The following is a 72,089-nucleotide window of genomic DNA, read 5'->3' as shown; positions in this document are numbered from 1 at the left end:
GGGAATATTACTACAGCTATAACATGCACGGGAAACCTAGAGAATGGACACACTGTGATGGTGAAAGGTTTCTAAAACTCTCCTAATATTCCCTCACCTGGTGCTCCAGTTTGACTTTCCAACTGCATTACTATCAACCTCCCAAATTGCAGAGTCAGCCCCTTTAAAATCCTGGTTCACACAGGTTGCCAATTTTGCAGATGATGAAAGGGATGAGGGAGAAACAATGAGAGAGTAGCTGTAGGTATTTTGACCAGCACATGTCACTCTAATTTCCAGTCTGGAAGAAGAAATAACCAAAGTCTCAGCCTGCCCCCCCCAGGAACAGTATAGGTCCTGAAGCAAAATGGTGGATTTGCCGTCAGCTCACATAAAAGCGAGTTGAAAAATGGAGCTCATGGGCACAGGAATTCACAAACTGGCAGATTTATAAAGGACAACTCTTGTCCAAAAATCTGTTGAGGGAAGGCAACGAGGCGGACTTGAAAGCGAGGCAGAATAGCAGGATAGAGATGTCAAGAGATATATTGGAATCGCATTCAAAGCACAGGAAGAGGGGCAGAACTTCGAAAATGATGCACTTGCCCAAAAGGGGAATATGTGTTTTCTCCTGAATATATTCAGGAGAAAACACATATGCCCTTTTTGGCCAAGCAAGAAAGCGAGCAATGCAAATCTGAACTACAAAGAAGTAGCACTTCCCACCGGTTAAAGGGGACATCCGCAAAATGTGTAAAAACCAGAAAGGCAAGACCCGCCCTGGAGAACAGGGAGCCTTGTTATGCTGATGGGCGGGATGTAAATTGCCAACTGCCTCTCTGGAGGAGTGCATTGTGTTCCCTAAATCAAGTAAATAACAGAGCAGCAGAGACAAGGTCACGTCAACTCTAGGGAATATACCTTGGGAAAACTGAAAATAAATAAGACACAGCCACCACAAAATGTAGGGCTGCCCTGCTTACAAGAACGTCAACTTCGGTAGGCCTTAAATATCCTAGGAAAGACAAAAATGGTTCAAGAAATTGTGGTAGTTACGTTCGATGGAATATCCCTCAGCCATGAAATCAATGTCATAAGGCCAGTAGCAGCATAATGAGTGGATTCAGGTATGATGATTCTAAGTGAAATAAGTCACACAGAAAAAGAAACTTATCATAAGATATCACTTATGAAGGTCCTATAAACATGGTTACACATGAACTGAGTTAGGAAAGAGAACAGAGTCTCACATTTAGAAAACACTCTTATGCCTGCTTAAGAGGGAAGGAGATGTGGGGTGATGCATAAAACCAGAGTTCGATATTAGCACAAGTACCATTCCAAAAACCAAATACGGAATAGACAAGACCAACACCTTCCTCAGTGAACGGGACTCAACACACCTTATTCCCTGCAGAGGAATATATCTGACTAGTAAGAATCTTAAAACCTATGTATTGATATGTCCGTAAGGGAATCAAGTGTGTCTAGACCGGCATAAACACGGCAGTGAGAATCAGCTCAAACCCACTATAAAAATAAATTTCAAAAACAAAACGAAAACACAGGGAACTTCTTTACAATTCCTTCAGGGGCTCTGATGAAACCTGGAATGACCATATCTACAACGACAGCTGGATGTGGCATAAGGCTGGACACTTGGGACTGAGAAGATTGGTGAGATTGGGTGAGCAAATGCAGACCATTTAAAGCAATACTGCATGGCACACATTCCATGGGTCCCAACTCTCCAGGTTGAAGGGAATATTACGACAGCTATAACATGTATGGGAAACCTAGAGAATGGGCACACTGTGATGGCTAAAGGTTTCTAAGACTCTCCTAATAGTCCCTCTCCTGGTGCTCCTGTTTGACTTCCCAACTGCTTTACTACCAACCTCCCAACATGGAGAGACAGCCCCTTTAACCTCCTGGTTCGCACAGGTTGCCAATTTTTCAAAGGAAGAAAGCGAAGTGGGTGAACCAAAGAGAGAGTAGTTGTTAAGCATTTGGACGGGCACATGTCACTCTAATTTCACGTCAGGAAGAAGAATTAACCAAAGTCTCAGCCGGACCACCAGGAACCAGTATATGACCTCAAACAAAATTGTGGATTTTCGGTCAGCTAACAAAAAAGTGAGTTGAAAAATGGAGCTCAGGGGCACAGCAATTCACAAACTGGCAGAGTAATAAAGGACAACTATCATCCAAAAATCTGTTGAGGGAAGGCAACGAGGCTGACTTGAATGCGATGCAGAATAGCAGGAAATAGATTTCAAGAGGTACATTGGAATCGCTTTAAATCGCAGGAAGAGGGGCACAACTTCGACAATGATGCACTTGGCCAAAAAGGGCGTATATTCAGGAGAAAATGCATACGCCCTTTTTGGCCAAGCAAGCAAGTGGGCAATGCAAATCTGCACTACAAAGAAGTATCACTTCCCACCGGTCAAAAGGGACATCCGAAATATGTGTAAAAACCAGAAAGGCAAGACAGGCCTTGGAGAAGAGGGAGCCTTGTTATGCTGATGGGTGGGATGTAAATTTCCAACTGCCTCTCTGGAGGACTGTATTGTGTTCCATAAAACAAGTAATCAACAGAGCAACAGAGCCAAGGGCACTTCCAGTCTAGGGAATATACCCTGGGAAAACTGAAAATCAATAATACATAGCCACCACAAAATGTAGAGCTGCACTTCTTACAAGAACCTCGACTTGGGGACACCTTAAATATCACAGGAAAGACAAAATTGGTAAAGAAATTGTGGTACTTACGTACGATGGAATATCCCTCAGCCATGAAATCAATGTCATAAGGCCAGTAGCAGCATAATGAGTGGATTCAGGTACGATGATTCTAAGTGAAATAAGTCACACAGAAAAAGAAACTTATCATAAGATATCACTTATGAAGGTCCTGTAAACATGGCTACACATGAACTGAGTTAGGAAAGAAAACAGAGACTCACATTTAGAAAACACTCGTACGCCTGCTTAAGGGGGAAGGACAAGTTGGGTGATGCTTAAAACCAGAGTTTGATATTAGCACAGGTACCGTTCCAAAAACCAAATAAGGAATAGACAAGACCTATTCCTTCCTCAGGGAACGGACTCAACACCCAATATCTCCCATACAGGAATATATCTGACTAGTAAGAATCTTAAAACCTATATATTGATATGTCTCCATAAGGGAATCAAGTGTGTCTAGACCGGCATAAACACAGCAGTGAGAATCAGCTCAATCTCACTATAAAAATGAATTTCAAAAACAAAACAGAAAAACAGGGAAATTCAGTACAATTCCTTCTGGGCCTCTGATAAAACATGGAAAGCCTTACCCTACGCCGTAAAGTAATCCTAGTCCATACGTCACCACGTACCCTGACCATAAAACGTTTCAGTACCCTCACCTGTGTCCTAAACCTTGTCGTTCCCTAACCCTAATCCTAACCCAGTATGGAAACCTACCACCAAACCTACACCTTACCCTAAGCCGTACACTAATCCTAATCCATATGTCAACATGTACCCTGACCATAACACGTTTCAGTACCCACACCTGTGCCCTAAACCTTGCCGTTCCCTTAAACTAACCCTAGCCCGGAACGGAAACCTACCACCAACCCTACACCATACCCTATGAAGGATCATAATCCTAATCCGTACGCTGACACTAACCCGTGCGTCAACGCGTACCCCTGGTCTTAACACGTTTCCGTACCCTCACCTTTGCCATAAACCTTGCCGTTCCCTAACCCTAACCCTAGCGAGGAACGGAAACCTACCACCCACCGTACACCTTACCCTACGCCGTACCCTAATACTAATCAGTACGCTGACACTAACCTGTGCGTCAACACGTACACTCACCCTAACACATTTCCGTACCCTAACCTGTGCCCTAAACCTTGCCGTTCCCTAACCCTAACCTTAGCCCAGAACGGAAACCTAACACCAACCCTACACCTGAACCTAAGCCGTTCCCTAAGCCTTATCCGTAGGTCAACACGTACCCTGACCATAACACGTTTCCATACACTCACCTGTGCCCTAAACCTTGCCGTTCTCTAACCCTAACCCTAGGCCGGAACGGAAACCTACTACCAACCCTACACCTTACTCTACGCCGTACCCCAATCCTAACCCGTGCGTCAGCATGTACCTTGACCCTAACACGTTTCTGTACACTCACCTGTGCCCTAAACCTTGCACTTCCCTAACCCTAAGCCTAGCCTGGAACAGAAACCTACCACCAACCCTAAACCTTACCCTACACCGTACCCTAATCCTAATCCGTACACTGACACTGACCCGTGCGTCAGCAAGTACCCTGACCCTAACACGTTTCTGTAACCTCACCTGGGTCCTAGACCTTGCGGTTCCCTAACCCTAACCCTAGCGCGGAACGGAAAACTACCACAATACCTACATCTTACCCTACGCCGTACCCTAATCCTAATACGTACACTGACACTGACCCGTGCGTCAGCACGTACCCTGACCCTCCCACGTTTCCGTACCCTCACCTGTACCTTAATCCTTGCCGTTCCCTAACCCTAACCCCAGCCCGGAACGTAAATCCGCGACCAGCCCTACGCCTTACCCTATGCTGTACCCTACTCCTGGCCCGTACGCCGGTGCTAACCCGTGCGTCAGCACCTAGCCTGACCCTCCCACGTTTCCGTACCCTCACCTGTGCCCTAAGCCTTGCCGTTCCCTAACCCTAACCCTAACCCAGAACGGAAACCCGCCAACAGCCCTACACCTTACCCTACGCCGTACCCTACTCCTGGCCCGTACGCTGGCAATGACCCATGCGTCATCACGTAGCCTGACCCTCCAACATTTCCGTACCCTCACCTGTACCCTAAGCCTTGCTGTTCCCTAACCCTAACCCTAGCCCGGAAAGGAAAAACGCCACCAGCCCTACGCCTTACCCTACGCCGTAACCTACTCCTGGCCCGTACGCTGGCACTGACCTGTGCGTCAGCACGTAGCCTGACCCTCCGACGTTTCCGTACCCTCACCTGTGCCCTAATCCTTGCCGTTCCCTAAGTGTAACCCTAGGCCGGAACGGAAACCTACCACCAAACCTACACCTTACCCTATGCCGTACCCTAATCCTAACCCATGCGTCAGCATGTACCCTGACCCTAACACGTTTCTCTACCTTCACCTGTGCCCTAAACCTTGCCGTTCCCTAACCCTAACCCTAGCCCGGAATGGAAACCTACCACCAACCCTCCACCTTACCCTATGCCGTACCCTAATCCTAACCCATAAGCTGACACTGACCCCTGCGTCAGAACGTAACCTGACCCTAACACGTTTCCGTACCCTCACCTGTGCCCTAAACCTTGCCATTCCCTAAACGTTACCCTAGCCCGGAACGAAAACCTACCACCAACCCTACACCTTACCCTACGTCGAACCCTCATACTAACCTGTGCGTCAGCACATACACTGACCCTAACACGTTTCCGTACACTCACCTGTGCCCTAAGCCTTGCCGTTCCCTAACCCTAACCCTAGCCGGGAAAAGAAACCCACCACAAGCACTATGCCTTACCCTACACCGTTGCCTACTGCTGGCCCGTACGCCGGCACTGACCCGTGCTTCAGCACGTAGCCTGGCCCTCCCACGTTTCCGTACCCTCACCTGTGCCCTAAGCCTTGCCGTTCCCTAACCCTAACCCTAGCCCGGAACGGAAACCCACCACCAGCTCCACACCTAACCTTACGCCGTACCCTATTCCTCATCCGTAAGCTGGCACTGACCCGTACGTCAGCACGTAGCCTGACCCTCCCACGTTTCCGTACCCTCACCTGTGCCCTAAGCCTTGCCGTTCCCTCACCCTAACGCTAGCCCGGAACGGAAAGCCATCACCAGCCCTACACATTACCCTAGACTGTACCATACTCCTGGCCCGTACGCCGGCACTGACCCGTGCGTCAGCACATAGCCTGGCCCTCCCACGTTTCCGTACCCTCACCTGTGCCCTAAGCCTTGCCGTTCCCTAACCCTAACCCTAGCCCGGAATGGAAACGTATCACCAACCCTACACCTTACCCTACGCCGTACCCTAATCCTAATCCGTACGCTGACAATGACCCGTGCGTCAGCACATACCCTGACCCTAACATGTTTCCGTACCCTCACCTGTGCCCTAATCCTTGCCGTTCCCTAAGCCTAACCCTAGGACGGCACGGAAACCTACCACCAACCCTACACGTTACTCTACGCCGTACCCTAATCCTAACCCGTGCGTCAGCATGTACCCTGACCCTAACACGTTTCTGTACCCTCACCTGTGCCCTAAACCTTGCTGTTCCCTAACCCTAACCCTAGACTGAAACGGAAACCTACCACCAACCTTACACCTTATCCTATGCCGTACCCTAATCCTAATCCGTACGCTGACACTGACCCGAGCGTCAGCACGTACCCTGACGCTAACACGTTTCCGTACCCTCACCTGTGCCCTAAACCTTGCAGTTCCCAACCCCTAACCCTAGCCTGGAACGGAAACCTACCACCATCTCTATAACTTACCCTACGCCATACCCTAATCCTAATCTGTACGCTGACAATGACCTGTGCGTCAGCACATACCCTGACCCTAACACGTTTCCGAACCCTCACCTGTGCCTTAATCCTTGCCGTTCCCTAAGCGTAACCCAAGGCCAGAACGGAAACCTGCCACCAACCCTACACCTTACCCTACGCCGTACCTAATCCTAACCCGTGCGTCAGCATGTACCCTGACCCTAACACGTTTCTGTACCCTCACCTGTGCCCTAAACCTTGCCGTTCCCTAACCCTAACCCTAGCCCGGAATGGAAACCTACCACCAACCCTCCACCTTAACCTACGCCGTACCCTAATCCTAATCCGTAAGCTGACACTGACCTGTGCGTCAGAACGTACCCTGACCCTAACACGTTTCCGTACCCTCACCTGTGCCCTAAACCTTGCCGTTTCCTAAACATTACCCTATCCCGGAACGAAAACCTACCACCAACCCTACACCTTACCCTACGCCGAAACCTCATACTAACCCATGCGTCAGCACATACACTGACCCTAACACGTTTCCGTACACTCACCTGTGCCCTAAACCTTGCTGTTCCCTAACCCTAACCCTAGCCCTGAATGGAAACCCACCACCAGCCCTACACCTTACCCTACACCGTAGCTTACTCCTGGTCTGTAAGCTGGCACTGACCCCAGCGTCAGCACGTAGCCTGACCCTCCCACGTTTCCGTACCCTCACCTGTGCCCTAAGCCTTGCATTTCCCTAACCCTAACGCGAGACCGGAACGGAAACCCACCACCAGCTCTACACCTAACCTTACGCCGTACCCTATTCCTCATCCGTAAGCTGGCACAGACCTGTGCGTCAGCACGTAGCCTGACCCTCCCACGTTTCCGTATTCTCACCTGTGCCCTAAGCCTTGCCGTTCCCTAACCCTAACCCTAGCCCGGAACGGAAACCCGCCACCAGCCCTACGCCTTACCATACGCCGTACCCTACTCCTGGACCGTACGCCGGCACTGACCCGTGCGTCAGCACGTAGCCTGGCCCTCCCACGTTTCCGTACCCTCACCTGTGCCCTAAGCCTTGCCGTTCCCTAGCCCTAACCCTAGCCCGGAACGGAAACCCGCCACCAGCCCTACGCCTTACCATACGCCGTACCCTACTCCTGGCCCGTACGCTGTCACTGACCCGTGCGTCAGCACGTAGCCTGGCTCTCCCATGTTTCCGTACCCTCACCTGTGCCCTAAGCATTGCCTTTCCCTAACCCTAACCCTAGCCCGGAACGGAAACCTACCACCAACCCTACACCTTACCCTACGCCGTACCCTAATCCTAACCCGTGCGTCAGCATGTACCCTGACACTAACACGTTTCTGTACCCTCACCTGTGCCCTAAACCTTACCGTTCCCTAACCCTAACCCTAGCCCGGAACAGAAGCCTACCACCAACCCTACACCTTACCCTACGCCGTACCCTAATCCTAATCCGTTCGCTGACACTGACCCGTGCGTCAGCAAGTACCCTGACCCTAACACGTTTCCGTACACTCACCTCTGTCCTAAACCTTGCCATTCCCTAACCCTAACCCTAGCGCGGAACGGAAACCTACCACAAAACCTACACCTTACCCTACGCCGTACCCTAATCCTAATCCGTTCGCTGACACTGACACGTGCGTCAGCACGTATCCTGACCCTAACACGTTTCCGTACACTCACCTGTGCCCTAAACCTTGCCGTTTCCTAACCCTAACCCTAGGCTGGAACGGAAACCTACCACCAACCCTACACCTTACCCTACACCGGACCCTAATCCTAACACGTGCGTCAGCATGTACCCTGACCCTAACACGTTTCTGTACCCTCACCTGTGCCGTAAACCTTGCCGTTCCCTAACCCTAACCCTAGCCCAGAATGGAAACCTACCACCAACACTACACCTTACCCTACGCCGTACCCTAATCCTTCTCCATACGCTGACACTGACCCGTGCGTCAGCACGTACCATGAGCCTAACACGTTTCCGTATACTCACCTGTGCCCTAAACCTTGCAGTTCCCTAACCCTAACCCTAGCCCAGAAAGGAAAACTACCACCATCACTATACCTTACCCTACGCCATACCCTAATCCTAATCTGTACGCTGACAATGACCCGTGCGTCAGCACATACCCTGACCCTAACACGTTTCCGTATCCTCACCTGTGCCCTAATCCTTGCCGTTCCCTAAGCGTAACCCTAGGGCGGAACGGAAACCTACCACCAACCCTACACCTTACCCTACGCCGTACCCTAATCCTAACCCGTGCGTCAGCATGTACCCTGACCCTAACACGTTTCTGTACCCTCACCTGTGCCCTAAACATTGCCGTTCCCTAACCCTAACCCTAGCCCGGAATGGAAACATACCACCAACCCTCCACCTTACCCTACGCCGTACCCTAATCCTAATCCGTAAGCTGACACTGACCCGTGCGTCAGAACGTACCCTGACCCTAACACGTTTCCGTACCCTCACCTGTGCCCTAAGCCTTGCCGTTCCCTAAACGTTACCCTAGACCGGAACGAAAACCTACCACCAACCCTACACCTTACCCTACGCCGAACCCTCATACTAACCCGTGCGTCAGCACATACACTGTCCCTAACACGTTTCCGTGCACTCACCTGTGCCCTAAACCTTGACGTTCCCTAACCCTAACCCTAGCCCAGAATGGAAACCCACCACCAGCCCTACACCTTACCCTACGCCGTAGCTTACTCCTGGTCTGTAAGCTGGCACTGACCCCGGCGTCAGCACGTAGCCTGACCCTCCAACGTTTCCATACCCTCACCTGTGCCCTAAGCCTTGCCGTTCCCTAACCCTAACCCTAGCCCAGAAGGGAAACCCACCACTAACCCTACACTTTACTCTATGCAGTACCCAACTCCTGGCCCATACGCTGGCACTGACCCGTGCATCAGCACGTAGCCTGGACCTCCCACGTTTCCGTACCCTCACCTGTGCCCTAAGCCTTGCCGTACCCTAACCCTAACCCTAGCCCGGAACGGAAACCCGCCACTAGCCCTAAACTTTACCCTATGCCGTACACTACGCCTGGCCCGTATGCTGGCACTGACCCGTGCGTCAACATGTAGCCTGACCCTCCCACGTTTCCGTACCCTCACCTGTGCCCTAAGCCTTGCCGTTCCCTAACCCTAACCCTAGCCCAGGATGGAAACCTACCACCAACCCTACACCTTACCCTACGCTGTACCCTAATCCTTCTCCATACGCTGACACTGACCCGTGCGTCAGCACATACCCTGAGCCTAACACGTTTCCGTACCCTCACCTGTGCCCTAAACCCTGCAGTTCCCTAACCCTAACCCTAGCCTGGAATGGAAACCTACCACCAACCCTACACCTTACCCTACGCCGTACCCTAATCCTAATCCGTACGCTGACACTGAACCATGCGTCAGCAAGTACCCTGACCCTAACACGTTTCCGTATGCTCACCTGTGTCTTAAACCTTACGGTTCAATAACCCTAACCGTAGCGCGGAAAGGAAACCTACCACAAAACCTACACCTTACCCTACACCGTACCCTAATCCTAATCCGTACGCTGACACTGACCCGTGCATCAGCACGTACAATGACCCTAACACGTTTCCGTACACTCACCTGTGCCCTAAACCTTGCCGTTCCCTAACACTAACCCTAGCCCAGAATGGAAACCGACCACCAGCCCTACACCTTACCCTACGCCGTAGCTTACTCCTGGTCCGTAAGCTGGCACTGAACCCGGCGTCAGCACATAGCCTGACCCTCCCAAGTTTCCGTACCCTCACCTGTGCCGTAAGCCTTGCCGTTCCCTAACCCTAACCCTAACCCGGAACGGAAACCCACCACCAGCCCTACACTTTACCCTATGCCGTACCCTACTCCTGGCCCGTACGCTGGCACTGACCCGTGCGTCAGCACGTAGCCTGACCCGCCGACGTTTCCGTACCGTCACCTGTGCCCTAAGCCTTACCGTTCCGTAACCTTAACCCTAGCCAGGAATGGAAACCCGCCAACAGCCCTACCCCATACCCTACGCTGTACCCTACTCCTGGCCCGTATGCTGGCAATAACCCGTGCGTCATCACGTAGCCTGACCCTCCAACATTTCCGTACCCTCACCTGTACCCTAAGCCTTGCCGTTCCCTAACCCTAACCCTAGCCCGGAAAGGAAAAACGCCACCAGCCCTACGCCTTACCCTACGCCGTAACCTACTCCTGGCCCGTACGCTCGCACTGACCCGTGCGTCAGCACATAGCCTGACCCTCCGACGTTTCCATACCCTCACCTGTGCCCTAATCCTTGCCGTTCCCTAAGTGTAACCCTAGGCCGGAACGGAATCCTACCACCAAACCTACACCTTACCCTATGCCGTACCCTAATCCGAACCCGTGCGTCAGCATGTACCCTGACCCTAACACGTTTGTGTACCCTCACCTGTGCCCTAAACCTTGCCGTTCCCTAACCCTAACCCTAGCCCGGAATGGAAACCTACCAACAACCCTCCACCTTACCCTATGCCGTACCCTAATCCTAACCCATAAGCTGACACTGACCCCTGCGTCAGAACGTACCCTGACCCTAACACGTTTCCGTACCCTCACCTGTGCCCTAAACCTTGCCGTTCCCTAAACGTTACCCTAGCCCAGAACGAAAACCTACCACCAATCCTACACCTTACCCTACGTCGAACACTCATACTAACCTGTGCGTCAGCACATACACTGACCCTAACACGTTTCCGTACACTCACCTGTGCCCTAAGCCTTTCCATTCCCTAACCCTAACCCTAGCCGGGAAAAGAAACCCACCACAAGCACTATGCCTTACCCTACACCGTTGCCTACTGCTGGCCCGTACGCCGGCACTGACCCATGCGTCAGCACATAGCCTGGCCCTCCCACGTTTCCATACCCTCACCTGTGCCCTAAGCTTTGCCGTTCCCTAACCCTAACCCTAGCCCGGAACGGAAACCCACCACCAGCTCCACACCTAACCTTATGCCGTACCCTATTACTCATCCGTAAGCTGGCACTGACCCGTGCGTCAGCACGTAGCCTGGCCCTCCCACGTTTCCGTACCCTCACCTGTGCCCTAAGCCTTGCCGTTCCCTAACCCTAACCCTAGCCCGGAATGGAAACGTATCACCAACCCTACACCTTACCCTACGCCGTACCCTAATCCTAATCCGTACGCTGACAATGACCCGTGCGTCAGCACATACCCTGACCCTAACATGTTTCCGTACCCTCACCTGTGCCCTAATCCTTGCTGTTCCCTAAGCCTAACCCTAGGCCGGCACGGAAACCTACCACCAACCCTACACGTTACTCTACACCGTACCCTAATCCTAACCCGTGCGTCAGCATGTACCCTGACCCTAACACGTTTCTGTACCCTCACCTGTGCCCTAAACCTTGCTGTTCCCTAACCCTAACCCTAGACTGAAACGGAAACCTACCACCAACCTTACACCTTATCCTATGCCGTACCCTAATCCTAATCCGTACGCTGACACTGACCCGAGCGTCAGCACGTACCCTGACGCTAACACGTTTCCGTACCCTCACCTGTGCCCTAAACCTTGCTGTTCCCAACCCCTAACCCTAGGCTGGAACGGAAACCTACCACCAACCCTACACCTTACCCTATGCCGTACCCTAATCCTAATCTGTACACTGACACTGACACGTGCGTCAGCAAGTACCCTGACCCTAACACGTTTCCGTAACCTCACCTGTGTCCTAAACCTTGCGGCTCCCTAACCCTAACCCTAGCGCGGAATGGAGAACTACCACAATGCCTACACCTTACCCTACACCGTACCCTAATCCTAACACATGCGTCAGCATGTACCCTGACCCTAACACGTTTCTGTACCCTCACCTGTGCCCTAAACCTTGCCGTTCCCTAACCCTAACCCTAGCCCGGAATGGAAACCTACCACCAACCCTCCACCTTACCCTACGCCGTACCCTAATCCTAATCCGTAAGCTGACACTGACCCGTGCGTCAGAACGTACACTGACCCTAACACGTTTCCGTACCCTCACCTGTGCCCTAAACCTTGCCGTTCCCTAAACGTTACCCTAGCCCGGAACGAAAACCTACCACCAACCCTACACCATACCCTACGCCGAACCCTCATACTAACGCGTGCGTCTGCACATACACTGACCCTAACACGTATCCGTACACTCATCTGTGCCCTAAACCTTGCCGTGCCCTAACACTAACCCTAGCCCGGAACGGAAACCCACCACAAGCCCTATGCCTTACCCTACGACGTACCCTACTCCTGGCCCGTACGCCGGCACTGACCCGTGCGTCAGCATGTAGCCTGGCCCTCCCACGTTTCCGTACCCTCACCTGTGCCCTAAGCCTTGCCGTTCCCTAACCCTAACCCTAGCCCGGAACGGAAACCCGCCACCAGCCCTACGCCTTACCCTACGCCGTACCCTACTCCTGGCCCGTACGCCGGCACTGACCCATGCGTCAGCACGTAGCCTGGCCCTCCCACGTTTCCGTACCCTCACCTGTGCCCTAAGCCTTCCCGTTCCCTAACACTAACCCTAGCCCGGAACGGAAACCCACCACCAGCCCTACGCCTTACCCTATGCCGTACCCTACTCCTGGCCCGTACGCCGGCACTGACCCGTGCGTCAGCACGTAGCCTGGCGCTCCCACGTTTCCGTACCCTCACCTGTGCCCTAAGCCTTGCCGTTCCCTAACCCTAACCCTAGCCCGGAAAGGAAACCTACCACCAAACCTACACCTTACCCTATGCCGTACCCTAACCTTAATCCGTTCGCTGACACTGACCCATGCGTCAGCAAGTACCCTGACCCTAACATGTTTCCGTACACTCACCTCTGTCCTAAACCTTGCCGTTCCCTAACCCTAACCCTAGCGCGGAATGGAAACCTACCACAGAACCTACACCTTACCCTATACTGTACACAAGCCCTAATCCGTACGCTTACACTGACACGTGCGTCAGCACGTATCCTGACCCTAACACGTTTCCGTAAACTCACCTGTGCCCTAAACCTTGCCGTTCCCTAACCCTAACCCTAGCCCACAATGGAAACCTACCACCAACCCTACACCTTACCCTACGCCGTACCCTAATCCTTCTCTATACGCTGACACTGACCAGTGCGTAAGCACGTACCCTGAGCCTAACACGTTTCCGTACCCTCATCTGTGCCCTAAACCTTGCAGTTCCCTAACACTAACCCTAGCCTGGAACGGAAACCTACCACCAACCCTACACCTTACCCTATGCCGTAACCTAATGCTAATCCGTACGCTGACACTGACACGTGCGTCAGCAAGCAACCTGACCCTAACACGTTTCCGTACCCTCACCTGTGTCCTAAACCTTACGGTTCCCTAAGCGTAACCGTAGCGTGGCAAGGAAACCTACCACAAAACCTACACCTTACCCTACGCCGTACCCTAATCCTAATATGTACGCTGACACTGACCCGTTCGTCAGCACGTACCATGACCCTAACACGTTTCCGTACACTCACCTGTGCCCTAAACCTTGCCGTTCCCTAACCCTAACCCTAGCCCGAAATGGAAACGTAACACCAACCCTACACCTTACCCTACGCCGTACCCTAATCCTAATCTGTACGCTGACAATGACGCGTTTGTCAGCACATACCCTGACCCTAACATGTTTCCGTACCCTCACCTGTGCACTAATCCTTGCCGTTCCCTAAGCCTAACCCTAGGTCGGCACGGAAACCTACCACCAACCCTACACCTTACTCTACGCCGTACCCTAATCCTAACCCGTGCGTCAGCATGTACCCTGACCCTAACACGTTTCTGTACCCTCACCTGTGCCCTAAACCTTCCCGTTCCCTAACCCTAACCCTAGCCCGAAACGGAAACCTACCACCAACCCTACACCTTACCCTACGCCGTACCCTAATCCTAATCCGTACGCTGACACTGACCCGTGCGTCAGCACGTACCCTGACCCTAACACGTTTCCGTACCCTCACCTGTGCCCTAAACCTTGCCGTTCCCTAACCCTAACCCTAACCCAGAACGGAAACCCACCACCAGCCCTACACTTTACCCTATGCCGTACCCTACTCCTGGCCCGTACGCTGGCACTGACCAGTGCGTCAGCACGTAGCCTGACCCTCCGACGTTTCCGTACCGTCACCTGTGCCCTAAGCCTTACCGTTCCGTAACCTTAACCCTAGCCAGGAATGGAAACCCGCCAACAGCCCTACCCCATACCCTACGCTGTACCCTACTCCTGGCCCATACGCTGGCACTGACCCGTGCGTCAGCACGTAGCCTGACCCTCCCACGTTTCCGTACCCTCACCTGTGCCCTAAGCCTTGCCGTTCCCTAACACTAACCCTAGCCCGGAACGGAAACCCGCCACTAGCCCTAAGCCTTACCCTAAGTCGCACCCTACTCCTGGCCCGTACGCCGGCACTGACCCGTGCGTCAGCACGTAGCCTGACCCTCCCACGTTTCCGTACCTTCACCTCTGCCCTAAGCCTTGCCATTCCCTAACACTACCCCTAGCCCAGAATGGAAACCCACCACCAGCCCTACACTTTACCCTATGCCGTACCCTACTCCTGGCCCGTACGCTGGCAATGACCCGTGTGTCAGCACGTAGCCTGACCCTCCCACGGTTCCGTACCCTCACCTGTGCCCTAAGCCTTGCCGTTCCCTAACCCTAACCCTAGCCCGGAACGGAAACCCACCACCAGCCCTACGCCTTACCCTACGCCGTACCCTAATCCTGGCCCATACGCTGGCACTGATTCCTGCGTCAGCACGTAGCCTGACTATCCAACGTTTCTGTACCCTCACCTGTGCCCTAAGCCTTGCCGTTCCCTAAATCTAACCCTAGCCCGTAACGGAAACCCGCCACCAGCCCTACACCTTACCGTAAGCGGTACCCTACTCCTGGCCCGTAGGCCAGCACTGACCCGTGCGTCAGCACATAGCCTGACTCTCCCACGTTTCCGTACCCTCACCTGAGCCCTAAGCCTTGCCGTTCCCTAACCCTAACCCTACCCCTGAACGGAAACCCGCCACCAGCTGTAATAAAAAATAAAAAAAATTAAATGAAAAACACGACCAAGAAGTAGTGAGACAAACCTGAGGGGCTTTTTCCTGGCACTTTCCATTCTAAATTCCAATCTAGAACACGACTTCCTTTGAGGCTCTGTTGCCCTAGTAACCAGATTTGGTAATGGAGAACGGCTGCCACCTTGTGGCCATTTCACACAACAGCAGCTTTAATCCCAGCCCTAATGGTCCGTTGATATTCAAAATCATTGCAGGCCTGTAAATGACACCTGCCCTGAAAACAAATCCTGGGGTCACATATCGACCAAAAAATTCAAAGGACGTCCACATTTCAAAACGACCGTTTCAAAAGGCATATTTTACGCACATTAGTGTTCTGCTTCTTTTCCTTTCTTTCCTTTTTTGTTAAAAAAACGGGAATGGAAAAAGGCATCCCTCAGAATGGGCGAAAATCGTTGCAAACAAATCAATGGACAAAGGTTTAATCTCCAATATATATAAACAGCTCATGCAGCTTAATATTAAAAAAACAAACAACTCAATAGAAAAATGGGCAGAAGATCTAAAGAGACGTTTCTTCAAAGAAGACACAGAGATGGCCAAGACGCACATCAAAAGCTGCTCAACAGCACTAATTATTAGAGAAATGCAAATCAAAACTACATTGAGGTATCACCTCACACCTGTTAGAATCCGCATCCTCAGAAAATCTACAAACAACAAATTCTGGGGAAGGTGAGGACAAAAGGAGCCCTCTTCCACTATTGGTGGGAATGTAAATTGATACAGACACTATAGAGAACAGTATGGAGTTTCCTTAAAAAAACTAGAAATAGAATTACCATCTGATCCAGCAATCCCACTTCTGGGTATATATCCAGAGAAAACCGTAAATCAAAAAGGCACATTCACCACAATGCTCATTGCAGCACTATTTACAATAGCCAGGTAATGCAAGCAACCTAAATGCCCACAGACAGATGAATGGATAAAGATGTGGTACATATATAAAATGGAATATTACTCAGCCATAAAAAGGAATGAAACTGGGTCATTTTTAGAGACATCGATGGATCTAGAGACTGTCATACAGAATGAAGTAAGTCAGAAAGAGGAAAACAAATATTGTATATTAATGCATATATGTGGAACCTAAAAAATGGTACAGATGAACTGGTTTGCAGGGAAGAAATAGAGACACAGAGGAAGAGAACAAACGTATGGACACCAAGTGTGGGAAGCCATGGGGTGGTGGTGGTGGGATGAGTTGGGAGATGGGGATTGACCTGTATACATGTATATGCATAAAATACATAACTAATAATAACCTGCTCTATAAAAAAATAAATAAAATTAAATTTCAAAATTTTAAAAAATAAAATTTAAAAATAAAACAGAAAAAAGTTCTTCCCTTCACACAGATGTATTTATAGGAATGAATTATTTCCATGCTTATATCTATAAATACATAAAAGAGGAATAAAATCTAACGTGAACCATAAAAGAAAAAAAAAACTGAACCCACCAGGTATACAGAGGAAAACCCTATCAGTGCACTTGCTCCAGCGGTAAACAATTCTGAAATTGGTCAGAGGTGGGGAATCATCACCCATACAGCCAGCAACCCACCCCCCACGCAAGGATATTCCTCATTGCAAAGCTGGGGGACCGTGCCGAGGCATCTGTGAGTAAACGTGAGCTGAGCCCCAGGCCAGCTGCTGCTGAACTGTCCCCACCCTTCCCAGGTAAAACCCCTGAATATGTACAAGGGCTTGAAAGCCTAGAGGAAGGGCCGTGGAGCCACACCAGCGACAACACGCAGGCCAACTTGGTGCCTGCAGGCCAGTCAGGATGGTCCTGGCCCCGGGCGCTCTTCTGGAAGCTTTCTATTGCCCTGCCTGAGATACCCCTCCTCTCCCGGCCCCCACTGCTTTTTTCCTTCCTCAACTCTGTCCGAAGAGAAATTCCATCGGAAGTTATGGGTGACACATCCTCTTCTTTACAGGTGGCAGTCTGGCAACTACTACAGAAAGGCCAGCAGATCCCCTCTCACACCGGGCCACCAACAAAGCCTTGGCCCCTCACTCCCTCCCACCAGCACAGCCCCGAGACTGCTGACGGGGCAGAGAATATGGAGTCAGGCACAACTTCAGGGGCTATTGCTGCCTGGAGCGCTGTTTATATTGACCTCAACCAGGCACACCTGGGGAGGGCCGGCCGGCAGTGTGAGGCTGCCCAGGTCAGCTAATCCACAACCCTCAGGGAATCACATGGTTGAAAATGGACCTCGCTAAGGCAGAATAGAAGCCAAGGAAAAAAAGGACACAATGCCATTTGCAGCCCCGTAGATGAGTCTAGAGGTAATCACGTGGCTTGGAGTAAGTCAGAAAGTGAAAGACACATATCGTATCATATCACTTATAGGTATTACCTAAAAATGGATACCAGGGCAGATATTTCCACGGAGAAGGGCAATCACAGATTCATTAAACAAACTTATGGTTCACCAATGGAAAGGTGTGAGGATTGGTTTCATTACGATATCGGGGTTAACAGACATAATCAAACACAGGTGACATATATATTCACCAAAGACCTACGGAATACCAAGAGAAGACGACTCAACATTCTGTCCTAACGTACATGGGAAAAGGATCCCAGGAAGAACAGACATCTGTATGTGTGTAAAAGAACCACATCTTCCACACCTACAACAAGCCAAACATTGTAATCAAACTTGCTGTAATAGAAAATAAAAAAAAAATTAAAAACACGAACAAGAAGTAGTGAGACAAACATGAGGGGCTTTCTCCTGGCACATTCCATTCTAAATTCCAATCTAGAACACGACTTCCATTGAGGCTCTGTTGCCCTAGTAACCAGATTTGGTAAGGGAGAACTGCTGCCACCTTGTGGCCGTTTCACGCAACAGCAGCTTTAATCCCAGCGCTAATGGTCAGTTGATATTCAAAATCATTGCAGGCCTGTAAATGACACCTGCCCTGAAAACAAATCCTGGGGTCACATATCGACCAAAAAATTCAAAGGACGTCCATATTTCAAAACGACCATTTCCAAAGGCATATTTTACGCACATTAGTGTTCTGCTTCTTTTTCTTTCTTTCCTTTTTTGTTAAAAGAACGGGAATGGAAAAAGGCATCCCTCAGAATGGGCGAAAATCGTTGCAAATGAATCAATGGACAAAGGTTTAAATTCCAATATATATATAAACAGCTCATGCAGCTTAATATTAAAAAAACAAACAACCCAATACAAAAATGGGCAGAAGATCTAAAGAGACGTTTCTTCAAAGAAGACACAGAGATGGCCAAGACGCACATGAAAAGCTGCTCAACAGCACTAATTATTAGAGAAATGCAAATCAAAACTACAATGAGGTATCACCTCACACCTGTTAGAATTGGCATCCTCAGAAAATCTACAAACAACAAATTCTGGGGATGTTGTGGACAAAAGGAGCCCTCTTCCACTATTGGTGGGGATGTAAATTGATACAGTCACTATGGAGAAGAGTATGGAGTTTCCTTAAAAAAACTAGAAATAGAATTACCATCTGATCCAGCAATCCCACTTCTGGGCATATACCCAGAGAAAACCATAAATCAAAAAGGCACATTCACCACAATGTTCATTGCAGCACTATTTACAATAGCCAGGTAATGCAAGCAACCTAAATGCCCACAGACAGATGAATGGATAAAGATGTGGTACATATATAAAATGGAATATTACTCAGCCATAAAAAGGAATGAACCTGGGTCATTTGTAGAGACATCGATGGATCTAGAGACAGTCATACAGAATGAAGTAAGTCAGAAAGAGGAAAACAAATATTGTATATTAATGCATATATGTGGAACCTAAAAAATGGTACAGATGAACTGGTTTGCAGGGAAGAAATAGAGACACAGAGGTAGAGAACAAACGTATGGACACCAAGTGTGGGAAGCCATGGGGTGGTGGTGGTGGGATGAGTTGGGAGATTGGGATTGACCTGTATACATGTATATGCATAAAATACATAACTAATAATAACCTGCTGTATAAAAAAATAAATAAAATTAAATTTCAAAATTTAAAAAAATAAAATTTTAAAATAAAACAGAAAAAAGTTCTTCCCTTCACACAGATGTATTTATAGGAATGAATTATTTCCATGCTTATATCTATAAATACATAAAAGAGGAATCAAATCTAACTTGAACCATAAAAGAAAAAAAAATGCTGAACCCACCAGTTATACAGAGGGAAACCCTATCAGGGCACTTGCTCCAGCGGTAAACAATTCTGAAATTGGTCAGAGGTGGGGAATCACCTCCCATACAGCCAGCAACCCACCCCCCATGCAAGGAGCGTCCTCATTGCAAAGCTGGGGGACCGTGCTGAGGCATCTGTGAGTAAACGTGAGCTGAGCCCCAGGCCAGCTGCTGCTGAACTGTTCCCACCCTTCCCAGGTAAAACACCTGAATATGTACAAGGGCTTGAAAGCCTAGAGGAAGGGCCGTGGAGCCACACCAGCGACAGCACGCAGGCCAACTTGATGCCTGCAGGCCAGCCAGGATGGTCCTGGCCCCGGGCGCTCTTCTGGAAGCTTTCTATTGCCCTACCTGAGATACCCCTCCTGTCCCGGCCCCCACTGCTTTTATCCTTCCTCACCTCTGTCCGGAGAGAAATTCCATCGGAAGGTATGGGTGACACATCCTCTTCTTTACAGGTGGCAGCCTGGCAACTCCTGCAGAAAGGCCAGCAGAGCCCCACTCACACTGGGCCACCAACAAAGCCTTGGCCCCTCACTCCCTCCCACCAGCACAGCCCCGAGACTGCTGACGGGGCAGAGAATATGGAGTCAGGCACAACTTCAGGGGCTATTGCTGCCTGGAGCGCTGTTTATATTGACCTCAACCAGGCACACCTGGGGAGGGCCGGCCGGCAGGGTAAGGCTGCCCAGGTCAGCTAATCCACAACCCTCAGGGAATCACATTGTTGAAAATGGACCTCGCTAAGGCAGAATAGAAGCCAAGGAAAAAAAGGACACAATGCCATTTGCAGCCCCGTAGATGAGTCTAGAGGTAATCACGTGGCTTGGAGTAAGTCAGAAAGTGAAAGACACATATCGTATCATATCACTTATAGGTATTACCTAAAAATGGATACCAGGGCAGATATTTCCACGGAGAAGGGCAATCACAGATTCATTAAACAAACTTATGGTTCACCAATGGAAAGGTGTGAGGATTGGTTTCATTACGATATCGGGGTTAACAGACATAATCAAACACAGGTGACATATATAATCACCAAAGACCTACGGAATACCAAGAGAAGACTACTCAACATTCTGTCCTAACGTACATGGGAAAAGGATCCCAGGAAGAACAGACATCTGTATATGTGTAAAAGATCCACATCTTCCACACCTACAACAAGCCAAACATTGTAATCAAACTTGCTGTAATAGAAAATAAAATAAAAAAATTAAAAACACGAACAAGAAGTAGTGAGACAAACTTGAGGTGCTTTCTCCTGGCACATTCCATTCTAAATTCCAATCTAGAACACGACTTCCATTGAGGCTCTGTTGCCCTAGTAACCAGATTTGGTAAGGAAGGACTGCTGCCACCTTGTGGCCGTTTCACGCAACAGCAGCTTTAATCCCAGCGCTAATGGTCAGTTGATATTCAAAATCATTGCAGGCCTGTAAATGACACCTGCCCTGAAAACAAATCCTGGGGTCACATATCGACCAAAAAATTCAAAGGACGTCCATATTTCAAAACGACCATTTCCAAAGGCATATTTTACGCACATTAGTGTTCTGCTTCTTTTTCTTTCTTTCCTTTTTTGTTAAAAAATCGGGAATGGAAAAAGGCATCCCTCAGAATGGGCGAAAATCGTTGCAAACAAATCAATGGACAAAGGTTTAATCTCCAATATATATAAACAGCACATGCAGCTTAATATTAAAAAAACAAACAACCCAATACAAAAATGGGCAGATGATCTAAAGAGACGTTTCTTCAAAGAAGACACAGAGATGGCCAAGACGCACATGAAAAGCTGCTCAACAGCACTAATTATTAGAGAAATGCAAATCAAAACTACAATGAGGTATCACCTCACACCTGTTAGAATCGGCATCCTCAGAAAATCTACAAACAACAAATTCTGGGGAGGGTGTGGACAAAAGGAGCCCTCTTCCACTATTGGTGGGGATGTAAATTGATACAGTCACTATGGAGAAGAGTATGGAGTTTCCTTAAAAAAACTAGAAATAGAATTACCATCTGATCCAGCAATCCCACTTCTGGGCATATACCCAGAGAAAACCATAAATCAAAAAGGCACATTCACCACAATGTTCATTGCAGCACTATTTACAATAGCCAGGTAATGCAAGCAACCTAAATGCCCACAGACAGATGAATGGATAAAGATGTGGTACATATATAAAATGGAATATTACTCAGCCATAAAAAGGAATGAAACTGGGTCATTTGTAGAGACATCGATGGATCTAGAGACTGTCATACAGAATGAAGGAAGTCAGAAAGAGGAAAACAAATATTGTATATTAATGCATATATGTGGAACCTAAAAAATGGTACAGATGAACTGGTTTGCAGGGAAGAAATAGAGACACAGAGGTAGAGAACAAATGTATGGACACCAAGTGTGGGAAGCCATGGGGGGGTGGTGGTGGGATGAGTTGGGAGATTGGGATTGACCTGTATACATGTATATGCATAAAATACATAACTAATAATAACCTGCTGTATAAAAAAATAAATAAAATTAAATTTCAAAATTTAAAAAAATAAAATTTTAAAATAAAACAGAAAAAAGTTCTTCCCTTCACACAGATGTATTTATAGGAATGAATTATTTCCATGCTTATATCTATAAATACATAAAAGAGGAATCAAATCTAACTTGAACCATAAAAGAAAAAAAAATGCTGAACCCACCAGTTATACAGAGGGAAACCCTATCAGGGCACTTGCTCCAGCGGTAAACAATTCTGAAATTGGTCAGAGGTGGGGAATCACCTCCCATACAGCCAGCAACCCACCCCCCATTCAAGGAGCGTCCTCATTGCAAAGCTGGGGGACCGTGCTGAGGCATCTGTGAGTAAACGTGAGCTGAGCCCCAGGCCAGCTGCTGCTGAACTGTTCCCACCCTTCCCAGGTAAAACACCTGAATATGTACAAGGGCTTGAAAGCCTAGAGGAAGGGCCCTGGAGCCACACCAGCGACAGCACGCAGGCCAACTTGGTGCCTGCAGGCCAGCCAGGATGGTCCTGGCCCCGGGCGCTCTTCTGGAAGCTTTCTATTGCCCTACCTGAGATACCCCTCCTGTCCCGGCCCCCACTGCTTTTTTCCTTCCTCACCACTGGCCGGAGAGATATTCCAGCGGAAGGTATGGGTGACACATCCTCTTCTTTACAGGTGGCAGCCTGGAAAATCCTGCAGAAAAGCCAGCAGAGCACCACTCACACCGGGCCCCCCACAAAACCGTGGCCCCTCACTCCCTCCCACCAGCACAGCCCCGACACTGCTGACGGGGCAGAGAATATGGAGTCAGGCACAGCTTCAGGGGCTATTGCTGCCTGGAGCGCTGTTTATATTGACCTCAACCAGGCACACCTGGGGAGGGCCGGCAGGCAGTGTCAGGCTGCCCAAATCAGCCAATCCTCACCCCTCAGGGGCTCCCAGTTGCAGAAAATGAACCTTGTTAAACGGGCCAGGCCCAAGGAACACGTGTGGGCTCTTGAGAGTCAGGATAGACAAGGGGCTGCAGCTGTGGCTTGTTTTCTTATCATTTTATCTGGTCCATGAGTGGAAAACAAATTCAAGAAGACCCTATCCTAATGAGAGGAACCCAGGAGTCAGGGAGAGGAGTGATGGTGGGTGGAGACAGAGGCCTGGTGCCCTGGCTGCAGTGGAAGTGTCTGGAAGACCAGGCAGAGAGAGGCTGCACAGAGTGATAGCCAGGGTCACAGACCTGTCAGAGCTGCTGTTTGTTAGTTCAAGTCTTGCTCTGAGGTGTTCTGTGTCAGCTGTGAGCAACAGGTGAGCTGGGGGTTCTCTGCAAGTTGGGCTATGTGCACGGTTTCTGTGTGTCCAGCCCTGCCTGGTTACCTGCCCAGGGGAGCTCCGTATCCTGGGAAGGGCCTGACTATGTGAGCCCCATGGGCTGCTGGGTAACTGCACAGGTGAGCTCCATACACTGGGAGGGACTTGACCACGAGAGCCCCGTGGGCTGTGGGGTGGGGGGTGCAGCCCAGGTGAGCTCCATATCCTGGGATTGGCCTGACCACGAGAGCCCCATGGGCTGCTGGAGACCCGGTAAAGGATATCAGGACAGTCAGTGAAGCCACCAAGGATATACAGCCAGTACCTACACACTGCTGGTCATTCTACCATCCACCAGGCCATGGCATTCTGTATTAGACTTCAATGATGCCTTCTTATGTATTCCATTCATCTCAGAGTCACAAGAATTTTTGGCTTGTGACTGGCAGGCCACAACATGCAACAAAAGCAATAATGCTGGGCCGTCCTGCCCCAATGGTTCAAAAATCCCCACACCATCATTGGGGAAATGTTCTCTAAAGACCTAAAAGTTCTACCTCTGTAAAAGGGAACCCTCCTTCAATATGCAGATGACATTCTGATCGCCAGGCCTACTAAAGACGCCTCTGAACTACCTAGCCAAGAAAGGATAGAAGGTGTCCAAGAAAAAGGCTCAAATATCCCAGGCTAAGGTGACATGCCTGGGCTTCATTCTCACAGATATTCAGAGAAACACATCCCAGGATAGGGAAGAAGCCATTTGCAGCCTTACCTCTTCTAAAACTAGAAGACAGTTTAGGGGTTCCTGGGGAGGCCAAGGTTTTCTGCATCTGGATCCCTAACTACAGTCTAATAGCTGGGCCTCTACATGAAACACTGACACGAAAAGATGATGATCCTTTTGAATAGAATCCAGAAGCAGCCTTTCAAGAATGGAAAGAGCAGTCAATTCAGACCCTTGCCCAGGAACTCCCTAATTTAACTAAACCCTTTGACCTTTACATACCCGGTCAAAGGTTAATCGCCCTGGGAGCCTTAGTGCAAAACCTGGAACCACTTGAAATGGAGCAACACAAGAATGCCCTTCAGGTATGATAAACTATGGTCACCAAGGGCTTTGCCCACCGCCCCATCAGGCCAGGATACTGGGGTATCTAAAAAGCTGGAAATCAGCAGCCCGCAAGGCCAGCTCCCTCCTAAGGGAAAAGGACCCCACGTGGTGATCCTAACCACCCATCATGCCCTGACATTGCAGGGGTCACTCTGTGGACACACTGACCTCGAGTGAGGAGGCCCTCCAACTCCAACCTCCAGGGACACAAACGGGGGCAATGGGCCCCCAAGATGACTCGTGTGACCATCACTTGACCTGGAGTTTCTCTCAGAAAACAACAAGACTGTGCCCCGAAAGAGCAGACTACTTACTGCTTGCAGGACTTACTGCACGCAGAGGGGAGCTAATAAGCTTGGCGGGGGAAATGTATATCACGCTTTCTCCATAGAAAACCCTACAGACACCGCGGTGATGGTGGCCAATATGACCGGCTGGACTGCTGGCTACTTCTAAAGGGCGTTGACTCAGTGCACATCATGGTCCTGGATCACCACTGACCCTGGACTGTCTGGGAGTTGAGCGGAAAGGGCTCTGACACATGGTGCTGTTTGTACATTAATTCAGGGACCTAATTAAAGAAAGCACAGACTACTGGTCAGAGCATCTAGGCTGGCAAAAAACGTCAGCCTAAGGTCGCCGAACAAATGTGGGGTGGGGTGAAACCTGCCACTGCAGCATCTCTGTGCATCTCTTTCCTGGACCCTTAAAGGTCATTAGAATCTATAACTCTTCCAATGCTGGTGCTCAGGCGGACGAGCAGTGAGGCAGGAGGCCTTGGGACAATCAACCGCACCTGGAGGGTGCTCGGGAGAAATTTTGCCCCTCCCCCCGGGTATGAGGGCTCCCAACTCAGCATGAAGCAGTTACAAAAGAGGGGTCTGCACTCTCAGCACCCCAAGAATGAGGTACAGGACAAAAGGCAGAGGAGGTGTTCGTCTCCGGCAACGTTCATTAAAAATTCCTGGGAGATAAAAAGAGAATCTGGGCAATAAAATAAAGTCTAACCTGTTTTTCCTTTGTGCTTGGTCTAATATCACGTGCTCCTGGGGTTCCGCATGCAGAGGTCCCACACCCGGCCCTTCAGACCCGATTTCCTAGTGCAGAATGGCTGGGTCGACACCTCAGCTAGCGGGGTCCCATGTAGACTCCGTGACATAGAGCCTGAGCTGCAGCCAACCCAGCCTTTGACAGCTCCATCCCCTCCCTCCCACTGACGCTGCCGGGATCCCTACACAGCAGCCCAGCCCACAGCCCACGGGGGAGTGCACGCTCTCACCTCTCCATTCTATTTTCAAAATATAAAGTTTCCTTTGCTTCTGAACCAAACTCAGTCTTGATCTGTTGGCTCCAATGACACTGGGCGCGGGGACTCCTGTTGGGGTCCACTCTGGAGGATCAGTAACAGAAATTGAGAACATTGTAACTTCAATGAACAGGTGTGTGAGCCAAACTGTAGTTAACATAGAGCAGTGTATAAGGCTCGGGTAAAGTAAGATGTTTCTAAGACTTACGTTTGATATTTCCATCACTTTATTGTAAGCAAGTTCAGTGAAGAAGTCTGTCTTATTTGTCAGGCCAACATTAGAGCAATGAAGGGATTTATTTCCAAGGATGTAGATAGAATACTCTTGGCTGAAGCTTCAATCTTGTTTTGAATGCTTTTCCATTGAAAAGGATACCTCTCTTTCAGCTCCCCCATTTCTGAGAAGTATAAAATCTTATAATTTATTATTACCAAAAGGGATAGGTAGGAGAAGGGATAAATTAACAGTCTGGGATTAACACATACACACTGCTATGTATGAAATAGATCATAAACAAGGAACTACTGTATAGCACAGGGAACTACACTGAATATTTTGCAATAACCTATAAGGGGAAATAATCTGGAAAAGAATAGATATTTTATCGACATCACCTATCAATGACAGATAAAATGTAACCTAAGCAAGGCCGATGGTGAGCGCTTCTGACCCTGAAGATTTCAACCATCTAAAGTTTGGACTCTGCCCATTTCCCAAGGCCCTTAATGGACATATGTGTAGCCGTAGCTTAAAAATTCCCCAGTTTGGGGTTCGGGGAGGCACTGATTTGGAAAAATCCCTGGTGTTCTCCTTACATGCACCGGACCCTTCCTACTGCTAAAACATGCCTGTCACACCTAGAGGATGGTACACCGTTTGATCAGAAAGAGTTTGGAAAAGGCACCTCATCTCCTCATCGCCTGGTGCTCAGGTTCAACCCTCCAGCATCTTTCCTAACAATCTCCTCACTTGGGGATATCAGCACCGTCAACATTCTGTTGCACACAGTTTGGAATTTGTCCAGAGGATGAAGCGGAAGGATTTGAAAAAGTTAGAGACAAGTCCTAGGTGTTCGGACAGGCACATGCCACTCTAATTTACAATCCGGAAGACAAATTCATCAAAGGCTAGAATTGCCCACAGAAACAGAATAGGGCTAGAGGAAATCCCGCTGTTTTGTGTCCAGTTTCCAAAAACACAAGTTGAAAAATGGAACTCAGGGGCACTAAAATTCATGAAACTGCAGAGTTGAAAATATCTATCGTCAAAAAATGTCTTGAGGTAAGTCACAGAAAAGGACTTGTAAGCAAGGGAGTGTGGCAGGAAACAGATTTGAAGAGGTAGAAAAGACTCCCCATTAAAGCACAAGAAAAGGGGCTGAACATCGCCAATGATGCAGTTGGCCAAAAAGGGCGTATACATTTTTTCTGAATATATTCAAGTAAAGGCCATACACACTTTTTATCCAACCAAACAGGTGGGCACTGGAAATCAATACTACAAAATGTATCACTTCACATCAGTCAGAAGGGCCATCCACATAAAGTGTAAACACCAGAAATGCAGGACAGGGCGAGGAGAAAAGGGAGCCCTGTGAGGCTGATAGTGGAAATGTAATTTGCCAACGGCCACTCTGGAGAAGTGTATTGTGTTTGCTAAAACATCTAAAAAATGAGCTACAGAGCATAGGGCACTTGCACTCATGGGCGTATACCTTGGGAAAAACAAAAATCGACAGAAAACAGGCACCCCAACGTTTACCACCTCTCTGTTAAAAAGAGCCTCCACTTGGATATAACCTAAATGTCCCTGGAAGGATAAAATGGATGAAAGAGATGGGGTACTTATGTAGAGTGGAATATTACTCATCCAGAAATCAATGAAATAAGGCCAGTTGTAACAACTCTGGAGGAGTTACATACGATCATTCTAAGTGACATATGTCAGAAAGAAAAAGACACATATCATAAGATGTCACTTAAAGGTGGAATCAAAAATGGCTACACATGAAATAAATTACAAAACAGAAACATAGTCAAATATGTAGAAAACAGACATAAGGCTGCTAAATGGGAAAGGTGGGGAAGGGTGAGGTATTATCCAGGAGGTTGAAATTAGCCAAGATACCATTCCAAGTACCAAATTGAATAATTGACAAGGCCTACACGGTACCTCAAAGAACTGCACTCAGTACACTCAAGTCACTGGAAAATAATACATATGACTGGTAAGAATCTGTAAAAGAATTTATTGATGTCTCACAGTACATGAATCAAGTGGATGTACAGCAGCAAAAAACAGAGCTTTGAAAATCAGCTGTAAGCAATATAATAATAAATTTAAAAATATTTAGAAAATAAGTGAGACAGACAAAAATTCTTACAACTTTTGTTGAAGGGCTACGATGTAACATGGATTGAACACATCTAGACCCACAGCAGGATGATATATAAGGCTGGAAGCTATGCACGCTAAGAGATGTTAGAGAGGCTGGGTGAGGAAATGCAGACCTTTTAAAGTAATACTGCCTGGTACCCATTCCATGGGTCCCAAATCTGCAGGTTCAAGGGAATCTTCCTACAGCAAAAACATGCTTGGGAAACCGAGATGAATGTACACCGTGTGCTCAGGAAAGGTGTCTAAAATGCACCTCATTTTTGATCTCCTGGTGCTGGGGTTCGCCATTCCAGCCACATTACTAACAATCTCCCCACTTGGAGAATCAGCACCTTTAACCTCCTGTTTCACACAGTTTGCAATTTGTGCAGAGGATAAACGGGAAGAGGGGGAACCAATGAGAGACTAGCTGTAGGAGTTTTGACAGGCACAGGTCACTCTAATTTCCCATTAGGAAGAAGAGTTAACCAAAGGCTCAGCCTGCCTCCCCAGAACCAGAATAGGGCCAGAAGCAATCCAATGGTTTGGCGGCCAGCTCACAAAAAAAAAGCGAGTTGAAAAATGGAGCTCAGGAGCAGACAATTCAAAGACCTGCAAAGATATAATGATAACCAACGTCCAAAAATATATTCAGGTAAGGCAACGAAGAGGATCTGAATGAGAGGCAGAATTGCAGGAAACAGATTTCAAAAGGTAGATTGGACTCACATTTAAAGCATATGAAAAGCAGCAGAATATCTAAAATGATGCAGTTGGGCAAAAGGGTGTATGCGTTTTTTTCCTGAATATCTTCAGGAATAAAACACATACAGAGTTTTTGGCCAACCAAGCAAGCGGGAAATGCAAATCCGCACAACAAAGAAGTCTCAATTTCCACTGCTCAGAAGCGGCATCCAAAAATAGTGTACAAAGCAGAAATGCAGGAGAGGCCATGGAGAACAGGGAGCCTAGTCACGCTGATGGGTGGGGTATAAATATCCAAGAGCCACTCTGAAGAAGTGTATGCTGTTTCCTAAAACATCTAAAATACAAAGCTACCGAGCATAGGGAACTTCCACTCACGGGCATATAACTTGGGAAGACTAAATATCAACAAGACACAGGCACCCCAAAGTTTAGGGCTGCTCTGCATACAAGAACCTCAACTTCGGTACACCTTAAATATTCCAGGAAAGAGAAAATTGCGTAAAGAACTTGTGGTAATTTTGTACAACGGAATATCACTCAGACATGAAATCAATGTCATAAGGCCAGTAGCAGCATAATAAGTGGATTTAGGTATGATGATTCTAAGTGAAATAAGTCACACAGAAAAAGACACTTAACATAAGATATCACTTAGAGAGGGAATGTAAACATCGCTACACATGAACTGAATTACAAAACAGAACAGAGTCACACATTTAGAAAACACACTTATGCCTGCTTAAGGGGAAAGGTGAGGTGGGGTGATGCATAAAACAAGACTTTGAAGTTAGCACAGATACCGTTCTATAAACCAAATATATAATAGAAAATAGCTACTCCTTGCTCAGTGAACTGGACACAACAGTCACTATTCACCACAGAAAAATATATCTGACTAGTAAGAATTTTAAATCCTATGTATTGATATATCGCTGTAGGTGAATCAAGTCTGTGTACTGTGGCATAAACACAGCAGTGAAATTCAGGTAAATGCCACTATAAAAATAAATTTCAAACACAAAACACAGAGACAGTGAAAGAGAGAGAGTTTTTTACAAAATTCGTTCAGAAGCTGTGATGCAACCCAGACTGACCACATCTACATCCACAGCTGGATGAGACATAAGGCTGGAAACTCTTGGGGCACAGATGATTGGTGTGGTTGGGTGAGCAAAGGAAGACCCTTTAAAGTAATTCAGGATGTTACCCATTCCCTGGGTCCCAACTCTCCAGGTTGAAGGGAATCTTCCTACAGGTAAAAGATGCATGGGAATCCCAGAGGTTTTTATACTGTGTGATCTGGACAGGTTTCTAAAACACAAGTAATTTTTCAAAAAGTGGTGCTCCAGTTTGCCATTTCACCCGCTTTAGTAACAACCTCCTCACAGGGAGAATTAGCACCTTTAACATCCTGTTTCGCACAGTTACCAAATTGTGCATAGGATGAATGGGAAGAGGGGGAAGCAATGAGAGACTAGCTGTAGGTGTTTGAAGGGGTACATGTCACTTTATTTTGCCATCAAAAGAAGACATAACCAAAGGCTCAGCCTGCCTCTCCGGATCAAAATAGGTCCTAGAGCAGTCCTGCAAATTGTGGGCAGATCACATAAAAGTGAGGTGAAAACTGAGGTTTAGGAGCTCACCAATTCAAAAAGTTGCAGAGTTATAAATACAACTACCGTCCAAAAATATATTTAGGTAAGGCAACGAAGAGGATATGAAAGCAAGGCAGAATTGCAAGAAAAAAGTTTCAAGAGGGAGAATAAGTCGCCTTAAACCACATGTAAACAAGAAGAACTTCGACAATGATGCACTTGGCCAAAAAGGGCGTATGCATTTCTTCCTGAATATATTCAGGAAAAAACGCATACACACTTTTTGGCTAACCAAGCAAGGGGGCAATGCAAATCTACACGACAAAGAAGTATCACATCCCACCTGTCAAAAGAGACATGCAAAAAAAGCATAAAAACACAAAAGGCAGGACAGGCCATGGGGAACAGGGAGCATTTTTATGCTGATGGGCGGGATGTAAATTGCCAACAGCCACTCAGAAGGAGTGCATTATGTTCCCTAAAGGGAGTAAAAACAAAGCTACAGAGCCTAGGGCAGTTACAGTCATGGGAATATACCTTGGGAAAACTGAAAATGAATAAGTCACAGCCAACCCAAAATGTAGGGCTGCATGGCTTACAAGCACCTCAACTTCAGTACACCATAAATATCCCAGGAAAGAAAAAAATGGGTAAAGAAGGGATGGCACTTATGTACGATGGAACATCCCTCAGCCATGAAATCAAAGTCATAAGGCCAGTAACAGCATAATTAGTGGATTTAGGTATGATGATACTAAGTGAAATAAGTCACACAGAAAAAGAATCTTATCATAAGATATCAATTATGAAGGGAATGTAAACATGGCTACACATGAACTGAATTAGGAAACAGAACAGTGTCTCACCTTTAGACAACACAATTATGCCTGCTTAAGGGGAAAGGAGACGTGGGGTGATGCATAAAATCAGAGTTTGATATTAGCACAAGTACCATTCCATAAACCAAATATGTAGTAGACAAGACTTACTCCTTCCTCAGTGAACGGGACTCAACCCCCCATATTCCCAGCAGAGGAATATATCTGACAAGAAAAAATCTTAAAACCTATGTACTGATATGTCACTGTAATGGAATCAATTGTGTCTAGAATGCTATAAACACGGCTGTGAAATCAGCTAAATCCAATTATAAAAATGAATTTCAAAAAAAACCCAATAAAACAGGGAAATTCTTACACAATTACTTCAGGGGCTCTGATGATACCTGGAATGACCCTATCTACAACGACAGCTGGATGAGACATAAGTCTGGACACTTGGGACTGAGAGGATTGGTGAGATTGGGTGAGCAAATGCAGACCCTATAAAGCAATAATGTGAGACACACATTCCATGGGTCCCAACGCTCCAGGTTGAAGGGAATATTACTACAGCTATAACATGCACGGGAAACCTAGAGAATGGACACACTGTGATGGTGAAAGGTTTCTAAAACTCTCCTAATATTCCCTCACCTGGTGCTCCAGTTTGACTTTCCAACTGCATTACTATCAACCTCCCAAATTGCAGAGTCAGCCCCTTTAAAATCCTGGTTCACACAGGTTGCCAATTTTGCAGATGATGAAAGGGATGAGGGAGAAACAATGAGAGAGTAGCTGTAGGTATTTTGACCAGCACATGTCACTCTAATTTCCAGTCTGGAAGAAGAAATAACCAAAGTCTCAGCCTGCCCCCCCCAGGAACAGTATAGGTCCTGAAGCAAAATGGTGGATTTGCCGTCAGCTCACATAAAAGCGAGTTGAAAAATGGAGCTCATGGGCACAGGAATTCACAAACTGGCAGATTTATAAAGGACAACTCTTGTCCAAAAATCTGTTGAGGGAAGGCAACGAGGCGGACTTGAAAGCGAGGCAGAATAGCAGGATAGAGATGTCAAGAGATATATTGGAATCGCATTCAAAGCACAGGAAGAGGGGCAGAACTTCGAAAATGATGCACTTGCCCAAAAGGGGAATATGTGTTTTCTCCTGAATATATTCAGGAGAAAACACATATGCCCTTTTTGGCCAAGCAAGAAAGCGAGCAATGCAAATCTGAACTACAAAGAAGTAGCACTTCCCACCGGTTAAAGGGGACATCCGCAAAATGTGTAAAAACCAGAAAGGCAAGACCCGCCCTGGAGAACAGGGAGCCTTGTTATGCTGATGGGCGGGATGTAAATTGCCAACTGCCTCTCTGGAGGAGTGCATTGTGTTCCCTAAATCAAGTAAATAACAGAGCAGCAGAGACAAGGTCACGTCAACTCTAGGGAATATACCTTGGGAAAACTGAAAATAAATAAGACACAGCCACCACAAAATGTAGGGCTGCCCTGCTTACAAGAACGTCAACTTCGGTAGGCCTTAAATATCCTAGGAAAGACAAAAATGGTTCAAGAAATTGTGGTAGTTACGTTCGATGGAATATCCCTCAGCCATGAAATCAATGTCATAAGGCCAGTAGCAGCATAATGAGTGGATTCAGGTACGATGATTCTAAGTGAAATAAGTCACACAGAAAAAGAAACTTATCATAAGATATCACTTATGAAGGTCCTATAAACATGGTTACACATGAACTGAGTTAGGAAAGAGAACAGAGTCTCACATTTAGAAAACACTCTTATGCCTGCTTAAGAGGGAAGGAGATGTGGGGTGATGCATAAAACCAGAGTTCGATATTAGCACAAGTACCATTCCAAAAACCAAATACGGAATAGACAAGACCAACACCTTCCTCAGTGAACGGGACTCAACACACCTTATTCCCTGCAGAGGAATATATCTGACTAGTAAGAATCTTAAAACCTATGTATTGATATGTCCGTAAGGGAATCAAGTGTGTCTAGACCGGCATAAACACGGCAGTGAGAATCAGCTCAAACCCACTATAAAAATAAATTTCAAAAACAAAACGAAAACACAGGGAACTTCTTTACAATTCCTTCAGGGGCTCTGATGAAACCTGGAATGACCATATCTACAACGACAGCTGGATGTGGCATAAGGCTGGACACTTGGGACTGAGAAGATTGGTGAGATTGGGTGAGCAAATGCAGACCATTTAAAGCAATACTGCATGGCACACATTCCATGGGTCCCAACTCTCCAGGTTGAAGGGAATATTACGACAGCTATAACATGTATGGGAAACCTAGAGAATGGGCACACTGTGATGGCTAAAGGTTTCTAAGACTCTCCTAATAGTCCCTCTCCTGGTGCTCCTGTTTGACTTCCCAACTGCTTTACTACCAACCTCCCAACATGGAGAGACAGCCCCTTTAACCTCCTGGTTCGCACAGGTTGCCAATTTTTCAAAGGAAGAAAGCGAAGTGGGTGAACCAAAGAGAGAGTAGTTGTTAAGCATTTGGACGGGCACATGTCACTCTAATTTCACGTCAGGAAGAAGAATTAACCAAAGTCTCAGCCGGACCACCAGGAACCAGTATATGACCTCAAACAAAATTGTGGATTTTCGGTCAGCTAACAAAAAAGTGAGTTGAAAAATGGAGCTCAGGGGCACAGCAATTCACAAACTGGCAGAGTAATAAAGGACAACTATCATCCAAAAATCTGTTGAGGGAAGGCAACGAGGCTGACTTGAATGCGATGCAGAATAGCAGGAAATAGATTTCAAGAGGTACATTGGAATCGCTTTAAATCGCAGGAAGAGGGGCACAACTTCGACAATGATGCACTTGGCCAAAAAGGGCGTATATTCAGGAGAAAATGCATACGCCCTTTTTGGCCAAGCAAGCAAGTGGGCAATGCAAATCTGCACTACAAAGAAGTATCACTTCCCACCGGTCAAAAGGGACATCCGAAATATGTGTAAAAACCAGAAAGGCAAGACAGGCCTTGGAGAAGAGGGAGCCTTGTTATGCTGATGGGTGGGATGTAAATTTCCAACTGCCTCTCTGGAGGACTGTATTGTGTTCCATAAAACAAGTAATCAACAGAGCAACAGAGCCAAGGGCACTTCCAGTCTAGGGAATATACCCTGGGAAAACTGAAAATCAATAATACATAGCCACCACAAAATGTAGAGCTGCACTTCTTACAAGAACCTCGACTTGGGGACACCTTAAATATCACAGGAAAGACAAAATTGGTAAAGAAATTGTGGTACTTACGTACGATGGAATATCCCTCAGCCATGAAATCAATGTCATAAGGCCAGTAGCAGCATAATGAGTGGATTCAGGTACGATGATTCTAAGTGAAATAAGTCACACAGAAAAAGAAACTTATCATAAGATATCACTTATGAAGGTCCTGTAAACATGGCTACACATGAACTGAGTTAGGAAAGAAAACAGAGACTCACATTTAGAAAACACTCGTACGCCTGCTTAAGGGGGAAGGACAAGTTGGGTGATGCTTAAAACCAGAGTTTGATATTAGCACAGGTACCGTTCCAAAAACCAAATAAGGAATAGACAAGACCTATTCCTTCCTCAGGGAACGGACTCAACACCCAATATCTCCCATACAGGAATATATCTGACTAGTAAGAATCTTAAAACCTATATATTGATATGTCTCCATAAGGGAATCAAGTGTGTCTAGACCGGCATAAACACAGCAGTGAGAATCAGCTCAATCTCACTATAAAAATGAATTTCAAAAACAAAACAGAAAAACAGGGAAATTCAGTACAATTCCTTCTGGGCCTCTGATAAAACATGGAAAGCCTTACCCTACGCCGTAAAGTAATCCTAGTCCATACGTCACCACGTACCCTGACCATAAAACGTTTCAGTACCCTCACCTGTGTCCTAAACCTTGTCGTTCCCTAACCCTAATCCTAACCCAGTATGGAAACCTACCACCAAACCTACACCTTACCCTAAGCCGTACACTAATCCTAATCCATATGTCAACATGTACCCTGACCATAACACGTTTCAGTACCCACACCTGTGCCCTAAACCTTGCCGTTCCCTTAAACTAACCCTAGCCCGGAACGGAAACCTACCACCAACCCTACACCATACCCTATGAAGGATCATAATCCTAATCCGTACGTTGACACTAACCCGTGCGTCAACGCGTACCCCGGTCTTAACACGTTTCCGTACCCTCACCTTTGCCATAAACCTTGCCGTTCCCTAACCCTAACCCTAGCGAGGAACGGAAACCTACCACCCACCGTACACCTTACCCTACGCCGTACCCTAATACTAATCAGTACGCTGACACTAACCTGTGCGTCAACACGTACACTCACCCTAACACATTTCCGTACCCTAACCTGTGCCCTAAACCTTGCCGTTCCCTAACCCTAACCTTAGCCCAGAACGGAAACCTAACACCAACCCTACACCTGAACCTAAGCCGTTCCCTAAGCCTTATCCGTAGGTCAACACGTACCCTGACCATAACACGTTTCCATACACTCACCTGTGCCCTAAACCTTGCCGTTCTCTAACCCTAACCCTAGGCCGGAACGGAAACCTACTACCAACCCTACACCTTACTCTACGCCGTACCCCAATCCTAACCCGTGCGTCAGCATGTACCTTGACCCTAACACGTTTCTGTACACTCACCTGTGCCCTAAACCTTGCACTTCCCTAACCCTAAGCCTAGCCTGGAACAGAAACCTACCACCAACCCTAAACCTTACCCTACACCGTACCCTAATCCTAATCCGTACACTGACACTGACCCGTGCGTCAGCAAGTACCCTGACCCTAACACGTTTCTGTAACCTCAACTGGGTCCTAGACCTTGCGGTTCCCTAACCCTAACCCTAGCGCGGAACGGAAAACTACCACAATACCTACATCTTACCCTACGCCGTACCCTAATCCTAATACGTACACTGACACTGACCCGTGCGTCAGCACGTACCCTGACCCTCCCACGTTTCCGTACCCTCACCTGTACCTTAATCTTTGCCGTTCCCTAACCCTAACCCCAGCCCGGAACGTAAATCCGCAACCAGCCCTACGCCTTACCCTATGCTGTACCCTACTCCTGGCCCGTACGCCGGTGCTAACCCGTGCGTCAGCACCTAGCCTGACCCTCCCACGTTTCCGTACCCTCACCTGTGCCCTAAGCCTTGCCGTTCCCTAACCCTAACCCTAACCCAGAACGGAAACCCGCCAACAGCCCTACACCTTACCCTACGCCGTACCCTACTCCTGGCCCGTACGCTGGCAATGACCCGTGCGTCATCACGTAGCCTGACCCTCCAACATTTCCGTACCCTCACCTGTGCCCTAAGCCTTGCTGTTCCCTAACCCTAACCCTAGCCCGGAAAGGAAAAACGCCACCAGCCCTACGCCTTACCCTACGCCGTAACCTACTCCTGGCCCGTACGCTGGCACTGACCTGTGCGTCAGCACGTAGCCTGACCCTCCGACGTTTCCGTACCCTCACCTGTGCCCTAATCCTTGCCGTTCCCTAAGTGTAACCCTAGGCCGGAACGGAAACCTACCACCAAACCTACACCTTACCCTATGCCGTATCCTAATCCTAACCCGTGCGTCAGCATGTACCCTGACCCTAACACGTTTCTCTACCTTCACCTGTGCCCTAAACCTTGCCGTTCCCTAACCCTAACCCTAGCCCGGAATGGAAACCTACCACCAACCCTCCACCTTACCCTATGCCGTACCCTAATCCTAACCCATAAGCTGACACTGACCCCTGCGTCAGAACGTAACCTGACCCTAACACGTTTCCGTACCCTCACCTGTGCCCTAAACCTTGCCATTCCCTAAACGTTACCCTAGCCCGGAACGAAAACCTACCACCAACCCTACACCTTACCCTACGTCGAACCCTCATACTAACCTGTGCGTCAGCACATACACTGACCCTAACACGTTTCCGTACACTCACCTGTGCCCTAAGCCTTGCCGTTCCCTAACCCTAACCCTAGCCGGGAAAAGAAACCCACCACAAGCACTATGCCTTACCCTACACCGTTGCCTACTGCTGGCCCGTACGCCGGCACTGACCCGTGCTTCAGCACGTAGCCTGGCCCTCCCACGTTTCCGTACCCTCACCTGTGCCCTAAGCCTTGCCGTTCCCTAACCCTAACCCTAGCCCGGAACGGAAACCCACCACCAGCTCCACACCTAACCTTACGCCGTACCCTATTCCTCATCCGTAAGCTGGCACTGACCCGTGCGTCAGCACGTAGCCTGACCCTCCCACGTTTCCGTACCCTCACCTGTGCCCTAAGCCTTGCCGTTCCCTCACCCTAACGCTAGCCCGGAACGGAAAGCCATCACCAGCCCTACACATTACCCTAGACTGTACCATACTCCTGGCCCGTACGCCGGCACTGACCCGTGCGTCAGCACATAGCCTGGCCCTCCCACGTTTCCGTACCCTCACCTGTGCCCTAAGCCTTGCCGTTCCCTAACCCTAACCCTAGCCCGGAATGGAAACGTATCACCAACCCTACACCTTACCCTACGCCGTACCCTAATCCTAATCCGTACGCTGACAATGACCCGTGCGTCAGCACATACCCTGACCCTAACATGTTTCCGTACCCTCACCTGTGCCCTAATCCTTGCCGTTCCCTAAGCCTAACCCTAGGACGGCACGGAAACCTACCACCAACCCTACACGTTACTCTACGCCGTACCCTAATCCTAACCCGTGCGTCAGCATGTACCCTGACCCTAACACGTTTCTGTACCCTCACCTGTGCCCTAAACCTTGCTGTTCCCTAACCCTAACCCTAGACTGAAACGGAAACCTACCACCAACCTTACACCTTATCCTATGCCGTACCCTAATCCTAATCCGTACGCTGACACTGACCCGAGCGTCAGCACGTACCCTGACGCTAACACGTTTCCGTACCCTCACCTGTGCCATAAACCTTGCAGTTCCCAACCCCTAACCCTAGCCTGGAACGGAAACCTACCACCATCTCTATAACTTACCCTACGCCATAGCCTAATCCTAATCTGTACGCTGACAATGACCTGTGCGTCAGCACATACCCTGACCCTAACACGTTTCCGAACCCTCACCTGTGCCTTAATCCTTGCCGTTCCCTAAGCGTAACCCAAGGCCAGAACGGAAACCTGCCACCAACCCTACACCTTACCCTACGCCGTACCTAATCCTAACCCGTGCGTCAGCATGTACCCTGACCCTAACACGTTTCTGTACCCTCACCTGTGCCCTAAACCTTGCCGTTCCCTAACCCTAACCCTAGCCCGGAATGGAAACCTACCACCAACCCTCCACCTTAACCTACGCCGTACCCTAATCTTAATCCGTAAGCTGACACTGACCTGTGCGTCAGAACGTACCCTGACCCTAACACGTTTCCGTACCCTCACCTGTGCCCTAAACCTTGCCGTTTCCTAAACATTACCCTATCCCGGAACGAAAACCTACCACCAACCCTACACCTTACCCTACGCCGAAACCTCATACTAACCCATGCGTCAGCACATACACTGACCCTAACACGTTTCCGTACACTCACCTGTGCCCTAAACCTTGCTGTTCCCTAACCCTAACCCTAGCCCTGAATGGAAACCCACCACCAGCCCTACACCTTACCCTACACCGTAGCTTACTCCTGGTCTGTAAGCTGGCACTGACCCCAGCGTCAGCACGTAGCCTGACCCTCCCACGTTTCCGTACCCTCACCTGTGCCCTAAGCCTTGCCTTTCCCTAACCCTAACGCTAGACCGGAACGGAAACCCACCACCAGCTCTACACCTAACCTTACGCCGTACCCTATTCCTCATCCGTAAGCTGGCACAGACCTGTGCGTCAGCACGTAGCCTGACCCTCCCACGTTTCCGTATTCTCACCTGTGCCCTAAGCCTTGCCGTTCCCTAACCCTAACCCTAGCCCGGAACGGAAACCCGCCACCAGCCCTACGCCTTACCATACGCCGTACCCTACTCCTGGACCGTACGCCGGCACTGACCCGTGCGTCAGCACGTAGCCTGGCCCTCCCACGTTTCCGTACCCTCACCTGTGCCCTAAGCCTTGCCGTTCCCTAGCCCTAACCCTAGCCCGGAACGGAAACCCGCCACCAGCCCTACGCCTTACCATACGCCGTACCCTACTCCTGGCCCGTACGCTGGCACTGACCCGTGCGTCAGCACGTAGCCTGGCTCTCCCATGTTTCCGTACCCTCACCTGTGCCCTAAGCATTGCCTTTCCCTAACCCTAACCCTAGGCCGGAACGGAAACCTACCACCAACCCTACTCCTTACCCTACGCCGTACCCTAATCCTAACCCGTGCGTCAGCATGTACCCTGACACTAACACGTTTCTGTACCCTCACCTGTGCCCTAAACCTTACCGTTCCCTAACCCTAACCCTAGCCCGGAACAGAAGCCTACCACCAACCCTACACCTTACCCTACGCCGTACCCTAATCCTAATCCGTTCGCTGACACTGACCCGTGCGTCAGCAAGTACCCTGACCCTAACACGTTTCCGTACACTCACCTCTGTCTTAAACCTTGCCATTCCCTAACCCTAACCCTAGCGCGGAATGGAAACCTACCACAAAACCTACACCTTACCCTACGCCGTACCCTAATCCTAATCCGTTCGCTGACACTGACACGTGCGTCAGCACGTATCCTGACCCTAACACGTTTCCGTACACTCACCTGTGCCCTAAACCTTGCCGTTCCCTAACCCTAACCCTAGGCTGGAACGGAAACCTACCACCAAACCTACACCTTACCCTACACCGGACCCTAATCCTAACACGTGCGTCAGCATGTACCCTGACCCTAACACGTTTCTGTACCCTCACCTGTGCCGTAAACCTTGCCGTTCCCTAACCCTAACCCTAGCCCAGAATGGAAACCTACCACCAACACTACACCTTACCCTACGCCGTACCCTAATCCTTCTCCATACGCTGACACTGACCCGTGCGTCAGCACGTACCCTGAGCCTAACACGTTTCCGTACACTCACCTGTGCCCTAAACCTTGCAGTTCCCTAACCCTAACCCTAGCCCAGAAAGGAAAACTACCACCATCACTATACCTTACCCTACGCCATACCCTAATCCTAATCTGTACGCTGACAATGACCCGTGCGTCAGCACATACCCTGACCCTAACACGTTTCCGTATCCTCACCTGTGCCCTAATCCTTGCCGTTCCCTAAGCGTAACCCTAGGGCGGAACGGAAACCTACCACCAACCCTACACCTTACCCTACGCCGTACCCTAATCCTAACCCGTGCGTCAGCATGTACCCTGACCCTAACACGTTTCTGTACCCTCACCTGTGCCCTAAACATTGCCGTTCCCTAACCCTAACCCTAGCCCGGAATGGAAACATACCACCAACCCTCCACCTTACCCTACGCCGTACCCTAATCCTAATCCGTAAACTGACACTGACCCGTGCGTCAGAACGTACCCTGACCCTAACACGTTTCCGTACCCTCACCTGTGCCCTAAGCCTTGCCGTTCCCTAAACGTTACCCTAGACCGGAACGAAAACCTACCACCAAACCTACACCTTACCCTACGCCGAACCCTCATACTAACCCGTGCGTCAGCACATACACTGTCCCTAACACGTTTCCGTGCACTCACCTGTGCCCTAAACCTTGACGTTCCCTAACCCTAACCCTAGCCCAGAATGGAAACCCACCACCAGCCCTACACCTTACCCTACGCCGTAGCTTACTCCTGGTCTGTAAGCTGGCACTGACCCCGGCGTCAGCACGTAGCCTGACCCTCCAACGTATCCATACCCTCACCTGTGCCCTAAGCCTTGCCGTTCCCTAACCCTAACCCTAGCCCAGAAGGGAAACCCACCACTAACCCTACACTTTACTCTATGCAGTACCCAACTCCTGGCCCATACGCTGGCACTGACCCGTGCATCAGCACGTAGCCTGGACCTCCCACGTTTCCGTACCCTCACCTGTGCCCTAAGCCTTGCCGTACCCTAACCCTAACCCTAGCCCGGAACGGAAACCCGCCACTAGCCCTAAACTTTACCCTATGCCGTACACTACGCCTGGCCCGTATGCTGGCACTGACCCGTGCGTCAACATGTAGCCTGACCCTCCCACGTTTCCGTACCCTCACCTGTGCCCTAAGCCTTGCCGTTCCCTAACCCTAACCCTAGCCAAGGATGGAAACCTACCACCAACCCTACACCTTACCCTACGCCGTACCCTAATCCTTCTCCATACGCTGACACTGACCCGTGCGTCAGCACATACCCTGAGCCTAACACGTTTCCGTACCCTCACCTGTGCCCTAAACCCTGCAGTTCCCTAACCCTAACCCTAGCCTGGAACGGAAACCTACCACCAACCCTACTCCTTACCCTACGCCGTACCCTAATCCTAATCCGTACGCTGACACTGAACCATGCGTCAGCAAGTAACCTGACCCTAACACGTTTCCGTATGCTCACCTGTGTCCTAAACCTTACGGTTCAATAACCCTAACCGTAGCGCGGAAAGGAAACCTACCACAAAACCTACACCTTACCCTACACCGTACCCTAATCCTAATCCGTACGCTGACACTGACCCGTGCATCAGCACGTACAATGACCCTAACACGTTTCCGTACACTCACCTGTGCCCTAAACCTTGCCGTTCCCTAACACTAACCCTAGCCCAGAATGGAAACCGACCACCAGCCCTACACCTTACCCTACGCCGTAGCTTACTCCTGGTCCGTAAGCTGGCACTGAACCCGGCGTCAGCACATAGCCTGACCCTCCCAAGTTTCCGTACCCTCACCTGTGCCGTAAGCCTTGCCGTTCCCTAACCCTAACCCTAACCCGGAACGGAAACCCACCACCAGCCCTACACTTTACCCTATGCCGTACCCTACTCCTGGCCCGTACGCTGGCACTGACCCGTGCGTCAGCACGTAGCCTGACCCGCCGACGTTTCCGTACCGTCACCTGTGCCCTAAGCCTTACCGTTCCGTAACCTTAACCCTAGCCAGGAATGGAAACCCGCCAACAGCCCTACCCCATACCCTACGCTGTACCCTACTCCTGGCCCGTATGCTGGCAATAACCCGTGCGTCATCACGTAGCCTGACCCTCCAACATTTCCGTACCCTCACCTGTACCCTAAGCCTTGCCGTTCCCTAACCCTAACCCTAGCCCGGAAAGGAAAAACGCCACCATCCCTACGCCTTACCCTACGCCGTAACCTACTCCTGGCCCGTACGCTCGCACTGACCCGTGCGTCAGCACATAGCCTGACCCTCCGACGTTTCCATACCCTCACCTGTGCCCTAATCCTTGCCGTTCCCTAAGTGTAACCCTAGGCCGGAACGGAATCCTACCACCAAACCTACACCTTACCCTATGCCGTACCCTAATCCGAACCCGTGCGTCAGCATGTACCGTGACCCTAACACGTTTCTGTACCCTCACCTGTGCCCTAAACCTTGCCGTTCCCTAACCCTAACCCTAGCCCGGAATGGAAACCTACCAACAACCCTCCACCTTACCCTATGCCGTACCCTAATCCTAACCCATAAGCTGACACTGACCCCTGCGTCAGAACGTACCCTGACCCTAACACGTTTCCGTACCCTCACCTGTGCCCTAAACCTTGCCGTTCCCTAAACGTTACCCTAGCCCAGAACGAAAACCTACCACCAATCCTACACCTTATCCTACGTCGAACACTCATACTAACCTGTGCGTCAGCACATACACTGACCCTAACACGTTTCCGTACACTCACCTGTGCCCTAAGCCTTTCCATTCCCTAACCCTAACCCTAGCCGGGAAAAGAAACCCACCACAAGCACTATGCCTTACCCTACACCGTTGCCTACTGCTGGCCCGTACGCCGGCACTGACCCGTGCGTCAGCACGTAGCCTGGCCCTCCCACGTTTCCATACCCTCACCTGTGCCCTAAGCCTTGCCGTTCCCTAACCCTAACCCTAGCCCGGAACGGAAACCCACCACCAGCTCCACACCTAACCTTATGCCGTACCCTATTCCTCATCCGTAAGCTGGCACTGACCCGTGCGTCAGCACGTAGCCTGGCCCTCCCACGTTTCCGTACCCTCACCTGTGCCCTAAGGCTTGCCGTTCCCTAACCCTAACCCTAGCCCGGAATGGAAACGTATCACCAACCCTACACCTTACCCTACGCCGTACCCTAATCCTAATCCGTACGCTGACAATGACCCGTGCGTCAGCACATACCGTGACCCTAACATGTTTCCGTACCCTCACCTGTGCCCTAATCCTTGCCGTTCCCTAAGCCTAACCCTAGGCCGGCACGGAAACCTACCACCAACCCTACACGTTACTCTACACCGTACCCTAATCCTAACCCGTGCGTCAGCATGTACCCTGACCCTAACACGTTTCTGTACCCTCACCTGTGCCCTAAACCTTGCTGTTCCCTAACCCTAACCCTAGACTGAAACGGAAACCTACCACCAACCTTACACCTTATCCTATGCCGTACCCTAATCCTAATCCGTACGCTGACACTGACCCGAGCGTCAGCACGTACCCTGACGCTAACACGTTTCCGTACCCTCACCTGTGCCCTAAACCTTGCTGTTCCCAACCCCTAACCCTAGGCTGGAACGGAAACCTACCACCAACCCTACACCTTACCCTATGCCGTACCCTAATCCTAATCTGTACACTGACACTGACACGTGCGTCAGCAAGTACCCTGACCCTAACACGTTTCCGTAACCTCACCTGTGTCCTAAACCTTGCGGCTCCCTAACCCTAACCCTAGCGCGGAATGGAGAACTACCACAATACCTACACCTTACCCTACGCCGTACCCTAATCCTAACACATGCGTCAGCATGTACCCTGACCCTAACACGTTTCTGTACCCTCACCTGTGCCCTAAACCTTGCCGTTCCCTAACCCTAACCCTAGCCCGGAATGGAAACCTACCACCAACCCTCCACCTTACCCTACGCCGTACCCTAATCCTAATCCGTAAGCTGCCACTGACCCGTGCGTCAGAACGTACACTGACCCTAACACGTTTCCGTACCCTCACCTGTGCCCTAAACCTTGCCGTTCCCTAAACGTTACCCTAGGCCGGAACGAAAAACTACCACCAACCCTACACCTTACCCTACGCCGAACCCTCATACTAACGCGTGCGTCTGCACATACACTGACCCTAACACGTATCCGTACACTCATCTGTGCCCTAAACCTTGCCGTGCCCTAACACTAACCCTAGCCCGGAACGGAAACCCACCACAAGCCCTATGCCTTACCCTACGCCGTACCCTACTCCTGGCCCGTACGCCGGCACTGACCCGTGCGTCAGCACGTAGCCTGGCCCTCCCACGTTTCCGTACCCTCACCTGTGCCCTAAGCCTTGCCGTTCCCTAACCCTAACCCTAGCCCGGAACGGAAACCCGCCACCAGCCCTACGCCTTACCCTACGCCGTACCCTACTCCTGGCCCGTACGCCGGCACTGACCCATGCGTCAGCACGTAGCCTGGCCCTCCCACGTTTCCGTACCCTCACCTGTGCCCTAAGCCTTCCCGTTCCCTAACCCTAACCCTAGCCCGGAACGGAAACCCACCACCAGCCCTACGCCTTACCCTATGCCGTACCCTACTCCTGGCCCGTACGCCGGCACTGACCCGTGCGTCAGCACGTAGCCTGGCGCTCCCACGTTTCCGTACCCTCACCTGTGCCCTAAGCCTTGCCGTTCCCTAACCCTAACCCTAGCCCGGAAAGGAAACCTACCACCAAACCTACACCTTACCCTATGCCGTACCCTAACCTTAATCCGTTCGCTGACACTGACCCATGCGTCAGCAAGTACCCTGACCCTAACATGTTTCCGTACACTCACCTCTGTCCTAAACCTTGCCGTTCCCTAACCCTAACCCTAGCGCGGAATGGAAACCTACCACAAAACCTACACCTTACCCTATACTGTACACAAGCCCTAATCCGTACGCTTACACTGACACGTGCGTCAGCACGTATCCTGACCCTAACACGTTTCCGTAAACTCACCTGTGCCCTAAACCTTGCCGTTCCCTAACCCTAACCCTAGCCCACAATGGAAACCTACCACCAACCCTACACCTTACCCTACGCCGTACCCTAATCCTTCTCTATACGCTGACACTGACCAGTGCGTAAGCACGTACCCTGAGCCTAACACGTTTCCGTACCCTCATCTGTGCCCTAAACCTTGCAGTTCCCTAACACTAACCCTAGCCTGGAACGGAAACCTACCACCAACCCTACACCTTACCCTACGCCGTAACCTAATGCTAATCCGTACGCTGACACTGACACGTGCGTCAGCAAGCAACCTGACCCTAACACGTTTCCGTACCCTCACCTGTGTCCTAAACCTTACGGTTCCCTAAGCGTAACCATAGCGTGGCAAGGAAACCTACCACAAAACCTACACCTTACCCTACGCCGTACCCTAATCCTAATCCGTACGCTGACACTGACCCGTTCGTCAGCACGTACCATGACCCTAACACGTTTCCGTACACTCACCTGTGCCCTAAACCTTGCCGTTCCCTAACCCTAACCCTAGCCCAGAATGGAAACGTAACACCAACCCTACACCTTACCCTACGCCGTACCCTAATCCTAATCTGTACGCTGACAATGACGCGTGCGTCAGCACATACCCTGACCCTAACATGTTTCCGTACCCTCACCTGTGCACTAATCCTTGCCGTTCCCTAAGCCTAACCCTAGGTCGGCACGGAAACCTACCACCAACCCTACACCTTACTCTACGCCGTACCCTAATCCTAACCCGTGCGTCAGCATGTACCCTGACCCTAACACGTTTCTGTACCCTCACCTGTGCCCTAAACCTTCCCGTTCCCTAACCCTAACCCTAGCCCGAAACGGAAACCTACCACCAACCCTACACCTTACCCTACGCCGTACCCTAATCCTAATCCGTACGCTGACACTGACCCGTGCGTCAGCACGTACCCTGACCCTAACACGTTTCCGTACCCTCACCTGTGCCCTAAACCTTGCCGTTCCCTAACCCTAACCCTAACCCGGAACGGAAACCCACCACCAGCCCTACACTTTACCCTATGCTGTACCCTACTCCTGGCCCGTACGCTGGCACTGACCAGTGCGTCAGCACGTAGCCTGACCCTCCGACGTTTCCGTACCGTCACCTGTGCCCTAAGCCTTACCGTTCCGTAACCTTAACCCTAGCCAGGAATGGAAACCCGCCAACAGCCCTACCCCATACCCTACGCTGTACCCTACTCCTGGCCCATACGCTGGCACTGACCCGTGCGTCAGCACGTAGCCTGACCCTCCCACGTTTCCGTACCCTCACCTGTGCCCTAAGCCTTGCCGTTCCCTAACACTAACCCTAGCCCGGAACGGAAACCCGCCACTAGCCCTAAGCCTTACCCTAAGTCGCACCCTACTCCTGGCCCGTACGCCGGCACTGACCCGTGCGTCAGCACGTAGCCTGACCCTCCCACGTTTCCGTACCTTCACCTCTGCCCTAAGCCTTGCCATTCCCTAACACTAACCCTAGCCCAGAATGGAAACCCACCACCAGCCCTACACTTTACCCTATGCCGTACCCTACTCCTGGCCCGTACGCTGGCAATGACCCGTGTGTCAGCACGTAGCCTGACCCTCCCACGGTTCCGTACCCTCACCTGTGCCCTAAGCCTTGCCGTTCCCTAACCCTAACCCTAGCCCGGAACGGAAACCCGCCACCAGCCCTACGCCTTACCCTACGCCGTACCCTACTCCTGGCCCGTACGCCGGCACTGACCCATGCGTCAGCACGTAGCCTGGCCCTCCCACGTTTCCGTACCCTCACCTGTGCCCTAAGCCTTGCCGTTCCCTAACCCTAACCCTAGCCCAGAACGGAAACCCACCACCAGCCCTACGCCTTACCCTATGCCGTACCCTACTCCTGGCCCGTACGCCGGCACTGACCCGTGCGTCAGCACGTAGCCTGGCGCTCCCACGTTTCCGTACCCTCACCTGTGCCCTAAGCCTTGCCGTTCCCTAACCCTAACCCTAGCCCGGAAAGGAAACCTACCACCAAACCTACACCTTACCCTACGCCGTACCCTAACCCTAATCCGTTCGCTGACACTGACCCGTGCGTCAGCAAGTACCCTGACCCTAACATGTTTCCGTACCCTCACCTCTGTCCTAAACCTTGCCGTTCCCTAACCCTAACCCTAGCGCGGAATGGAAACCTACCACAAAACCTACACCTTACCCTATACTGTACACAAGCCCTAATCCGTACGCTTACACTGACACGTGCGTCAGCACGTATCCTGACCCTAACACGTTTCCGTAAACTCACCTGTGCCCTAAACCTTGCCGTTCCCTAACCCTAACCCTACCCAAAATGGAAACCTACCACCAACCCTACACCTTACCCTACGCCGTACCCTAATCCTTCTCTATACGCTGACACTGACCAGTGCGTAAGCACGTACCCTGAGCCTAACACGTTTCCGTACCCTCATCTGTGCCCTAAACCTTGCAGTTCCCTAACACTAACCCTAGCCTGGAACGGAAACCTACCACCAACCCTACACCTTACCCTACACCGTAACCTAATGCTAATCCGTACGCTGACACTGACACGTGCGTCAGCAAGCAACCTGACCCTAACACGTTTCCGTACCCTCACCTGTGTCCTAAACCTTACGGTTCCCTAAGCGTAACCGTAGCGTGGCAAGGAAACCTACCACAAAACCTACACCTTACCCTACGCCGTACCCTAATCCTAATCCATACGCTTACACTGACCCGTGCGTCAGCACGTACCATGACCCTAACAGGTTTCCGTACCCTCACCTGTGCCCTAAACCTTGCCGTTCCCTAACCCTAACCCTAGCCCGGAATGGAAACGTAACACCAACCCTACACCTTAACCTACGCCGTACCCTAATCCTAATCTGTACGCTGACAATGACGCGTGCGTCAGCACATACCCTGACCCTAACATGTTTCCGTACCCTCACCTGTGCACTAATCCTTGCCGTTCCCTAAGCCTAACCCTAGGTCGGCACGGAAACCTACCACGAACACTACACCTTACTCTACGCCGTACCCTAATCCTAACCCATGCGTCAGCATGTACCCTGACCCTAACACGTTTCTGTACCCTCACCTGTGCCCTAAACCTTCCCGTTCCCTAACCCTAACCCTAGCCCGAAACGGAAACCTACCACCAACCCTACACCTTACCCTACGCCGTACCCTAATCCTAATCCGTACGCTGACACTGACCCGTGCGTCAGCACGTACCCTGACCCTAACACGTTTCCGTACCCTCACCTGTGCCCTAAACCTTGCCGTTCCCTAACCCTAACCCTAACCCGGAACGGAAACCCACCACCAGCCCTACACTTTACCCTATGCCGTACCCTACTCCTGGCCCGTACGCTGGCACTGACCAGTGCGTCAGCACGTAGCCTGACCCTCCGACGTTTCCGTACCGTCACCTGTGCCCTAAGCCTTACCGTTCCGTAACCTTAACCCTAGCCAGGAATGGAAACCCGCCAACAGCCCTACCCCATACCCTACGCTGTACCCTACTCCTGGCCCATACGCTGGCACTGACCCGTGCGTCAGCACGTAGCCTGACCCTCCCACGTTTCCGTACCCTCACCTGTGCCCTAAGCCTTGCCGTTCCCTAACACTAACCCTAGCCCGGAACGGAAACCCGCCACTAGCCCTAAGCCTTACCCTAAGTAGCACCCTACTCCTGGCCCGTACGCCGGCACTGACCCGTGCGTCAGCACGTAGCCTGACCCTCCCACGTTTCCGTACCTTCACCTCTGCCCTAAGCCTTGCCATTCCCTAACACTAACCCTAGCCCAGAATGGAAACCCACCACCAGCCCTACACTTTACCCTATGCCGTACCCTACTCCTGGCCCGTACGCTGGCAGTGACCCATGTGTCAGCACGTAGCCTGACCCTCCCACGGTTCCGTACCCTCACCTGTGCCCTAAGCCTTGCCGTTCCCTAACCCTAACCCTAGCCCGGAACGGAAACCCGCCACCAGCCCTACGCCTTACCCTACGCCGTACCCTACTCCTGGCCCGTACGCCGGCACTGACCCATGCGTCAGCACGTAGCCTGGCCCTCCCACGTTTCCGTACCCTCACCTGTGCCCTAAGCCTTCCCGTTACCTAACCCTAACCCTAGCCCGGAACGGAAACCCACCACCAGCCCTACGCCTTACCCTATGCCGTACCCTACTCCTGGCCCGTACGCCGGCACTGACCCATGCGTCAGCACGTAGCCTGGCGCTCCCACGTTTCCGTACCCTCACCTGTGCCCTAAGCCTTGCCGTTCCCTAACACTAACCCTAGCCCGGAACGGAAACCCACCACAAGCCCTATGCCTTACCCTACGCCGTACCCTACTCCTGGCCCGTACGCCGGCACTGACCCGTGCGTCAGCACGTAGCCTGGCCCTCCCACGTTTCCGTACCCTCACCTGTGCCCTAAGCCTTGCCATTCCCTAACCCTAACCCTAGCCCGGAACGGAAACCCGCCACCAGCCCTACGCCTTACCCTACGCCGTACCCTACTCCTGGCCCGTACGCCGGCACTGACCCATGCGTCAGCACGTAGCCTGGCCCTCCCACGTTTCCGTACCCTCACCTGTGCCCTAAGCCTTCCCGTTCCCTAACCCTAACCCTAGCCCGGAACGGAAACCCACCACCAGCCCTACGCCTTACCCTATGCCGTACCCTACTCCTGGCCCGTACGCCGGCACTGACCCGTGCGTCAGCACGTAGCCTGGCGCTCCCACGTTTCCGTACCCTCACCTGTGCCCTAAGCCTTGCCGTTCCCTAACCCTAACCCTAGCCCGGAAAGGAAACCTACCACCAAACCTACACCTTACCCTATGCCGTACCCTAACCTTAATCCGTTCGCTGACACTGACCCATGCGTCAGCAAGTACCCTGACCCTAACATGTTTCCGTACACTCACCTCTGTCCTAAACCTTGCCGTTCCCTAACCCTAACCCTAGCGCGGAATGGAAACCTACCACAAAACCTACACCTTACCCTATACTGTACACAAGCCCTAATCCGTACGCTTACACTGACACGTGCGTCAGCACGTATCCTGACCCTAACACGTTTCCGTAAACTCACCTGTGCCCTAAACCTTGCCGTTCCCTAACCCTAACCCTAGCCCACAATGGAAACCTACCACCAACCCTACACCTTACCCTACGCCGTACCCTAATCCTTCTCTATACGCTGACACTGACCAGTGCGTAAGCACGTACCCTGAGCCTAACACGTTTCCGTACCCTCATCTGTGCCCTAAACCTTGCAGTTCCCTAACACTAACCCTAGCCTGGAACGGAAACCTACCACCAACCCTACACCTTACCCTACGCCGTAACCTAATGCTAATCCGTACGCTGACACTGACACGTGCGTCAGCAAGCAACCTGACCCTAACACGTTTCCGTACCCTCACCTGTGTCCTAAACCTTACGGTTCCCTAAGCGTAACCATAGCGTGGCAAGGAAACCTACCACAAAACCTACACCTTACCCTACGCCGTACCCTAATCCTAATCCGTACGCTGACACTGACCCGTTCGTCAGCACGTACCATGACCCTAACACGTTTCCGTACACTCACCTGTGCCCTAAACCTTGCCGTTCCCTAACCCTAACCCTAGCCCGGAATGGAAACGTAACACCAACCCTACACCTTACCCTACGCCGTACCCTAATCCTAATCTGTACGCTGACAATGACGCGTGCGTCAGCACATACCCTGACCCTAACATGTTTCCGTACCCTCACCTGTGCACTAATCCTTGCCGTTCCCTAAGCCTAACCCTAGGTCGGCACGGAAACCTACCACCAACCCTACACCTTACTCTACGCCGTACCCTAATCCTAACCCGTGCGTCAGCATGTACCCTGACCATAACACGTTTCTGTACCCTCACCTGTGCCCTAAACCTTCCCGTTCCCTAACCCTAACCCTAGCCCGAAACGGAAACCTACCACCAACCCTACACCTTACCCTACGCCGTACCCTAATCCTAATCCGTACGCTGACACTGACCCGTGCGTCAGCACGTACCCTGACCCTAACACGTTTCCGTACCCTCACCTGTGCCCTAAACCTTGCCGTTCCCTAACCCTAACCCTAACCCGGAACGGAAACCCACCACCAGCCCTACACTTTACCCTATGCCGTACCCTACTCCTGGCCCGTACGCTGGCACTGACCAGTGCGTCAGCACGTAGCCTGACCCTCCGACGTTTCCGTACCGTCACCTGTGCCCTAAGCCTTACCGTTCCGTAACCTTAACCCTAGCCAGGAATGGAAACCCGCCAACAGCCCTACCCCATACCCTACGCTGTACCCTACTCCTGGCCCATACGCTGGCACTGACCCGTGCGTCAGCACGTAGCCTGACCCTCCCACGTTTCCGTACCCTCACCTGTGCCCTAAGCCTTGCCGTTCCCTAACACTAACCCTAGCCCGGAACGGAAACCCGCCACTAGCCCTAAGCCTTACCCTAAGTCGCACCCTACTCCTGGCCCGTACGCCGGCACTGACCCGTGCGTCAGCACGTAGCCTGACCCTCCCACGTTTCCGTACCTTCACCTCTGCCCTAAGCCTTGCCATTCCCTAACACTAACCCTAGCCCAGAATGGAAACCCACCACCAGCCCTACACTTTACCCTATGCCGTACCCTACTCCTGGCCCGTACGCTGGCAATGACCCGTGTGTCAGCACGTAGCCTGACCCTCCCACGGTTCCGTACCCTCACCTGTGCCCTAAGCCTTGCCGTTCCCTAACCCTAACCCTAGCCCGGAACGGAAACCCGCCACCAGCCCTACGCCTTACCCTACGCCGTACCCTACTCCTGGCCCGTACGCCGGCACTGAACCATGCGTCAGCACGTAGCCTGGCCCTCCCACGTTTCCGTACCCTCACCTGTGCCCTAAGCCTTGCCGTTCCCTAACCCTAACCCTAGCCCAGAACGGAAACCCACCACCAGCCCTACGCCTTACCCTATGCCGTACCCTACTCCTGGCCCGTACGCCGGCACTGACCCGTGCGTCAGCACGTAGCCTGGCGCTCCCACGTTTCCGTACCCTCACCTGTGCCCTAAGCCTTGCCGTTCCCTAACCCTAACCCTAGCCCGGAAAGGAAACCTACCACCAAACCTACACCTTACCCTATGCCGTACCCTAACCTTAATCCGTTCGCTGACACTGACCCATGCGTCAGCAAGTACCCTGACCCTAACATGTTTCCGTACCCTCACCTCTGTCCTAAACCTTGCCGTTCCCTAACCCTAACCCTAGCGCGGAATGGAAACCTACCACAAAACCTACACCTTACCCTATACTGTACACAAGCCCTAATCCGTACGCTTACACTGACACGTGCGTCAGCACGTATCCTGACCCTAACACGTTTCCGTAAACTCACCTGTGCCCTAAACCTTGCCGTTCCCTAACCCTAACCCTACCCAAAATGGAAACCTACCACCAACCCTACACCTTACCCTACGCCGTACCCTAATCCTTCTCTATACGCTGACACTGACCAGTGCGTAAGCACGTACCCTGAGCCTAACACGTTTCCGTACCCTCATCTGTGCCCTAAACCTTGCAGTTCCCTAACACTAACCCTAGCCTGGAACGGAAACCTACCACCAACCCTACACCTTACCCTACACCGTAACCTAATGCTAATCCGTACGCTGACACTGACACGTGCGTCAGCAAGCAACCTGACCCTAACACGTTTCCGTACCCTCACCTGTGTCCTAAACCTTACGGTTCCCTAAGCGTAACCGTAGCGTGGCAAGGAAACCTACCACAAAACCTACACCTTACCCTACGCCGTACCCTAATCCTAATCCGTACGCTTACACTGACCCGTGCGTCAGCACGTACCATGACCCTAACACGTTTCCGTACCCTCACCTGTGCCCTAAACCTTGCCGTTCCCTAACCCTAACCCTAGCCCGGAATGGAAACGTAACACCAACCCTACACCTTACCCTACGCCGTACCCTAATCCTAATCTGTACGCTGACAATGACGCGTGCGTCAGCACATACCCTGACCCTAACATGTTTCCGTACCCTCACCTGTGCACTAATCCTTGCCGTTCCCTAAGCCTAACCCTAGGTCGGCACGGAAACCTACCACGAACCCTACACCTTACTCTACGCCGTACCCTAATCCTAACCCATGCGTCAGCATGTACCCTGACCCTAACACGTTTCTGTACCCTCACCTGTGCCCTAAACCTTCCCGTTCCCTAACCCTAACCCTAGCCCGAAACGGAAACCTACCACCAACCCTACACCTTACCCTACGCCGTACCCTAATCCTAATCCGTACGCTGACACTGACCCGTGCGTCAGCACGTACCCTGACCCTAACACGTTTCCGTACCCTCACCTGTGCCCTAAACCTTGCCGTTCCCTAACCCTAACCCTAACCCGGAACGGAAACCCACCACCAGCCCTACACTTTACCCTATGCCGTACCCTACTCCTGGCCCGTACGCTGGCACTGACCAGTGCGTCAGCACGTAGCCTGACCCTCCGACGTTTCCGTACCGTCACCTGTGCCCTAAGCCTTACCGTTCCGTAACCTTAACCCTAGCCAGGAATGGAAACCCGCCAACAGCCCTACCCCATACCCTACGCTGTACCCTACTCCTGGCCCATACGCTGGCACTGACCCGTGCGTCAGCACGTAGCCTGACCCTCCCACGTTTCCGTACCCTCACCTGTGCCCTAAGCCTTGCCGTTCCCTAACACTAACCCTAGCCCGGAACGGAAACCCGCCACTAGCCCTAAGCCTTACCCTAAGTAGCACCCTACTCCTGGCCCGTACGCCGGCACTGACCCGTGCGTCAGCACGTAGCCTGACCCTCCCACGTTTCCGTACCTTCACCTCTGCCCTAAGCCTTGCCATTCCCTAACACTAACCCTAGCCCAGAATGGAAACCCACCACCAGCCCTACACTTTACCCTATGCCGTACCCTACTCCTGGCCCGTACGCTGGCAGTGACCCATGTGTCAGCACGTAGCCTGACCCTCCCACGGTTCCGTACCCTCACCTGTGCCCTAAGCCTTGCCGTTCCCTAACCCTAACCCTAGCCCGGAACGGAAACCCGCCACCAGCCCTACGCCTTACCCTACGCCGTACCCTACTCCTGGCCCGTACACCGGCACTGACCCATGCGTCAGCACGTAGCCTGGCCCTCCCACGTTTCCGTACCCTCACCTGTGCCCTAAGCCTTGCCGTTCCCTTACCCTAACCCTAGCCCGGAACGGAAACCCACCACCAGCCCTACGCCTTACCCTATGCCGTACCCTACTCCTGGCCCGTACGCCGGCACTGACCCATGCGTCAGCACGTAGCCTGGCGCTCCCACGTTTCCGTACCCTCACCTGTGCCCTAAGCCTTGCCGTTCCCTAACCCTAACCCTAGCCCGGAAAGGAAACCTACCACCAAACCTACACCTTACCCTACGCCGTACCCTAACCCTAATCCGTTCGCTGACACTGACCCGTGCGTCAGCAAGTACCCTGACCCTAACATGTTTCCGTACCCTCACCTCTGTCCTAAACCTTGCCGTTCCCTAACCCTAACCCTAGCGCAGAATGGAAACCTACCACAAAACCTACACCTTACCCTATACTGTACACAAGCCCTAATCCGTACGCTTACACTGACACGTGCGTCAGCACGTATCCTGACCCTAACACGTTTCCGTAAACTCACCTGTGCCCTAAACCTTGCCGTTCCCTAACCCTAACCCTAGCCCACAATGGAAACCTACCACCAACCCTACACCTTACCCTACGCCGTACCCTAATCCTTCTCTATACGCTGACACTGACCAGTGCGTAAGCACGTACCGTGAGCCTAACACGTTTCCGTACTCTCATCTGTGCCCTAAACCTTGCAGTTCCCTAACACTAACCCTAGCCTGGAACGGAAACCTACCACCAACCCTACACCTTACCCTACGCCATAACCTAATGCTAATCCGTACGCTGACACTGACACGTGCGTCAGCAAGCAACCTGACCCTAACACGTTTCCGTACCCTCACCTGTGTCCTAAACCTTACGGTTCCCTAAGTGTAACCGTAGCGTGGCAAGGAAACCTACCACAAAACCTACACCTTACGCTATGCCGTACCCTAATCCTAATCCGTACGCTGACACTGACCCGTTCGTCAGCACGTACCATGACCCTAACACGTTTCCGTACACTCACCTGTGCCCTAAACCTTGCCGTTCCCTAACCCTAACCCTAGCCCGGAATGGAAACGTAACACCAACCCTACACCTTACCCTACGCCGTACCCTAATCCTAATCTGTATGCTGACAATGACGCGTGCGTCAGCACATACCCTGACCCTAACATGTTTCCGTACCCTCACGTGTGCACTAATCCTTGCCGTTCCCTAAGCCTAACCCTAGGTCGGCACGGAAACCTACCACCAACCCTACACCTTACTCTACGCCGTACCCTAATCCTAACCCGTGCGTCAGCATGTACCCTGACCCTAACACGTTTCTGTACCCTCACCTGTGCCCTAAACCTTCCCGTTCCCTAACCCTAACCCTAGCCCGAAACGGAAACCTACCACCAACCCTACACCTTACCCTACGCCGTACCCTAATCCTAATCCGTACGCTGACACTGACCCGTGCGTCAGCACGTACCCTGACCCTAACACGTTTCCGAACCCTCACCTGTGCCCTAAACCTTGCCGTTCCCTAACCCTAACCCTAAACCGGAACGGAAACCCACCACCAGCCCTACACTTTACCCTATGCCGTACCCTACTCCTGGCCCGTACGCTGGCACTGACCAGTGCGTCAGCACGTAGCCTGACCCTCCGACGTTTCCGTACCGTCACCTGTGCCCTAAACCTTACAGTTCCGTAACCTTAACCCTAGCCAGGAATGGAAACCCGCCAACAGCCCTACCCCATACCCTACGCTGTACCCTACTCCTGGCCCATACGCTGGCACTGACCCGTGTGTCAGCACGTAGCCTGACACTCCCACGTTTCCGTACCGTCACCTGTGCCCTAAGCCTTGCCGTTCCCTAACACTAACCCTAGCCCAGAATGGAAACCCACCACCAGCCCTACACTTTACCCTATGCCGTACCCTACTCCTGGCCCGTACGCTGGCAATGACCCGTGTGTCAGCACGTAGCCTGACCCTCCCACGTTTCCGTACCCTCACCTGTGCCCTAAGCCTTGCCGTTCCCTAACCCTAACTCTAGCCCGGAACGGAAACCCGCCACCAGCCGTACGCATTACCCTACACCGTACCCTACTCCTGGCCCGTACGCCGGCACTGACCCGTGCGTCAGCACGTAGCCTGACCCTCCCACGTTTCCGTACCCTCACCTGTGCCCTAAGCCTTGCCGTTCCCTAACCCTAACCCTAGCCCAGAACGGAAACCCCCCAACAGCCCTACACCTTACCCTACACCGTAGCATACTCCTGGTCCATAACCTGGCACTGACCACGGCGTCAGCACGTAGCCTGACCCTCCCACGTTTCCGTACCCTCACCTGTGCCTTAATCCTTGCCGTTCCCTAAACCTAACCCTAGCCCGGAACGTAAATCCGCCACCAGCCCTACGCCTTACCCTATGCTGTACCCTACTCCTGGCCCGTACGCCGGTGCGGACCCGTGTGTCACCACCTAGCCTGACCCTCCCACGTTTCCGTACCCTCACCTGTGCCCTAAGCCTTCCCATTCCCTAACCCTAACCCTAACCCGGAACGGAAACCTGCCAACAGCCCTACACCTTACCCTACGCCGTACCCTACTCCTGGCCCGTACGCTGGCAATGACCCGTGCGTCATCACGTAGCCTGACCCTCCAACATTTCCGTACCCTCACCTGTGCCCTAAGCCTTGCCGTTCCCTAACCCTAACCCTAGCCCGGAAAGGAAAAACGCCACCAGCCCTACGACTTACCCTACGCCGTAACCTACTCCTGGCCCGTACGCAGGCACTGACCCGTGCGTCAGCACGTAGCCTGACCCTCCGACGTTTCCGTACCCTCACCTGTGCCCTAATCCTTACCGTTCTCTAAGTGTAACTCTAGGCCGGATCGGAAACCTACCACCAAACCTACACCTTACCCTATTCTGTACCCTAATCCTAACCCGTGCGTCAGCATGTACCCTGACCCTAACACGTTTCTGTACCCTCACCTGTACCCTAAACCTTGCCGTTCCTTAAACCTAACCCTAGCCCGGAATGGAAACCTACCACCAACCCTCCACCTTACCCTATACTGTACACAAACCTTAATCCATACGCTTACACTGACACGTGCGTCAGCACGTATCCTGACCCTAACACGTTTCCGTAAACTCACCTGTGCCCTAAACCTTGCCGTTCCCTAACCCTAACCCTAGCCCACAATGGAAACCTACCACCAACCCTACACCTTACCCTACGCCGTACCCTAATCCTTCTCTATACGCTGACACTGACCAGTCCGTCAGCACGTACCCTGAGCCTAACACGTTTCCGTACTCTCATCTGTGCCCTAAACCTTGCAGTTCCCTAACCCTAACCCTAGCCTGGAACGGAAACCTACCACCAACCCTACACCTTACCCTACACCGTAACCTAATGCTAATCCGTACGCTGACACTGACACGTGCGTCAGCAAGCAACCTGACCCTAACACGTTTCCGTACCCTCACCTGTGTCCTAAACCTTACGGTTCCCTAAGCGTAACCGTAGCGTGGCAAGGAAACCTACCACAAAACCTACACCTTACCCTACGCCGTACCCTAATCCTAATCCGTACGCTTACACTGACCCGTGCGTCAGCACGTACCATGACCCTAACACGTTTCCGTACCCTCACCTGTGCCCTAAACCTTGCCGTTCCCTAACCCTAACCCTAGCCCGGAATGGAAACGTAACACCAACCCTACACCTTACCCTACGCCGTACCCTAATCCTAATCTGTACGCTGACAATGACGCGTGCGTCAGCACATACCCTGACCCTAACATGTTTCCGTACCCTCACCTGTGCACTAATCCTTGCCGTTCCCTAAGCCTAACCCTAGGTCGTCACGGAAACCTACCACGAACCCTACACCTTACTCTACGCCGTACCCTAATCCTAACCCATGCGTCAGCATGTACCCTGACCCTAACACGTTTCTGTACCCTCACCTGTGCCCTAAACCTTCCCGTTCCCTAACCCTAACCCTAGCCCGAAACGGAAACCTACCACCAACCCTACACCTTACCCTACGCCGTACCCTAATCCTAATCCGTACGCTGACACTGACCCATGCGTCAGCACGTACCCTGACCCTAACACGTTTCCGTACCCTCACCTGTGCCCTAAACCTTGCCGTTCCCTAACCCTAACCCTAACCCGGAACGGAAACCCACCACCAGCCCTACACTTTACCCTATGCCGTACCCTACTCCTGGCCCGTACGCTGGCACTGACCAGTGCGTCAGCACGTAGCCTGACCCTCCGACGTTTCCGTACCGTCACCTGTGCCCTAAGCCTTACCGTTCCGTAACCTTAACCCTAGCCAGGAATGGAAACCCGCCAACAGCCCTACCCCATACCCTACGCTGTACCCTACTCCTGGCCCATACGCTGGCACTGACCCGTGCGTCAGCACGTAGCCTGACCCTCCCACGTTTCCGTACCCTCACCTGTGCCCTAAGCCTTGCCGTTCCCTAACACTAACCCTAGCCCGGAACGGAAACCCGCCACTAGCCCTAAGCCTTACCCTAAGTAGCACCCTACTCCTGGCCCGTACGCCGGCACTGACCCGTGCGTCAGCACGTAGCCTGACCCTCCCACGTTTCCGTACCTTCACCTCTGCCCTAAGCCTTGCCATTCCCTAACACTAACCCTAGCCCAGAATGGAAACCCACCACCAGCCCTACACTTTACCCTATGCCGTACCCTACTCCTGGCCCGTACGCTGGCAGTGACCCATGTGTCAGCACGTAGCCTGACCCTCCCACGGTTCCGTACCCTCACCTGTGCCCTAAGCCTTGCCGTTCCCTAACCCTAACCCTAGCCCGGAACGGAAACCCGCCACCAGCCCTACGCCTTACCCTACGCCGTACCCTACTCCTGGCCCGTACGCCGGCACTGACCCATGCGTCAGCACGTAGCCTGGCCCTCCCACGTTTCCGTACCCTCACCTGTGCCCTAAGCCTTGCCGTTCCCTTACCCTAACCCTAGCCCGGAACGGAAACCCACCACCAGCCCTACGCCTTACCCTATGCCGTACCCTACTCCTGGCCCGTACGCCGGCACTGACCCATGCGTCAGCACGTAGCCTGGCGCTCCCACGTTTCCGTACCCTCACCTGTGCCCTAAGACTTGCCATTCCCTAACCCTAACCCTAGCCCGGAAAGGAAAAACGCCACCAGCCCTACACTTTACCCTATGCCGTACCCTACTCCTGGCCCGTACGCTGGCACTGACCAGTGCGTCAGCACGTAGCCTGACCCTCCGACGTTTCCGTACCGTCACCTGTGCCCTAAACCTTACAGTTCCGTAACCTTAACCCTAGCCAGGAATGGAAACCCGCCAACAGCCCTACCCCATACCCTACGCTGTACCCTACTCCTGGCCCATACGCTGGCACTGACCCGTGTGTCAGCACGTAGCCTGACACTCCCACGTTTCCGTACCGTCACCTGTGCCCTAAGCCTTGCCGTTCCCTAACACTAACCCTAGCCCAGAATGGAAACCCACCACCAGCCCTACACTTTACCCTATGCCGTACCCTACTCCTGGCCCGTACGCTGGCAATGACCCGTGTGTCAGCACGTAGCCTGACCCTCCCACGTTTCCGTACCCTCACCTGTGCCCTAAGCCTTGCCGTTCCCTAACCCTAACTCTAGCCCGGAACGGAAACCCGCCACCAGCCGTACGCATTACCCTACACCGTACCCTACTCCTGGCCCGTACGCCGGCACTGACCCGTGCGTCAGCACGTAGCCTGACCCTCCCACGTTTCCGTACCCTCACCTGTGCCCTAAGCCTTGCCGTTCCCTAACCCTAACCCTAGCCCAGAACGGAAACCCCCCAACAGCCCTACACCTTACCCTACACCGTAGCATACTCCTGGTCCATAACCTGGCACTGACCACGGCGTCAGCACGTAGCCTGACCCTCCCACGTTTCCGTACCCTCACCTGTGCCTTAATCCTTGCCATTCCCTAAACCTAACCCTAGCCCGGAACGTAAATCCGCCACCAGCCCTACGCCTTACCCTATGCTGTACCCTACTCCTGGCCCGTACGCCGGTGCGGACCCGTGTGTCACCACCTAGCCTGACCCTCCCACGTTTCCGTACCCTCACCTGTGCCCTAAGCCTTCCCATTCCCTAACCCTAACCCTAACCCGGAACGGAAACCTGCCAACAGCCCTACACCTTACCCTACGCCGTACCCTACTCCTGGCCCGTACGCTGGCAATGACCCGTGCATCATCACGTAGCCTGACCCTCCAACATTTCCGTACCCTCACCTGTGCCCTAAGCCTTGCCGTTCCCTAACCCTAACCCTAGCCCGGAAAGGAAAAACGCCACCAGCCCTACGACTTACCCTACGCCGTAACCTACTCCTGGCCCGTACGCAGGCACTGACCCGTGCGTCAGCACGTAGCCTGACCCTCCGATGTTTCCGTACCCTCACCTGTGCCCTAATCCTTACCGTTCTCTAAGTGTAACTCTAAGCCGGATCGGAAACCTACCACCAAACCTACACCTTACCCTATTCTGTACCCTAATCCTAACCCGTGCGTCAGCATGTACCCTGACCCTAACACGTTTCTGTACCCTCACCTGTGCCCTAAACCTTGCCGTTCCTTAAACCTAACCCTAGCCCGGAATGGAAACCTACCACCAACCCTCCACCTTACCCTATACTGTACACAAACCTTAATCCATACGCTTACACTGACACGTGCGTCAGCACGTATCCTGACCCTAACACGTTTCTGTAAACTCACCTGTGCCCTAAACCTTGCCGTTCCCTAACCCTAACCCTAGCCCACAATGGAAACCTACCACCAACCCTACACCTTACCCTACGCCGTACCCTAATCCTTCTCTATACGCTGACACTGACCAGTCCGTCAGCACGTACCCTGAGCCTAACACGTTTCCGTACTCTCATCTGTGCCCTAAACCTTGCAGTTCCCTAACCCTAACCCTAGCCTGGAACGGAAACCTACCACCAACCCTACACCTTACCCTACGCTGTAACCTAATGCTAATCCGTACGCTGACACTGACCCGTGCGTCAGCAAGTAACCTAACCCTAACACGTTTCCGTACCCTCACCTGTGTCCTAAACCTTACGGTTCCGTAGGCCTAACCGTAGCGTGGCAAGGAAACCTACCACAAAACCTACACCTTACCCTACGCCGTACCCTAATCCTAATCCGTACGCTGACACTGACCCGTGCGTCAGCACGTACCATGACCCTAACACGTTTCCGTACACTCACCTGTGACCTAAACCTTGCCGTTCCCTAACCCTAACCCTAGCCCAGAACGGAAAACTACCACCATCACTATACCTTACCCTACGCCATACCCTACTCCTAATCTGTACGCTGACAATGACGCGTGCGTCAGCACATACCCTGACCCTAACATGTTTCCGTACCCTCACCTGTGCACTAATCCTTGCCGTTCCCTAAGCCTAACCCTAGGTCGGCACGGAAACCTATCACCAACCCTACACCTTACTCTACGCCGTACCCTAATCCTAACCCGTGCGTCAGCATGTACCCTGACCCTAACACGTTTCTGTACCCTCACCTGTGCCCTAAACCTTCCCGTTCCCTAACCCTAACCCTAGCCCGAAACGGAAACCTACCACCAACCCTACACCTTACCCTACGCCGTACCCTAATCCTAATCCGTACGCTGACACTGACCCGTGCGTCAGCACGTACCCTGACCCTAACACGTTTCCGTACCCTCACCTGTGCCCTAAACCTTGCAGTTCCCTAACCCTAACCCTAGCCTGGAACGGAAAACTACCACCAACCCTACACCTTACCCTACGCCGTACCCTAATCCTAATCCGTACACTGACACTGACCCGTGCATCAGCAAGTACCCTGACACTAACAAGTTTCCGTAACCTCACCTGTGTGCTAAACCTTGCGGTTCCCTAACCCTAAGCCTAGCGCAGAATGGAAAACTACCACAATACCTACACCTTACCCTACGCCGTACCCTAATCCTAATCCGTACGCTGACAGTGACCCGTGCGTCAGCACGTACCCTGACCCTAAAACGTTTCCGTACACTCACCTGTGCCCTAAACCTTGCAGTTCCCTAACCCTAACCCTAGCCCAGAACGGAAAACTACCACCATCACTATACCTTACCCTACGCCATACCCTACTCCTAATCTGTACGCTGACAATGACCCGTGCGTCAGCACATACCCTGACCCTAACACGTTTCCGTACCCTCACCTGTGCCCTAATCCTTACCTTTCCCTAAGCGTAACCCTAGGCCGGAACAGAAACCTGCCACCAACCCTACACCTTACCCTATGCCGTACCTAATCCTAACCCGTGGGTCAGCATGTACCCTGACCCTAACACGTTTCTGTACCCTCACCTGTGCCCTAAACCTTGCCGTTCCCTAACCCTAACCCTAGCCCGGAATGGAAACCTACCACCAACCCTCCACCTTACCCTACGCCATACCCTAATCCTAATCCGTAAGCTGACACTGACCCGTGCGTCAGAACGTACCCTGACCCTAACACGTTTCCGTACCCTCACCTGTGCCCTAAACCTTGCCGTTCCATAAACGTTACACTATCCCGGAACGAAAACCTACCACCAACCCTACACCTTACCCTACGCGGAACCCTCATACTAACCCATGCGTCAACACATACACTGACCCTAACACGTTTCCGTACACTCACCTGTGCCCTAAACCTTGCTGTTCCCTAACCCTAACCCTAGCCCTGAATGGAAACCCACCACCAGCCCTACACCTTACCCTACGCCGTAGCTTACTCCTGGTCTGTAAGCTGGCACTGACCCCGGCGTCAGCATGTAGCCTGACCCTCCCACGTTTCCGTACCCTCACCTGTGCCCTAAGCCTTGCCGTTCCCTAACCCTAACCCTAACCCGGAAGGGAAACCCACCACCAGCCCTACACTTTATCCTATACCGTACCCTACTCCTGGCCCATACGCTGGCACTGTCCCGTGCTTCAGCACGTAGCCTGAACCTCCCACGTTTCCGTACCCTCACCTGTGCCCTAAGCCTTGCCGTTCCCTAACCCTAACCCTAGCCCGGAACGGAAACCCACCACCAGCTCTACACCTAACCTTACGCCGAACCCTATTCCTCATCCGTAAGCTGGCACTGACCCGTGCGTCAGCACGTAGCCTGACCCTCCCACGTTTCCGTATTCTCACCTGTGCCCTAAGCCTTGACATTCCTCACCCTAAGCCTAGCTTGGAACGGAAAACCGCCACCAGCCCTACACCTTACCCTACGCCGTAGCTTACTCCTGGTCCGTAAGCTGGCACTGACCACGGCGTCAGCACGTAGCCTGGCCCTCCCACGTTTCCGTACCCTCACCTGTGCCCTAAGACTTGCCGTTCCCTAACCCTAACCCTAGCCCGGAATGGAAAACTGCCACCAGCCCTATGCCTTACCCTACGCCGTACCCTACTCCTGGCCCGTACGCCGGCACTGACCCGTGGGTCAGCACGTAGCCTGGCCCTCCCACGTTTCCGTACCCTCACCTGTGCCCTAAGCCTTGCCGTTCCCTAACCCTAACCCTAGCCCGGAACGGAAACCCGCCACCAGCCCTACGCCTTACCCTATGCCGTACCCTACTCCTGGCCCGTACGCCGGCACTGACCCGTGCGTCAGCACGTAACCTGGCCCTCCCACGTTTCCGTACCCTCACCTGTGCCCTAAACCTTGCCGTTCCCTAACCCTAACCCTAGCCCGGATCGGAAACCCGCCACCAGCCCTACGCCTTACCCTATGCCGTACCCTACTCCTGGCCCGTACGCCGGCACTGACCCGTGCGTCAGCACGTAGCCTGGCCCTCCCACGTTTCCGTACCCTCACCTGTGCCCTAAACCTTACCGTTCCCTAACCCTAACCCTAGCCCGGAACAGAAGCCTACCACCAACCCTACACCTTACCCTACGCCAAACCCTCATACTAACCCCTGCGTCAGCACATACACTGACCCTAACACGTTTCCGTGCACTCACCTGTGCCCTAAACCTTGCCGTTCCCTAACCCTAACCCTAGCCCAGAATGGAAACCCACCACCAGCCCTACACCTTACCCTACGCCGTAGCTTACTCCTGGTCTGTAAGCCGGCACTGACCCAGGCGTCAGCACGTAGCCTGACCCTCCCACGTTTCCGTATCCTCACCTGTGCCCTAAGCCTTGCCGTTCCCTAACCCTAACCCTAGCCAGGAAGGTAAACCCACCACTAACGCTACACTTTACTCTATGCCGTACCCAACTTCTGGCCCATACGCTGGCACTGACCCGTGCATCAGCACGTAGCCTGAACCTCCCACGTTTCCGTACCCTCACCTGTGCCCTAAGCCTTGCCGTTCCCTAACCCTAACCCTAGCCAAGAACGGAAACCCGCCACTAGCCCTAAGCGTTACCCTACGCCGTACCCTACTCCTGGCCCGTACGCCAGCACTGACCAGTGCGTCAGCACGTAGCATGACATTCCCACGTTTCCGTACCCTCACCTGTGCCCTAAGCATTGCCGTTCCCTAACCCTAACCCTAGCCCACAACGGAAACCCGCCACCAGCCCTACACTTTACCCTATGCCGTACCCTACGCCTGGCCCGTATGCTGGCACTGACCCGTGCGTCAACACATAGCCTGACCCTCCCACGTTTCCGTACCCTCACCTGTGCCCTAAGGCTTGCCGTTCCCTAACCCTACCCCTAGCCCGGAACGGAAACCTGCCACCAGCCCTACGCCTTACCCTAAGCCATACCCTACTCCTGGCCCTTACGCTGGCACTGGCCAGTGCGTCAGCACGTAGCCTGACCCTCCCACGTTTCCGTACCTTCACCTCTGCCCTAAGCCTTGCCATTCCCTAACCCTAACCCTAGCCCGGAACGGAAACCCACCACCAGCCCTACACTTTACCCTATGCCGTACCCTACTCCTGGCCCGTACGCTGGCACTGACCCGTGCGTCAGCACGTAGCCTGAACCTCCCACGTTTCCGTACCCTCACCTGTGCCCTAAGCCTTGCCGTTCCCTAACCATAACCCTAGTCCGGAACGGTAACCCACCACCAGCTCTACACCTAACCTTACGCCGTACCCTATTCCTCATCCGTAAGCTGGCACTGACCCGTGCCTCAGCACGTAGCCTGACCGTCCCACGTTTCTGTAACCTCACCTGTGCCCTAAACCTTGCCGTTCCCTAACCCTAACCCTAGCCCGGAATGGAAACGTATCACAAACCCTACACCTTACCCTACGCCGTACCCTAATACTAATCCGTACGCTGACAATGACCCGTGCGTCAGCACATACCCTGATCCTAACATGTTTCTGTACCCTCACCTGTGCCCTAATCCTTGCCATTCCCTAAGCCTAATCCTAGGCCGGAACGGAAACCTACAACCAACCCTACACCTTACTCTACGCCGTACCCAAATCCTAACCCGTGCGTCAGCATGTACCCTGACCCTAACACGGTTCTGTACCCTCACCTGTGCCCTAAACCTTGCAGTTCCCTAACCCTAAGCCTAGCATGGAACGGAAACCTACCACCAACCCTACACCTTACCCTACACCGTACCCTAATCCTAATCCGTACACTGACACTGACCCGTGAATCAGCAAGTACCCTGACCCTAACACGTTTCCGTAACCTCACCTGTGTCCTAAACCTTTCGGTTCCCTAAACCTAACCCTAGCATGGAATGCAAAACTACCACAATACCTACACCTTACCCTACGCCGTACCCTAATCCCAATCCATACGCTGACACTGACCCGTGCGTGAGCACGTACCCTGACCCTAACACGTTTCCGTACCCTCACCTGTGCCCTAAACCATGCAGTTCCCTAACACTAACCCTAGCCCAGAACGGAAAACTACCACCATCACTATACCTTACCCTACGCCATACCCTAATCCTAATCTGTACGCTGACAATGACCCGTGCGTCAGCACATACCCTGACCCTAACACGTTTCCGTACCCTCACCTGTGCCCTAATCCTTGCCGTTCCCTAAGTGTAACCCTAGGCCGGAACGGAAACCTACCACCAACCCTACACCTTACCCTACGCCGTACCCTAATCCTAACCCGTGCGTCAGCATGTACCCTGACCCTAACACGTTTCTATACCCTCACCTGTGCCCTAAGCCTTGCCGTTCACTAACCCTAACCCTAGCCCGGAATGGAAACCTACCACCAACCCTCCACCTTACCCTACGCCGTACCCTAATCCTAATCCGTTCGCTGACACTGACCCGTGCGTCAGCACGTACCCTGACCCTAACACGTTTCCGTACACTCACCTGTGCCCTAATCCTTGCAGTTCCCTAAGCCTAACCCTAGCCTGGAACGGAAACCTACCACCAACCCTACACCTTACCCTACGCCGTACCCTACTCCTGGCCCGTACGCCGGCACTGACCCGTGCGTCAGAAAGTAGCCTGGCCCTCCCACGTTTCTGTACCCTCACCTGTGCCCTAAGCCTTGCCGTTCCCTAGCCCTAACCCTAGCCTGGAACAGAAGCCTACCACCAACCCTACACCTTACCCTACGCCGTACCCTAATCCTAATCCGTTCGCTGACACTGACCCGTGCGTCAGCAAGTACCCTGACACTAAAACGTTTCCGTACCCTCACCTCTGTCCTAAACCTTGCCGTTCCCTAACCCTAACCCTAGCTCAGAATGGAAACCAACCACAAAACCTACACCTTACCCTATACTGTACCCAAATCCTATTCCGTATGCTTACACTGACAGGTGCGTCAACACATATCCTGACCCTAACACGTTTCCGTACACTCACCTGTGCCCTAAACCTTGCCGTTCCCTAACCCTAACCCTAGGCTGGAACGGAAACCTACCACCAAACCTACACCTTACCCTACGCCGGACCCTAATCCTAACACGTGCGTCAGCATGTACCCTGACCCTAACACGTTTCTGTACCCTCACCTGTGCCGTAAACCTTGCCGTTCCCTAACCCTAACCCTAGCCCAGAATGGAAAACTACCACCAACACTACACCTTACCCTAGGCCGTACCCTAATCCTTCTCCATACGCTGACACTGACCCGTGCGTCAGCACGTACCCTGAGCCTAACACGTTTTTGTACACTCACCTGTGCCCTAAACCTTGCAGTTCCCTAACCCTAACCCTAGCCCAGAAAGGAAAACTACCACCATCACTATACCTTACCCTACGCCATACCCTAATCCTAATCTGTACGCTGACAATGACCCGTGCGTCAGCACATACCCTGACCCTAACACGTTTCCGTATCCTCACCTGTGCCCTAATCCTTGCCGTTCCCTAAGCGTAACCCTAGGCCGGAACGGAAACCGACCACCAACCCTACACCTTACCCTACGCCGTACCCTAATCCTAACCCGTGCGTCAGCATGTACCCTGACCCTAACACGTTTCTGTACCCTCACCTGTGCCCTAAACCTTGCCGTTCCCTAACCCTAACCCTAGCCCGGAATGGAAACATACCACCAACCCTCCACCTTACCCTACGCCGTACCCTAATCCTAATCCGTAAGCCGACACTGACCCGTGCGTCAGCACGTACCCTGACCCTAACACGTTTCCGTACACTCACCTGTGCCCTAAACCTTGCAGTTCCCTAACCCTAACGCTAGCCCAGAACGGAAAACTACGACCATCACTATACCTTAACCTACGCCATACCTTACTCCTAATCTGTACGCTGACAATGACACGTGCGTCAGCACATACCCTGACCCTAACACGTTTCCGTACCCTCACCTGTGCCCTAATCCTTGCCTTTCACTAAGCGTAACCCTAGGCCGGAACGGAAACCTGCCACCAACCCTACACCTTACCCTACGCCGTACCTAATCCTAACACGTGTGTCAGCATGTACCCTGACCCTAACACGTTTCTGTACCCTCACCTGTGCCCTAAACCTTGCCGTTCCCTAACCCTAACCCTAGCCCGGAATGGAAACCTACCACCAACCCTCCACCTTACCCTACGCCGTACCCTAATCCTAATCCGTAAGCTGACACTGAACCGTGCGTCAGAACGTACCCTGACCCTAACACGTTTCCGTACCCTCACCTGTGCCCTAAACCTTGCCGTTCCCTAAACGTTACCCTAGCGCGGAACGAAAACCTACCACCAACCCTACACCTTACCCTACGCTGAACCCTCATACTAACCCGTGCGGCAGCACATACACTGCCCCTAACGCGTTTCCGTGCACTCACCTGTGCCCTAAACCTTGCCGTTCCCTAACCCTAACCCTAGCCCAGAATGGAAACCCACCACCAGCCCTACACCTTACCCTACGCCGTAGCTTACTCCTGGTCTGTAAGCCGGCACTAACCCCGCCGTCAGCACGTAGCCTGACCCTCCCACGTTTCCGTACCCTCACCTGTGCCCTAAGCCTTGCCGTTCCCTATCCCTAACCCTAGCCCGGAAGGGAAACCCACCACTAACCCTACACTTTACTCTATGCCGTACCAAACTCCTGGCCCATACGCTGGCACTGACCCGTGCATCAGCACGTAGCCTGAACCTCCCACGTTTCCGTACCCTCACCTGTGCCCTAAGCCTTGCCGTACCCTAACCCTAACCCTAGCCCGGAACGGAAACCCGCCACTAGCCCTAAGCGTTACCCTACGCCGTACCCTACTCCTGGCCCATACGCCAGCACTGAGCAGTGCGTCAGCACGTAGCCTGACATTCCCACGTTTCCGTACCCTCACCTGTGCCCTAAGCATTGCCGTTCCCTAACCCTAACTCTAGCCCGGAACGGAAACCCTCCACCAGCCCTACGCCTTACCCTATGCCGTACCCTACTCCTGGCCCGTACGCTGGCACTGGCCAGTGCGTCAGCACGTAGCCTGACCCTCCCACGTTTCCGTACCTTCACCTCTGCCCTAAGCCTTGCCATTCCCTAACCCTAACCCTAGCACGGAATGGAAACCCACCACCAGCCCTACACTTTACCATATGCCGTACCCTACTCCTAGCCAGTACGCTGGCACTGACCCGTGCGTCAGCACGTAGCCTGAACCTCCCACGTTACCGTACCCTCACCTGTGCCCTAAACCTTGCCGTTCACTAACCATAACCCTAGTCCAGAAAAGTAACCCATCACCAGCTCTACACCTAACCTTACGCCGTACCCTATTCCTCATCCGTAAGCTGGCACTGACCCGTGCGTCAGCATGTAGCCTGACCGTCCCACGTTTCTGTAACCTCACCTGTGCCATAATCCTTGCCGTTCCCTAAGCGTAACCCTAGGCCGGAACGGAAACCTACCACCAACCCTACACCTTACCGTACGCCGTACCCTAATCCTAACACGTGCGTCAGCATGTACCCTGACCCTAACACGTTTCTGTACCCTCACCTGTGCCCTAAACCTTGCCGTTCCCTAACCCTAACCCTAGCCCGGAATGGAAACATACCACCAACCCTCCACCTTACCCTACGCCGTACCCTAATCCTAATCCGTAAGCCGACACTGACACGTGCGTCAGAACGTACCCTGACCCTAACAAGTTTCCGTACCCTCACCTGTGCCCTAAGCCTTGCCGTTCCCTAAACGTTACCCTAGACCGGAACGAAAACCTACCACCAAACCTACACCTTACCCTACGCCGAACCCTCATACTAACCCGTGCGTCAGCACATACACTGTCCCTAACACGTTTGCGTACACTCACCTGTGCCCTAAACCTTGACGTTCCCTAACCCTAAACCTAGCCAAGAACGAAAACCCACCACCAACCCTACACTTTACTCTATGCCGTACCCAACTCCTGGCCCATACGCTGGCACTGACCCGTGCGTCAGCACGTAGCCTGAACCTCCCACGTTTCCGTACCCTCACCTGTGCCCTAAGACTTGCCGTTCCCTAACCCTAACCCGGAACGGAAACCCACCACCAGCTCTACACCTAACCTTACGCCGTACCCTAATCCTAATCCGTACGCTGACACTGACCCGTGCGTCAGCACGTACCATGAGCCTAACACGTTTCCGTAACCTCACCTGTGCCCTAAACCTTGCAGTTCCCTAACCCTAACCCTAGCCTGGAACGGAAACCTACCACCAACCCTACACCTTACCCTACGCCGTAACCTAATCCTAATCAGTACGCTGACACTGACCCGTGCGTCAGCAAGTACCCTGACCCTAACACGTTTCCGTATGCTCACCTGTGTCCTAAACCTTACGATTCACTAACCCTAACCGTAGCGCGCAAAGGAAACCTACCACAAAACCTACACCTTACCCTACGCCGTACCCTAATCCTAATCCGTACGCTGACACTGACCCGTGCGTCAGCACGTACCCTGACCCTAACACGTTTCCGTACACTCACCTGTGCCCTAAACCTTGCAGTTCCCTAACCCTAACCCTACCCCAGAACGGAAAACTACCACCATCACTACACCTTACCCTACGCCGTACCCTAATCCTAATCCGTACGCTGACACTGACCCGTGCGTCAGCACGTACCCTGACCCTAACACGTTTCCGTACCTTCACCTGTGCCCTAATCCTTGCCGTTCCCTAAGCCTAACCCTAGGCCGGCACGGAAACCTACCACCAACCCTACACCTTACTCTACGCCGTACCCTAATCCTAACCCGTGCGTCAGCATGTACCCTGACCCTAACACGTTTCTGTACCCTCACCTGTGCCCTAAACCTTGCCGTTCCCTAACCCTAACCCTAGCCCGGAATGGAAACCTACCACCAACCCTCCACCTTTCCCTACGCCATACCCTAATCCTAATCCGTAAGCTGACACTGACCTGTGCGTCAGAACGTACCCTGACCCTAACACGTTTCCGTACCCACACCTGTGCCCTAAACCTTGCCGTTCCCTAAACGTTAACCTAGCCCGGAACGAAAACCTACCACCAACCCTACACCTTACCCTACGCCGAACCCTCATACTAACC

This window comes from Mesoplodon densirostris, chromosome 14 (assembly GCF_025265405.1).
Source record: "Mesoplodon densirostris isolate mMesDen1 chromosome 14, mMesDen1 primary haplotype, whole genome shotgun sequence".
NCBI lineage: Eukaryota > Metazoa > Chordata > Mammalia > Artiodactyla > Ziphiidae > Mesoplodon > Mesoplodon densirostris.
The sequence above is the reverse complement of the archived record's forward strand: the minus strand, read 5'-3'. Positions refer to the sequence as shown.